At 42.9% G+C, this 62,465-nt stretch overlaps 2 protein-coding genes across 3 annotated transcripts; both read left to right on the top strand.

Moving 5' to 3' along the window:
* The first annotated feature begins 2,112 nt into the window (after positions 1–2,112).
* On the top strand, positions 2,113–15,258 carry LOC105913373 (transcription intermediary factor 1-alpha-like). Of its 2 annotated transcripts, none has more exons than XM_031564936.2 (18): positions 2,113–3,317; positions 5,247–5,365; positions 5,637–5,781; positions 5,981–6,113; positions 6,470–6,586; positions 6,700–6,814; positions 7,031–7,177; positions 7,323–7,437; positions 7,787–8,178; positions 9,433–9,582; positions 10,158–10,233; positions 10,346–10,403; positions 10,609–10,723; positions 10,897–11,468; positions 12,567–12,693; positions 13,017–13,091; positions 13,250–13,405; positions 13,623–15,258. In XM_031564936.2, the coding sequence occupies exons 1-18, from the start codon at positions 3,041–3,043 to the stop codon at positions 13,677–13,679; spliced, it is 2,946 nt and encodes a 981-aa protein (XP_031420796.1). In that variant the 5' UTR covers positions 2,113–3,040; the 3' UTR covers positions 13,680–15,258. The 2 variants fall into 2 exon arrangements, with proteins under 2 accessions (XP_031420796.1, XP_031420795.1); XM_031564935.2 differs by having other exon boundaries at positions 2,117–3,317; positions 13,619–15,258.
* A 6,502-nt stretch (positions 15,259–21,760) lies between these two features.
* fbln1 (fibulin 1) lies at positions 21,761–48,565 on the top strand. The gene is made up of 17 exons (XM_042707430.1): positions 21,761–22,296; positions 26,633–26,744; positions 28,002–28,134; positions 29,008–29,260; positions 29,536–29,592; positions 29,733–29,822; positions 30,377–30,514; positions 30,896–31,033; positions 31,330–31,473; positions 31,918–32,043; positions 32,153–32,278; positions 32,512–32,631; positions 32,852–32,983; positions 33,637–33,760; positions 37,496–37,638; positions 39,241–39,381; positions 47,834–48,565. Exons 1-17 carry the CDS (start codon positions 22,116–22,118, stop codon positions 47,971–47,973), a joined length of 2,298 nt encoding a protein of 765 aa, XP_042563364.1. The 5' UTR covers positions 21,761–22,115; the 3' UTR covers positions 47,974–48,565.
* The last annotated feature ends 13,900 nt before the right edge of the window (positions 48,566–62,465 follow it).

The following is a 62,465-nucleotide window of genomic DNA, read 5'->3' as shown; positions in this document are numbered from 1 at the left end:
ACTTCCCCTGTTCTTTAACCATTGGAGAAACCTCCAATGTCAACTCAACACAACAACACAATTGCTATATTAAGACGTACGGGCAGGGGAGGCTGTGCCTCATCTCAGATTGCGCAATCTCTCACAAACTGGGTTGAGCGCATGCGTAGAACCTTCTTAGTATTGCTGATCTGACATAAAAAAAAAAAATTCACGGAGGGGAGGCAAACAGTACCTCTGCCTCACCGGTTGGGTTTATAATTGTTCTGCTGTTTCTTTTCTGCTACACTTTTATTTGACCTTGACCGCGAAAATGGAAGATTGTATAGCTAAGCTAAAACATTTCACTTAGCTATGCTCTGGTTTGCAAAGAATCTGTCTACAATTTTCAATGAATTAGCCTAATCTACAGCGATATGCGTGAGGATAATTACTCATGCATCTTCAATTGCTGAAATAATTGATGTTTTATTAGGCCTATTTAGATGGCACCGGGAAGTCTGCCTTGTTACCTCATCATCGTATTTGCAAGCACGTTATTAATAGAGTTTGTCCGTCTTAATGCGATATTGTCCAAACCAAAACAACGTTTAAAAACGTGAATTGATCTTCAGTCTTACTTTGTACTTGAGGCCTTTTGCGGGCATCTGTGGGAGTGGGAGCACTGATGGTCTCTTCAAAAATCGCCTGATATCCATGGCTAATTAATCCATTCCGAACAGGTAGGAAGGCAGGCTAATCCACAACGTGTATGTGTTTGCATACTTCCTGATTGGTGTCGCTGCCGCAGCCAAGGCACCGATTGGAGGGTCACAGACCATAATACAGCGCAGATGAAAATGATTCAGACTACAGCGTTTATATGTTCAACAATTTGAAATGAAGGTGTTTTAAAATGACACCAAATTTATTTCTGATTATTCCAACGGCAGAATACAAGGCCCGGGGAACTTTGAGGTGCGTAAACGGCACTTACAGGTGCGTAAACGATATTTAGAGGTGCGTAAACGCTATTTCCAAAATTCCATAGGTGCGTAAACGGCGTTTACCCTCCACTAAAGCCCTGATTGGAAACGATGCAACTAGTGGAGGCGGCAAGGTGCTCAGTGTTGCCAGATTGGAAATGGCGTAATGTATGAAAGGGTCAAAATGATCGTATTTGGAGGATAATTATCATATCTGGCAACACTGGGAAGGCGGTCGACCAATGACAGTTCTCTCTACAGTCAGAGCTTGCGCAAAAAGGTGGAACGTAAGGGAGATACCCTTTCCAAAACTTGTAAGGATGTATAACTAGTTTGTGAAAGACCCAGACAAACACAAATATCCGACGAGGCAAAATCCCGGACGATTTTGGAATCCCTGCCGGACGCATTTTTTAGGTCTCGAAAAGAGGACATGTCCGGGTAAAAGAGGACGTCTGGTCACCCTAGTTTATTACCACGTAATCCAACAATACAGTTTCATGCAGGTAGCTTTATCCAACTGCTAGCATGCAGGTAAACTTCCAACTGCCACACAGACCAACCACCCACTCCAGACTACTGCTGCCACCTAGTGGCTTGAATGCTAAAATAGTAAATACACTTTACTACAGCGGGGGATACTGGCCCCATTGGTGGTCTCACCTCGCCACCTCAGATTTGTTCATGTGCTTTTACGCATGTGGATCATTTAAGAGCAGTTTACAGATCCCATTGGTGTCAAATTCAGGTCACATTATAAAGCAAATAGAAACACACAGCACACTCGCATAAGGGAAATAAATTGGAATTGAGCCTCAACACAGCCTAATTGGCACACACAGCCTTGATTAGCCTTCTCTATGGGGCTAGTCATAGCGTTGCATTGTGTCTTCTCCATTTAAAGACCACCCTGTAAGACCCTTCAGCACACTCTCTCACTGAAAAAGCAGCCATGCCCACATTCTCACATAAAGGCCAAATCCCTGTCCCCCCCCCTTTGCATGCTCTTGCACAGGGTGTCCCATTTCCTTTAGGATTCGAGGTCATATGGCTCTCCAAATGGCCCTCCAGACGGAGCGTTTTACGGTGCAGACTCCAAACAGTGTGGTAGAAGATAATTCCCAGAATGCTTTGGGCACTGAGGCAGTGTAACATGGAACATGGCTACTGGGAAAGAACCCATCTTTGCAAATAATAATACAATTTTTGGAATGTTTGCAATCTGTTGGAATATCTTATCGTTTAATATCGTTTAATGTAGATGCAAAGGAATATGTAATTGGATTGGAACACGCATGTCAGAAAAATCGTCAATAGACATTGTTAATAGAACTTTGTGTATGAAGGACGATTTTGAGTGACAGTACAGTATTTTTTATGTCCTGTGTATGAAGCTTAAAAATAATCCAGCAGCAAATGTTCTACTCTTTCCCACTCATTTCATATCAGTGCAGAGTAGACATATGGACAGGACTAAAATGGGTTGTCTCATTTCACAGGAGGATATTTAAAAAACGACCCCTTTGTGGCAACTCAAAACCAAGTGGGCGTTCAAAAACATTGGGAATGGGTAAAAATAAGAAACAGGATTGGATTGGATGTTTATGACTTTAGGTAAGATTCAGTTAACGTTGGACCGTCGACAGGATGGTCATCTCAATGCCCACCTCACCGTCGCCAGTAGCCTACGTCAGTCTCCTCCCACCTCATTTATGCAGCCTACCACTATACATTGTCTAGCCGGGCAACTAATTGGAAGAGGAGCATCAATGGCTGTAGAAAGATAGGCATCTGTACCTGTTATTATTCTAAGTAAACGACAATTCATCACGTCAGTGTTGAAACTGGTAACACTAGAGTAGGCGTAACCTGCTGATGAACATGACGACATGTCAGCACTGAGAAGGACAGCTGAGAAAAAAATTGCACGATGCTTATCTGTGTTACACTTAAAATGTTCAGAATGGGTAGGATGCTGCAAGTCTGGTATATGTAAGGGTCCAGTTCACAGCCTGCAAATTCTTTCCCTGCGATGGACAGTAAATTCACCGTCCACGCTCTTTAGATCGCCTATCGCTCGCTATTCTTTGTGAGCAATGCACGAGAGCTCCGAGAGAACGGGATCTTGGGATGTTGCCTTTATGGAGAATGAGGCAGAGGGCGTATCAGCTAGGAAGGAAACTGGCAAGCAGCTTTGCACGTTGAGCAATCAAGAAATCTGTGCAGCATGCCAGCAGAATTTCCACAACCGCGAGCCTATGCTGTTGCCATGTCTTCATTCATTGTGCAAGACCTGTGTGCCATTGCCCTGGCGGAGTTTGATGGTCCCCGATCAACCAGGAGCATCTCCCGTCGATCAGGGGTCGAAACCACGTGAGCTTGTTTACAAATAAACCTGACACGGTGTAGCGTCCATGCTAGTAGCAGGCGTTCTTTGCCTTTTGCCTTTGCTAATTATTCGTCAAACAATTCGTCCACTGAGAATTAACAAGGTCCACGTGCACTTTTGAGAGGAACGTGATTTAAAATCATATTATTTTATAGTATTTCGTGCAAAAAGCAGGTCAGATAGGCCTTGGTAACCAGCGGTGGACGAATTGTAATGTGCTTTTTTTTGGTGACTTTAGTTAAAGTTAGGTTGGTATGAGCATAGGCTCACAAGGCTCACAATTCACGAAATTCAACCAACCAAGTCCACAACACAGGATGGACTTCAGATCTAGTCAAGAAAGTTGGTTTACTGATTTAACTGGAGGAGTCTAATTTTTCAAATTTCCCTGTTAGATTCACTTGTGGTATATTATTCTGGAAACCTCTAATCTGTTCCCAGGTTTACTTCAGGTAAACCTTTGTTTTAAAGGGCTCAGGAGAACCTGATTAGACAAAACTTCAGTTACTCACTTTGCACCACTTGCACCCCTTAACTGGGATCAAAGCTGTTGCATATCCATTGTATGGAAACTGCACCTTTAGTGATGTGGTAATAATAACAAGGATAGGCCTTTCTTTATGAATGTTAACATTTTGTTCAAAAGCAATCCTTACTTGCAACAACAGGCCTGCACTGGCCTTCAACCTTAAAAATCGTCTTTTATATTTATATGTAGTTAAACTTTAACTTTAACTGTTAAAGTAACACTATGCAACAATTTGACACTTTTTGAGGTATGGTTTTATAGGCAACTAGTTTTGGTACCATCCTCAAATTCATTTCGATAGCATATGGTCATGTGAAAGACAGATAAACACCTGTGTGTCTCCCACTAGCCATCCAGGATATGCCCAATGTAGTTCTGTATACCGGGCTGGAATACCCTGCAAAAATGGAAGAAAAGCTTTCATAGCATGACATTGCCAGCTATAGTGCCAAAAGACACCAGTTTGTGTGTTGACAAGCTTCTATCAGTGTCAACTGGGCTATTGGTGGTGTTTGCAAGGTTTTTGTATGCCTTTTAGGTAGTTAACTTGCTAGTTTTGGAACAGAACTTCTATTGCTGCTTTAACTTTATATTTATTGTATGTTTTATTGCATTAGGCTAATCAATGTTTACCAGGTAAAATCTGCACTGGTTAGTTTTTGTCTAAAACTACAAGCCTATTCATTGTCTCCATTGTTTTACATGACTCAGAGGGCTCTCTACTACAGCAGGGAATTGCAACAATTCGATACTATATATTTGGACTACTGTAGTATATTACTGCGATTCTTTACATTTTACGATACAGCAAATATTGCGATTCGATTCTGCGATACATTGCAGTTTATTTCTCCCATATATTACGTTTCGTACACTGGGAGTCTGTGCAGCCATCTTGGCGCGGTGAATTTGTTCTCGACTCTGACTTCCTTTCTAATTCCCGCTGTGACACAAGACAAAAACAAGGTCTTGTGCCATCTTGTGGACCTCAGAAGCAATGTTATCATAGTAAACATATGTACCAAAATAATATTAAAATCACAGTATGAAATAAAAAAATATTGCGATACTTGGCACCCCTATATTGGGACAATATCATGCCAAAAAATATTGCGATACTAAACCGTGTCAATGTTTTCTCTCAACTCTCTACACTATTTGTTGCACTGTTTGTAGCTCGTGTAAATCATATTATGAAATGTTTAGTTGATTTTTCTAAGGGTCCACCTACTCAATAATCTCAAAATCCTTATGAGGAGAAGTCAGGACATACTGCATTGGAGTTTTGTCACCTTGGAATTTGTGTTTTGGTGAAGGGTTTTTTAAGTCTCTTTGTATTTCTGTCGTGTGCTTGTAATGGGAATCAACATTCTTGTTCATTTAGTGAATGTGATCCGCTGTCCAGTGTGCCGGCAAGAGTTCATGGATGTGGATGTGATGGAGAACTTCTTTTTGAGGGACTCTGTAGAGATGTCCAGTTCCACGGTTGATAAGCCTTTTCAGGTGAGAGATACAAATACAACGACAACATTGGTCATGATATATACTTCAGGATTAGGTATGAGATCTATGAAATCTAGCTAGGTGAACCGACAAATTGGAAATTGAAAAATAGAAAAACTATCTGATATAATGAAACCCATGAAAATACTGAATCATGTTCAGGAAAGAGAAGTACCAACTACAGGGCCTCTGCGGTGTTGCCTGTCAAAGTTTATCATCTCTTCCCCCTCAGAGCAGACCCACGTAATGAGATGATCTGTCTCCTCCATAGCTTTGTATGAGTTGTGATGACAACACTGAGGCCTCTGGCTTCTGCGAGCAGTGTGTGGAGTTTCTGTGTGTCACCTGCATTGATGCTCACCAGAGGGTGAAGTTCACCAAGGACCACCATATCCGACAGCAGGAGGAGCTATCACGTAAGGGGTTCTACCTGGAAGTGTGTAGATAGATAGCCATGGTTCTGGTTTCTGTTTCTGTTTATTTTTTTTCTGTTGTATTAACTCTGAATTAGAGGTCACCTTTGACCTTGTTTAGATGAAGTGGACATTGTTTTGGGGCTTGCATTAGCTTTCGTGTGACTGCATAGTTATCTATGTCATCCATCTGGTCCTGCAGAAATACTGGGGATCTCCACACCAAAGCCAGTCTTCTGTGATGTTCACAAACAAGAGCCCCTGAAGTTGTTCTGTGAGACATGTGATCGTCCCACATGCAGAGACTGCCAGCTGCTGAAGCACAAAGACCACAAGTACAAAGCTGCTTCTGTCTAGAGTTATAAATACTGTAGAACTTGTTTGTATTCATTATTTAGTGTAACCAGCCTTTATAACAGGGTTTTGGTGAGATGGACTTAACTACATTTGCGGTATGACCGACCCAGGTTGAATAAGAAATGAGATGAAACATTCATTGAACTCTGCATGCTCAGTTTTTACACCTAAATTAAGATTTTTCTAATCTGTATTTCAGTTATTACTAACCAGTAGGTGTTACAATGTTTCCTACTAAATAGTTGTCTAATGCTATTTTGATATGACACATCGTGTCTTGATACACACATATGATACAAGACGCATCATGTGTTGATGACTGTTTTTGTATTAGTTATCAGTTTTTAGAAGATGCCTATAGAAACCACAGACAGAACATGGAGGAAATGATTTGTCAGCTACAAGAGAAAAGGAAAAGCATTGAAGACATTTCGGACTCAATAAATAACGGGTAACTCACTGAAAGAAGCATGTTCACATATAGCAGCATTGTATGAGGATATTTTTAATGAGGAACCGTACAGAAATATAAAGGTATATTTGTTGACATTTTCTATTTCCCAGGATTGCTAAAGCTGATGAAAACTACACAACAGTTCACAATGAGATCAAAACTTCAATGTGCAGTTTGATTTTAGAGATTAACAGAAAGGGAAAGATTCTGTTAAACCAGTTGGAGGTATGATTACATGTTTCAGACTTTGCAATTAGTTTGAGTTTGAGAATAGTGTGTTTAACATGGGTTATCCAAGGTCAATTTAGAGTATTTCTATGTGTGTGTGTGTGTGTGTGTGTGTGTGTGTGTGTGTGTGTGTGTGTGTGTGTGTGTGTGTGTGTGTGTGTGTGTGTGTGTGTGTGTGTGTGTGTGTGTGTGTGTGTGTGTGTGTCTTTCCAGACTCTTACTAAGGATAACCGCAACAGTCTTAGGAAGCAACAGCAGGATGTTAGTTCCTTATCCAGGCACTTGGATCATGTGATCACCTTTACCAAATGGGCCACTGGACACAGTGGTGGCACTGCTCTCCTCTACTGCAAACGCCTGGTGAGTCAGGGTTCTCTGCCCCAGAGCATCTGAAACCTGAAGGGGCTGGACGCTGAACAAACAGCAAAGGAATGTCTGTGAATCATTCAAGATGAATGTCTGTGAACTTTCTGTCTCCATCATTCAAGATGAATGTCTGTCTCAGATTCTCTTTCAGATTAGCAACCTGCTGAAGACTAAATGCAGCACAGCATTTGTGCCACAGAGCATCGTGCACTTCCAATGTCAGGCAGGATATTGGACCTCCAATGTTGAACTCGGTGAGATGATGATGACACGAACATTAGGAAGAATATTGTAGCATTTAGACTGCAATTTAGACTCCGAAACAGTGATTGGTTCTGCCTGGCATTCTGTGTGAGCTGTTCCAAAGGGACAAATGATTTTGAATTGTGCAGAATGTGCAGTACTATTGCAGAATGTAATGGAACATTAACAAAAATAATACAGAGTAAAAGTCTTACGGAAACAGTACTCTGGGTGTGATTATATTGTGCTGATGGTTCAGGAGTGTCTACATGTTACAGTGTGGCTTCACTCTTCCCCCACTCACTGATATGGGGCAACTTTTGCCTGCAGCATGCCTACTTTGCCTTCTTTTTGCTGCAGGCTCTTTAATGGTGGAAAACATCCAAGGTCCTCAGCTGAATGGCTTCCAGGGCATCTACCCTGTGAATCATCTGGGGCAGGGCTACCCCGTAGGCCTCCCTCCGGGTACCTCCCAACAGCCCAAGCCACCGCACAGCACACTGGCTCAGCTCCAGATGCAGGTGGAGAAACTAGCCAAACAGCAGCCACCAACAGCACCGTTGGCTCCACCTCCCCACTGGTCATGGTCCCAGAGCGTGCCTCTCCCCCGGCCTCCATCCATCCGGCCCCCGAGAAGCTCGGCACCACAGGGCTTTCATCCTATGCCTCAGCAGGGTAGGGGGTTTATGCCACCCCACTACCACCAGATGAGTCCCATCGGTGCTATGAAAAGCCCTGGATCACCAAGTCAGGTGAGTGCTATTCACTGTCCGGTCACTCACTTGGCAATGGAGTCTGAGCTTGGGAGGTGACAGAGTAAGTGCTGTAAACTGAAAGCTAACTGAAGGATTGTCAGATACTGCAACAAGCTCAGATTTGTCGAGTTATTCCTATGTGCTGAGGCCTTAGCAGGAAGTTGTTTAAGGAAAAGAAAAGGGAGTGAATCACTAAAAGTCTAAGATAGGTTGGTACCCATCAGCAACACCCCAGACTGAACCCAAAATGGTGGCCTTAGCTCAGTGACCAGGCCATAGAAGAAAAGCCATATAACCATATATAACTAATCTTTCATCTGCACTGCTCACTTGATTATGCTGCATCTGAATGCAACAAATAGGAGTATTGCCAGTCATAGTGTCTCAAAGGGCCCAGGTATTTGAGTGACATGAAGTTTCAACAGGCTCTGACGGTAGATGACGCTGTCCCAAATGGGGTTGACAGCTGTCATGTCTCAGACACTCTAAGCTCTGACGTGTCAAGATCTGTTAGAATCATAAGTCAGCCCTTACAAAAACAAAGACAGATCTCATCACTATAAATCAGTTCAGGACCAGCTGGTCACATGTGTTGGAAAAAGCCCTGAATGTGAGCTGATGTCTGCGGTGTAATTTTGTTTAGTCTAGCTTTGCGTTCAGTTCTTTTAACTCTTAAAAACTGTTTAATAATAGTGCAGATCTTGCGTTATAGCAAGGCTTATTTTCATGGGCACAAAGCAAAACTACTCAAGTGAAAAACTCCCCAAACACATTGCATCATCCTCCCATTAATGAGATATCGGGAACTGTTTGTGAGATGATCTGCCGTTGTGCAATAGAGAATTCTGTTTGGTTATTTTGCAAATATAAAGCCTTATGATATCATATTATCATTTGTTAACCAGAAGAATCCCTTGTTTGGGTGAATAGGGAACAAGATCGAATGCTTTTGTTTTGTCCTAAGACTGAGAGAAGCTTGCGAAATGTAACCAGAGTTCATAATCTTCCCCTGAAGTAGTCAACTCCCACAGCCAGATTCAACAGATGACAAGATAAATGAAAATAGACTCATGCATTGTTGCCTTTCTCTGTCATCTTGGATTGTGAAAGATCTAGCCATGCTCTATTCAATTTTCGGGAACTCCAAATCATACTTAATTTGGACGGCACAATGTTAAATGGCTCTTGTCTCACATAATAAATTCTATAAGACTTATTGTACCACTAAATTTTGCTCACTTCATCCTGAAGGCTCTCCAGAATTTAAGGGGACTTGTGAACAGCCCTGGCTGTCCATCCAAGCACATGGACGTCATCCAGACTCGGAGCGCACTTCTGTACTCCCACAGTGCACCTCTGCCTACCAGTGACAGACTGAGCTCTCCCCTCTCGCTACAGGAGGTGAATGGCCAGTATAGACTTAGCACAGACACACATATCACCCACATATACTGCTGAAAAGGTGTGCATGCAAGCAATGCTGGATATGGCCATATAAATCCTTCCATAGCTGTTAAGCCATGTACAGAAAACACATTATAAGCATGCAGAAGTCCAACCTTTAAAGATGCAGTGTGATGGATTTAGGGGGATATATTAGCACAAATGGAATATAGTATTCATAGTCATTATTATTTAATTAGTGTGTATTCACCTGACTACAAATCGTTGTGTTAGCTTAGAATGAGCCCTTCATATCTACATAAGGAACATGTCCTCTACCACAGAGTCGGACATGTTTCCACAGTAGCCCAGAAGAGACAAACCAAAACACTGGCACTAGAGAGAGCCTTTTGTGTTTTTATGGCTATTGATGGTCACCGTAGGTTCTCCTACGTGCTTGGAAAGGGAGGGGTATTCAGTTGGTTGCACCACTACTAGATGCCACTAAATCCTGCACAATGCACCTTTAACTCATCTGTTGGTTTTCATGAGTGTGTGAGCCTGACATACTGTTTCCTTGATGTCTTAATCAGAGGAATGACCTGGCTTTCTCCTCACCTTTACTAAGGCCCACCTTTCCACAAACAACCTTTATTCCAGGAAGTGTTGGTAAGTGATTTCATAAATGAGCATGTTTTAATGTTTTTATTTTCAGGTCTGTGTAGTTTATGTATTAGTTCTGTATTAGTTGTCATGTTCAAAACATGATCTCCCTTTTCAGCTCCAGGATATCCAAATTATTGCAAACCTCCTTATGCCCACCCTGACACAGAGACTAAGTACAACCTTTTAACTCTTTTTGACACAAATTGTTATTATCTGTTCTTTTTGGCTTCTATATAAACATGCTATGCTGAGCTCATTGCCTATTGAAAGGTTTCTTTCTAGGCTCAGTTTCGTAGTCAACGGCAGTTGGTATATATTGCATTTCTCATAACCCTGGTTCATTGCAACACTTTTTTTTTTTTACATTTTTACCCTGAGGGTTCCTGTTAGGACTCAGCAATTCAGCTCAGCTGCAAAGCGTCGCAGACACTCATCTCCAGGACCCATCATCATCATTAAGGATGAGCCTGACGAGAAGGATGACGTGAGATATGTAAGACAGCGGAGTAGCAACACAAGCTGGCATGGAATAGCATGAACCATCACCCTTTGCACTGTATTTAATAATCAGTCATAGAGAATAGGTGGTGTCTTGATTGTTTTGATCTGTGTCATGTTTTTAACACCCATTACTCCACTGTGCTCCTATTACGTGTGTCTATTAAGATGCAATGCACAATGAGACCCAGTCTTCCGGACAGCACGGGGGATCAAGGCAATCGAAACAGTGCACACAAAGATGGGTCTCACCACAGCACTGGGGTTCAAACTCTGGTTTCACAGCACAAAACACCGGACTGGCTCCTGCCTGCTCAGCCCAGGAGTACAGAGGAAACCTCGCAGGTTCCACAACAGGGTATGACCGACCAGTCCAGTGTTCTGTTCCAAAACTGTTCCAAAACTTCTCAGCATCCTGAGGCAGATGAGCAAACCCAGGCCTCACGACCCAGCCCGGGGTATCTCTCCTCCTCTGGTGGTTGCTATAACGACCACACACAAAAGCCTCAGCAGAGCGCCGAGGTCCAGCCGAAAGGTCACATTGAGAGCACCAGCAACCCACAGCCGTCCCAGGCCCCTTCAGGGAGGCATACGACTGTGAACGAACCAGCATCAGCAGAGGACCTCAGTGAAGACTGCTGCAGAGTGTGCCAGACTGGAGGAGAGCTGCTGTGTTGTGACAAGTGTTCAAAAGTGTACCACAGCTCCTGTCACATCCCCCCTCTCCCCAAATCGCCACGGTAAGAACTCAATTTGTTTGTTCCTTTGGCACTTATCAGGGCTGACATCACTAGGAGCTAAATCTCCATGTTTACTCTGGGATGCGTTCACGGTGAGACAATAGTGTAACCTTTGGCTTGTCCTTCAGTTTGTTTCCAGGAAAGCATATTGGCACTAATCTAGTAATATAAACTATGTACTGCATAAACTGCTCTGTTTGGACTTAAAGCCGTTTTTACTGTTTTTAAGGTACGTTTTTGTAGGGAACTCAGTTTTCTAACATTCTCAAATTGATTTTGTTGCTAAAATGGTCGTGAGAAGGACTGATGATGTCAATCCCATTAACCAATCCAGGCTATTCACTTTGTGGTTTGATGTTCAGGGTTGGAAACCTCACACAAATATAAGAATAGCTTTTTCAGCAGGCCGTCACCAATATATATTGCTAGCTTACTTTTGTCAGTGCCAACTGTGCATGTCAGATCTAGCTAATTAGCTCGCTGGTTTTAGACAAAAGTTCTGTAGCGGTAAGGCAAGTTGTCTTATGATAGGTTGCTTTCGCAGTAATCCAAAGAAATATTGAGGATCTGTTCAGAAATGCGTCTAAATGCTTTACATAATCATCTACTGTGTTAAAATCCAATTTTGTTGAGGCACCTGTTTTTTAAAGAGGCGCAAACCCTCTAGCTCCTCCAGCAGTTGCTCTCAGTTGTTTTGTTCAACTGTGGTACTCTGCAGTGCAGTGTTCTTACTTTTATTCATGGCTAATGCAGAATATGCAGGAATCACGTCACTTTTTTTTGTGGTCACGATATTTCATAACAGTTCAACCACTGGATGTCTCTTCGCTATCAGGGTACAGAAAACATTCCTAACAGAAGCATTTTTTCAATTTTTTTATTTACAATCCTTCAATAAGTTAATATTGTCAGTCTTTAATTATACAAGTAGAGGGAAACTAAATCTTTCTCTGGCCCTGGATGTATTAACTCACATTAACTCAGTGGTTTCTCATATCTCAAATATGTTCAGAGGAATGTCTGACCTCCTAATCTCCAAGCAAATAATATTTGTGTAACATTCTTCAACCCTTTCTGTATAATGTGTTCCTCATCCAGTGGGCAGTGGTTTTGCACACTTTGCCGAGACCTCTACACACCTGAGATGGAGTATGACAGTGAAATCCTTGCAGAGACCACAATGAAGAATGAGGCCTCTTCCATTATGAAGCCTGTGGACAAAAGGGTCAGTGTTGGTCAGAGTGTACGCTCCTGAGCACCTCGTTCATTCTTTCAGATATCAGAGACTGAGTCTTCTTTAGCCACACATATCAAGCTATCAAGCGACTAACAGAGCTATCTGCAGACTTTAAGCTCCTCGTTCATGTTTTCAGATATCAGAGACTGAGTAACAGAACTATCTGCAGACTTTAAGCCCCTCATTTTATGTTTTCAGATATTAGAGACATATTTGAGCCCCTCATTTATGTTTTTTATTAGATAGCAGAGACTGAGTAACAGAGCTATCTGCAGACTTTAAGTGTGTCCTATACCCTGTGTCCCATACAGAAATGTGAGAGGCTTCTACTACAAATATACTGCAGTGAATTAAGTGCAGACTTCCGGCTGTCCTTGCCCTCAACCGTGAGTCCTTCCTTGCTGAATGGAATGTAGTTTGTATTGTGCTGAAGACATAACAAATTATCCGTATTTCCTTTTTTACTTTATTGATATTAAACAGTCAGCTGTGGCTGAGTATATTAATTCTGATACAAGTTCAACCAATATTTTTTGTTTTGTAGTTCGAACCCAAACAGTGTTATTCAAGTAAGACGCCAGTGCAGCTTGCAGTGGTGAAAAGCAAGCTGGAGTCGAAGCACAGCTCCTGCTACTACAGCCCTGCGGAGTTTGTTTCTGATGTGAGAGTTGTCTTCAGAAACTACTCCAACTTTTATGAGGTAGGCTTGGCTCTGCTGGCAACTCACTCACAATGCTTTTAGCATTTATGTGTTACTGAGACAAGCACAACACAATGATACATGATACATCATTTCACTTAATGGAGTAAATATTTAGACTGATAAATACAAATACACATACACACATGGAGAATAATGTGAATTTGTTATACATTGATTGCCGTATCTTGATAATAATTTCCCTTTATTCAGAAAGATTCAGTTGTTGAGGCTGCCGCAGCAAGCCTGGAGAAGTTCTTTGAGGAGCAGCTGAAGAGTGTGTTTCTTGAAATCGCATTTCCTTAAGTCAAGTATAAGGTGGGGGAATTGACAGCCCAGACCACTGTTTCTTCAGAGACAACTACTAAAGTGTCTATGTGCAAAGACTGCAGGCTGAAGGTCTGACTGTCCACAATACTGTGATCAAACCAGCATACAGGGTACCAAAGGGGTCTGGTCAAGCCCATGGTTTACCATTTACATTTACATTTACATTTAGTCATTTAGCAGACGCTTTTGTCCAAAGCGACGTACAAGGGAGAGAATATGTACAAGGGAGAGAATATGTTTACCAGCACTCAGCTGTTCTACTTGGCATCAAATTATCCGCAGCATTTTGAGACATTTTCTCTGGATTTCTAGCTCATTTACAACAAAGCTGACTTAAGGAATGTAGCATAAAAAAAAGACTTGAAAAGAATGAATGACGCAGGAATTCTTGTAATTGATGTTGGCATTCAGATGGTTTATTTACTGTTTCATTTGTTGTCATGCCAGAGCCACAACACTTTTTAAAAGGGTTCAGAGGAACAGAGACTAAACATGCACATGACTTTGCGGCAATGTCTCAGGCTTGTGTTCTAGCCTTGAGGATGTTCCAAAACAGTTGAGCTTAAAGTATTCTAAGGAAAAGGGAGCCAATGTCAAGTTAGCATGACAGAGAGACATAGCGATAGCTGCCATGTCACGTTTTCCAAATCAGACTAGAGCTAAATGCCAGACGATGTCTGTTTGATGTTTGTAAGACGCAAACACACAGAAATGGTTCAGTATTTTGCATAAAATGGTGGTGTTTACAAAAAGCACCCATTCCCATATGCCAATCCCAATTTTATTTATATAGCGCCAAAACAATAAAAGTGTCTCAAGGCACTTTACAGAGCCCAGAATTGTGTGGCTCATACTGTACTGTGAGAGGTAGGAGGACATCTCACAAATGTTCACTTTCAAAGATGGTCTATCTTTTTATACACCATGGTTGACCTGGGGATTCATTTGACTTCGATCTAGTGCAGATCTTTTCCAGAATCTGCTGTTTTGGAAATTTCCTTACACACTCGGACATACAGAGTAATAATCTCATGGCCTTCCTGGCCCTTAAAAAGATGAACTGTAAGTAGGTAGCACACAACGTCTTCAGGCTGGCTTCGCTAATGAGAAAAAAAAATGATTATTTTTTTTTTGCGCTTTTATGGCAAGTACATGTCTGGTAAATATTTGCGAGCAAAACAGCTGTAGTCTGTAACCAGAAGGTGATGTTCAACAGAGGTAGTGAAAGATTGTTCATTTTGTAGGATTAGCATTGAGACACATCAGCTAACTGTCACTTCTGTCAAATCAGGGTTCAGGATAGTTTCATGTTTCAACACTATTTTGAAATCATGTTTACATGGTTGGATGTATTTTCTGACTCACATTGTTAACAATATGTAAAGGAATTATTATTATTGAATGATTGCTTAATGAATGCAAACATGGTGTTTTGTCCTCATAATTCGATGTCTTATTTTGTAAGTGACTGTGAAGTAAAGCATGAGATGTGATGGGAAATATAAAAATACTTGTGAATACATCTATGGTTTATTTAAATTTGAGTTCATAAGTTTGAATGTGTGAAATTTCTTACAGAGTAAAGTCAAACGTGACACATACATGTTGTGTATTCAGTGGAAATGTGCTTGATTTCCCCATGATGTGTTACCAGCATGACAATCCAAAGTAATTTAGTAAGAATGCTGCTAAACCTTTGGGTTTTAATGACTGGTTGCAGTGTGAGTCAGCACTTTAACAGAACAGTTTTAACAGGCCTGATAGAGTTTGCTGGAGGAGGGCAAGGTGAGAAGCAAAACCTTTAACTTGACTTAAAGGGTCTAGTGGTGATTCCGGCCCCTGCTTGAAACTGCACTGGCAAATAGTTTCTGCCGTTAATGGCCCACCGCTGAGTGACACAAACATGGCGAGACAAGGCGAGGCATGGCTTCAAAAGGAGAAGGCTGCCCTCCAGAAGATTATCGCTGTTTAAAAAATGACCTCAACTGCAGCAATTTCCCACATCCAAGAGACCCCGAGTTTGGACCCAGGCTGTTTCTTATTAAATCCTTCCGGGGGAGGGGGTCAGTGGAATGAGAAAGTGGCAAAGATAGATTAGAAAGAGCCACAAGCTCTGTAAGAACCCCTCAGATCTCAACAGCGCTTTGGACGAGCGGGGCCTTAGTCTGTTTGTTATTATGAGGTCTTATTTTGAGGCCTTATATGGCCGTGTGTTTCCAACAAACTCACCTTCTACACAGCTAATAAACAGAAATGAGATAAGGGCAGGTCAGTCGCAAATCATTCAGCCTGTGATTTCTTCAAAAAGGCCAGAGACTAGTTTCATCCCAGGCTGAGGCTGAGGCCAATGTGGTAGCATTGTGTCGAGAATCTCACAATGCTAGCGCTAATTTCATATTTTCCACTCCGATGACACACACACACACACACACACACGGAGTAGAATCAAAGAATTACATATTTGCACATATGCTAGTTCTTACTTCACAGCAATCACAAGCCAAGGAAATCACAGGCTTATGCATATGTCATCTAGAGCTCATTCATATTGAACTGGACTGTGTTTAACAGACCATTCTTAAAATCATGTTCAAGATCAAACAACTGGAGCCTAAAACATGAAATGAAGTAGCCATCAGAGTTGGCTTTTTCATTAATGGGAAACACCAGTGATTTTGGAAATTAAAGGATTTGTTGCTCTTTAGCAGCCAAATGTCTTTTGTCAAATTTTCTTTTGTTTTAACGGAAGTGGAAGCAAGCAGAAAGTGGTAATCTACGCAAAAGCAAGAAATAAAATATCTTTTAGCATGATGCTTTATTGTGGAACAATCAGTCAAATATGGTAGCATAGTTGTGCCATATTTCAAAATAATCGTGTTAATCAAGGCTACCACTGCTATTTGATAACAATTAAAGCCAAGATTTACATCCTTCAGAATGATGCAATGTTTTCCCAACCCTCTCTATGCATCTCTTATAGTTACATCCTGCTGAGATGCCACCACATTCCACTTAAGGCAGGTACATAAAAGGGCAGTACGGTCTGGTTTGCCACATACCAGCAGATGGTGCTACTGACTTCTGGTCCCGTGTGATGCTGGTTGACTGGCCAGTGTTTCGACAATATTTTAAAGGCAAATACTAATGGCAAATGTAAAGGTTCAGCCTTCCTTAGCCATTGTAAGAGACATTTTTAAAGGACAAGACTTCCATTCAAAGCGGTATTTGATTTTAGTGCAATTCAAGAGATGAGGCATCAAAACAATTTACAACATTTTCAACTGAGCAATGTGCAAAGGCAGTGACGGACTGAAGTAACTATTATTTGAAAACAACTTTTTTTTTTTTTTTTCTTCCATGTCAAACACTCTTCTTTTCTAGAAGAAAATGGGATAACAGATTAGGTAAAAATTACTGAATCGTAAGGGAAGTAACCCCACCGCCATCTTGTTGACACTTTGGCATATCCTCTTGACATACAAAATGTATAAATGTTCATTCTGTCAACGACATCCATCTTCACCTTCATCTATTGGCCTACTTATTCCTTATTTTGAGTTCAGTATTTTTTGCCAACAGTAGATAAATGACAGATAACTTCCAACCAGTAAATCACTCTAAATTCCCAGTTATAATGTGGCCACATACCCTAGGCTTCTTTTTGTATAATGACCACACACATAGGTGCCTTTAAGAAAGACTGAATATTGGGAGAAATATCTTTCTTCCACAGGTTTCCCACCTCAACGTTACTTCCAGAGGTAATTTATTTTCCCTTTTCCATACTACTTATTGAGAAAAGTCTTAAGTTCGGAGTCTGTCAGATCGGTATGGAAAAATCTGTTATAAGCATTAACACTGATTGTCTGAGTGCTTTTATGGGGTGTCGTCAGTAAAGAAAAACAGGCAATTTTATCAAACCAGTCATTTTGGATCCTGGTCCTGTATTCTGCAAGCTGACAGGCTATTATCAGGCTATCATCTGATTTAATTTGATCCACAAACTGTTTGCTAATCAAATGGGGAACTATCATGAACATTGAGACAGATACAGTATGCTTTTTGTTGTTGTATGTGATCATTCCTACCTTGTTATCTTATTTGTGGATGAGTAGATATCTGACAGTGATTACCTGAGACCTTCAATTAAACGTCTATCAGTGAAATGCTGTTGAAATCCTAGCCTTTAGTCACAACATCTGAAACATCAACGCATTGGAAGAAGTAAACAGGATAAGATTAAGCTTGGGAGACTGACAATACCCATAGGCTGAAATGGGGAAAGTACACCTCAGGATGGTTAGAACACCTTCACCCTGTTGCCTTATTTCCTAGTGTAGTTCATTTACAGGGATGCTTAAAATGAGTTTGGTGGGTCGCTGATAACAGTGGGTGGACGAGGCCTGTTGAGCCTCATTCTGGCACTGTGGCATTGCCTTTAAAACAGCTGACTCATATGTGTATACTTCCTTCTGTTTGCTATGCATGAGTCGTACATGAGCTGTGTCCATTTGCCATTCCCTACCATGAGCAGAACCAGTCCGTTTTTTGTGCCTGTCAGTCCTGGGTTGGTTGTGCACACTCCCCTGTTTCCTCTCTATCTTTTTCAGTGTAATAGCAGGAGACCCTTTTCCATAGTTGAAAGATAGCCCCACTGGATTACCTGGCGTGCAGTGGCTTAAGTGGTATACAGACACAAGCGAGTGAGTGGCATTACGTGCTGGGGGTATGTGGTGGTCTTAGAGGGGTCAGCCTTGGACACCCTGCTTGTAAGTCCTGTGCATGCTTCGTAGCTATTTCTGTTGCCAAGGCAATCTTAAAAGGTCCTCTCTAGCATCTAGTCTGTTTCAGACAATAAATGTCACTAAGAGGTAGACAAGCTCATCTCCCTGCCTTAGTCTTTTCTCATTATCATGTTTTGCTTTAGTTGCAATGCAGTGCTGAGCTCAGCTATGTGTTTAGCCAACAGCTCTTCTGGCTTATTCGAGAGTAAATCCGGCTTTGGATGGAAATGTTCATTCATCAGTCTCACTAGCTGGTTGTGTTTTTTTGTTGTATGTTTATTCTTCATCATCAGTGTCGTCGGTCTTGGAAGAGCAATTCTTGTATTGTCAGTAAAGCTGTTAGATTTCTGTCGGTATTTCATAGAATTGTTCTTCTTTTAATGTTGTGTTAATGTTATTTTAATGAGTCTGTTATCTTGACATAAGTTGGCTATTTTGAACCTCAACATTTGAATAAAGGCAGTCCATCCCCTCAGTGTTCTAAAAAAGACCCTTCCCCTAAACATAAGCACATGTGTTATCTAGGCTAGGGGACATTACTGCTAAAGGCCCCGTCACACCATGACGTTCTGGTCAACGTTCTCTGAACTTTCTAATCGTTCAATTTCGAGCGTTCTAGGGCGATGTGGACACATCTGGCGTGTGACTTAACGAAAGAATAGCGTAGGACTGACGCATGACTACTAACGTGGGACTCACGCATGAGGAGCATGTAACCGCGACTTGTGACGTGTCACTTGTGCGCGACAAACGTGTGCTGACGTGTCTGCTACTAGCGCTGCTGCAAGTAAGAAGATGATAAATCCTGCTGAAAGTAAGAAGAATACAAAGCCTCTTTCACTAGCAATGTCTTCGGACGAAGATTTACTGTTATTATTACTGTGATTTACGAAATAACGGGCGTTATTCCTGGGGTTTTATGTTATTAAAATAAATTATTTAAATTTGACAGTGAATTTGTGTTTCTCAATGTTTATTATTAGAAAACATCAACACATCCACACACATTGTCCATGTCACAAGAGTCTTCATATCATATCCATCTGCCATGGAACAGCACCAGCTATAACAGTGCTCAGCTATGTTCAAGTTCAGTACATCTACTTCATGCTGGGCTCAAGCAAGCATATATACCCTCCACTCCGCTTTTCGCTAGATTATGCAATGACCTTGCATGACATGATAGCATGGAATATGTAGATTTATAGTGCACAGAATAACGTTTGCAATGATGTAAGTTGCGTTTGTTGATCACGTATGGTTAATAACATATTAATTGTAGAAGGGACATGATAAAATCAAGATCTTCCCTTGGTGAAAAAACTTTCGCCGATATCTTTCTACGAGAGATGGGTTAGGTGCTCAAATTTCCCTGGATCAAAGAGGACGTTAGTAGGCATGTCCAAACTAAAAATCACGTCTCAGGATTGCTGCGCACATAAGTTATTTCGGGTGCATCAACTGTACTCAGTCTACCCTACCCAACGACTGACTATGATAGCCAAACGCGTGCAAAGTTAATAAAACGTTCCACGAAAGTTCTCCAGCGTTTAAATGAAACGTTGAAGAACGCTGATCTCCATGAGAACTTTTGTGCATGTTCAAAACTTTTTTTTTGGACCAGCGTTCTCCTCCGATCACCGACGATTACCGACGATTACAGCGTTCACCAGCTTTCACACAAAGCTCTTCTGGCGCAATTCCAGCGACCATGGACGATTACCAACGTTTCCTCTAACATCATAGAACGTTGACCAGAACGTCATGGTGTGACGGGGCCTTAATGTAAGATGGGAAACAGACACATTTTAAATATGTAGTTTTTGTTGTCAAACTATAAAAATGCTTTTAGAACCACAGGTATGTTGTTTAATTAATTATAATTATAATAATTATAATTAGGATTTAAATAAGAGCCAATGCATTCTATGAATCTTATTTTTCCATTTCAGGTTATTCTGTGCTTACATTTACATTCATCTGGGTAGAAAACATGGATGGGTGGGTGGGTGGAAAACAGGAATGGTTAGAAAATAAAAGACAAAATGACATCATTGGATTATCTCTAATAAATATAATCAGTCCCCCTTCCAACAACAGCTGTTCAGCTAGAAGCATGCAAACATGTAGCACCGTGCCATGGAATCGTATTAATTTTCCACCCTAAGAGCTCAATATGTTCTAACTTGTCTGAACAACTGCTTACTGTAAATATTGATGGGCTTTAAATGTATCAATTTCCTCTGCTCTACTTACAGCTATACAACTACAGTCTTACCATTGATGTATTTTAACATATACTATACATAGGATATTACAGTTTGAATGTCTTACTATGTCGCATCCCAAATATGCCTTGACTTCTTAAGAACAGAGAGTAACATTCCCAGGTGGAGTGTGGTTGCTTACGAGTCAGGCAAAAATGGCTTTCTACCTTAGAAAGACATGGTAGTTTACTTTACAGTAGCCTACAGCTCCAGGAGCAGTTTTACCAAGTTTGGCCATTTGAAAAAGATGTTTCATCAGAGGCGTCTTCGTAGAAAAGACATGTGGCTTTGATTAGTGTGTGTGGCTTACTCCTAGCTCTGTCACCTTGCCCAGAACCAAAGGGGTGATTGAAATAGCAGAGACTTCGCTGGTATAAAAATGTTTATAAAGTCCCCTTGCGATTATTCCGCTACCTAATCCTTCCACCTGGAAGGAGTGGTGAGAATCTCTCTGGTATATGAGTGGTCCGGAGCCTGCACGTTCAAAGCCAGAACAATGTGTTTTTTAAGGTGTTTTTTACTATTAACATCCTTCTCTCGAGATTAAAAGGACATAGCTCTGGTGTCAGTAGTTGTATGCAACAAAAAAAACTAGATTATAAAAACAGTAATTCCTTGTGTCTCTTTCCAGCGTCTTATCGTAAATGGCTGCTGAAAGTTGAGAAGTCTGAGGAAAAGTCTAGAATTGTCTTTCCCACATGTCTGCGACTTCTTCCCAATGGAATTGGTTCGATGAAACCAGAGGCTCACCACAAAGACGTCTGGGAGGATTCAATAAAATCAATCAGCTTCCTTGAGGGAGAGTTTCGTCAGCCGAAAATATTGTGGCGAGTAATTATACAAGATTGTCTACTCTGAAAGATCGTAAATATTACAAAATATGGAATATGCATTACATACTTCACATTTCACCAAAACAAAAATGTTTAAATATTCATTACGCTGCCGTCTGGAGAAAACCACAACACATTTTAGATCGCCGCAGACCCACTCCAGATGTTCAATAATCAGTAGGATTATGGCGACGCAGCCAAGGAGCGTTTCAAAGTTAGATACCAATCAAAGGAATATGTCGCTTAAATCAACATGGATCTTTGAGTCCTGCAATAACTGTGTCCTGATTCTATACTATAAGGAGGCGAAGTAACGTATAACTTATATACGGCACAGATATCAAAACATTTTTCAATTATTTGTATGTGTTTGGTTTTAATGTTGGTTTTGGTTTGATCACAGCATGCTTGATACTTGTAAATGACTGACTGCGTATTGCGGAGCCCGCCCCCCTAGGGGGACCGGTTAAGCTTAAACGGACTAATTAGGCGTTCCATGGGAGACAGTGACGCTGCCTTATCGTACTACTCGTCTGCATCCCTAACCAGCAGTCTGCAGCGTGTAGCCAACTTCATACATCTGAATATTACAAGACAGACGATTTTCCATTTGATGGATCCAATGGCTCCCTGGATATTGATACTTTTTTCTATTTACGGAGTTCTCAATGGCCAAGGTAAGTAATTTTTTTTTAGTTTTGGTGCTTTTTGGTTGTCTGTGATCTGTGAAGTGTGCCATTTTTTAGATTTTGCCAGTTTCACCAGAAATGGTCTAGTACAATATTGTTTGTGTCTATGTGTGTTTAAGAATGAATGGTCTATTAGTGTAGAGAGGACTCCATAAATGTATGTATGGCTAAAATGAGCTGTTGCCCTACCCATCTCAATTTTCCAGAGGATACAGGTGGCAAGTGTATTCAAATTGTAACTGTAAGTTTGACCTACTACCCACTTTGACACAAATCCCACTGTTAAACCAATACTATGTTGACCATGTGTGGGTGAATTACAGATATTTAATTGGTTTTAGGTTCGTACATCTGAATTTTGTTGAACTATGGAGGTGTTTTATAGAGGTATTACAATTTTAAGATTACAGAATAAGGTATTTGGTATTTGAAAGAGTGGGTAAGTGTGTGTGTGCATATGCACGAGTGTGTGTGTGTGTGAGAGAGAGAGAGAGACTGGTATTGCATGTGATTAAGAAAGCTGCTCCATCAAGACTGATTTACACACTTTAAATGCATCTTGGGGTCACTGAGGCGTGGGAGTGTCTGTTTGTCGGGGCAGGGGGTTCTCTGGACATCAGCGGGGACATTCTCGCCATCAGCGGGGTTCCCTCTTCCAAATGCCGTGCCATGAATCAGACAGGCACCAGGGTCCCCCCATGGCCACTGAATGCTTTAATGTCAATTAGAAACAGACTGGCCACACTGATGACCCTTCCAGAAGTTCCCGACCTGCCCCGCTGCCACCCTTGCAGTGTTCAGACCACCCTCCTGCAACCAATGGCACTGCAGTTCAAATGATCACCATGCATTCTGCACATTTAAGAGACTGACTGATTGATTGGTGAGACATTTGTCAGCATGGGGGCCCCCCTGAGCAGCCAGGCATGCCTTGAGGTGAAAATAATATCTCATCAACAGCTGTCATTTCCTGTCAGGACAAGGTATTTACACAGCGGACGTGCTGACATGAATGGGCCGCCTGCAGAACTGCGCTTATTGTAAATGACAGTGGGCCTGGACTGTGCAGACTTTGAGGGGCGGTCGGGCTCTATTTCTCAAGCGGGCTCTCAGAGATGAGATGGCGGGGGGGTGCCGCTGCTCCAGACTCATTAGGGCGTGTTTACACGAGCCCTCAGACGCAGTCCAGCCATGTGCTCTGCCCAAACAGCATGGCCCTTAAAAACCACAATGACGTTCCAAGGTGGCAGCCAGCCTTTGCAGACAAATGCATCACTGATGGGGGAAGGCCTGTGAGATCACTTGGGCTAGAGTAAAAAAGTGTCTAGCCGGGTAAAATAACAACAGCAAAGAGGGATGGCTGAGGTTACGGTCTTACTATAAGTTAGGATGAATAAGTGAGCTGCAGACCATCAGAGATGAAAAATGATTACAGGCCTTGACAGCCAGAGTAGGGTAGGATTAGTACTGTGCAGGACAGGATACTTATCTGCAAGACAAAAGCTCCATAAAACTTGTGTGAGAGACCACTGCTTCTCGTCAACCCCCACAAAAAGCCTTAGTCACTCAGTGCTTGGAAGGGAACTTTTAATGCTTTGTCTAGGGTTGGTCCTGGAAAGCTGAATTTTAGAGGCTTGCCTCCCTTTTTATAAGAAACCTTTGATTTCCAGAACATTTTAGCAGGGGGAGGGGAGGGGGGGCCTCCTACTGATAACAAGACCAAAAGGAAGTCTGTAGAGCCTGGTTCACTGTTGTTCAAGTGGTGTCAGCAAATGGCTGAATGTTTATGTGCCTAACTAACCCCTGCAGGTCACCCCTAGCTTTCTAAGAACAGCCCCACTGCTGGCCTCTCCCCAACACGTGAAGTGTACCCTTATCTCTGCCGAGAGAGGGGCTCTAATAGGAATCCCACATGAAAGCTGGCGGGGGGTTAGGCCTCCTCATTTCCTCCACTGGCTTTATTACCCATAATGAGAAACTCTCCACTCTGGCACCAGCATGTACAGCTCACTAACAGGGCCAGGTCTTCAGCTATTACTCAGCTGAAACCAGTCCTGACTAGCATGCCTGCCTTAATCACTCGTGCTTTGTCACTGTCCTGAAGTGATTTCACTGATAACATGGTCTGAAAAACTAAACAGAAAAAACCCACTGTACTTTTTATCACATGTACATGATCCTCTGGCCACAAACTTCCACCTAGATTCAGTTGTGTCATTTTGATTGCATGTGGCAACATGCTGGGTATTTGACAGCTTCCTACATCATGATTTCTTACTCAGTAAAGTTTAATCACAATGCTTGCCAGCACATGAGCTATCTGAAGACATAAAAAAAGGCTCTGAAGCATATCTTTTGTTAGTGAAGACTTTAGTTGATTCTTGTGTCAATGGGTCTTGAAATTACATTCAGCGCTTATTAAAAACATTTAGTGCTTTCAGACATTCAGCGCTTATTAAAAACAAATGCAATGCATCAATCTGTCTAATCGTCTGCTAACCATCAAACACCATGGACTAGTGTTGTTTGCTTGTCTGCTTGTCAGAATTTTGGGGGTTTTCTTTTGCAATGCTTCTTCTTCATTGCTTCTTGTGCAAGGTACCAATTTCTCTTAAGAAAACTACATTTTATTTAATGATTCTAAACAATGTAAGACTTCTTCTGGTAAACAAAGTATGTTCTTAAGTTATTTATATGAAATCTAAACAGTTTGACATTTCATTAAGTGCGCAGTAAACTGATCACTTCAATGTTCATGTTTCAAAGACCAGTATTTATTTTGAAATTTGTGGTGAAGAGAAGGCCAGACTGCGGCTAGAAGCAGTCTATAACAAAACTGCATAGACAGTTTGTGTCATGTTAAGTACAGACAAATGACAAGATATGGTGCTCATTTTGGAGACTCAGTGGAGGTAATGCCTGTTTGGCTATACTGGTTAAGTTGAGGCCTACACCAGGAGTCCAACGGACACATCTGCCAAAGTTATTCTCCGTTTGGCAGATCACACAAACCACAAGGTAATGAATCTATTTGTTCAGATTGAGTTATCCAGTTGTTGTTTTGAGGCCTCAGGCGTTTGCTGTTGTAAATCTTTAAGAGATATTTATTCTCACTACGTTTACATTACATTTAGTCATTTAGCAGACGCTTTTATCCAAAGTGAAGTACAAAGGAGAGAACAATCAAGCTACGAGCAATAGAGACCTAGTGTAACAATAAATGCTATTTTACATAAGAAAAAAAAAAGTGCAGGAATGTAACTACTGTAAGTGCGAGTTAAGTATTAAGTACTACATTAAATGACCCTCCATATCACTTTCTCCCAGACAACACAACTACCATTTGGTTTACTGGGAAATGTGCATTAGGAAAAACAGTTAAAATAGCTTTCACACAGGTACTATTCCCAGCACTGTCAGAAAGACAGTCTACGTTCGGAGAGAAATAAATTAACTTAAAATATGTCCAATATGTCCAAATATGATTCATATCAACATGTCTCTTCCAATAATTCCTAGTCTAGTAAATCTCCAGTCTTGTTGTCTCCACTTGTCGTAAATATTAATAAAATCTGTTAAGCAGTCTTTTTATAAAGTTAAACTAGAACCAGTTATTGATTTATGCAAGCCAATTACACTGTGGTGTTCATTTTCAGCCTAGAGTAAAAATCAGAAGGGGTTTGGTGAGAGAAACAGCCGGAAACACTCACACATTCACCCCTATAGACAGCTAGCTTATAGACTCAATGAAGCAGGCAGTGAGCTTTGATGGTTTGGGATGGTTTGAGTTGGGAGTGTCTGAATGTTCCAGAGAAAAAGGGATGCCCTGTGCTCGGCCCACTGATTACCCACGGTGATATACTTGGAATCTCGCAGGCAAGGCAAGTCATGGCATATATGCATATTTCAAACACGCACCAACAATGGAGGCTATTGCAGCGTCATATGAGGGAAAAAAAGTGCTCAAAAGGACTGTGGTTGTATGTCTCTCCAGAGAATATTATTATTCTGTATTTTTAAGTTTCCCTCAGTCCCCTAAAATGTGTGCATCCTATTTGTATTCTTTGACTGTCTATGTGTTAGATCTATGTGTTAGATATACTCTAGGTTCCATATATTTGGAATCGCTGAACCATGTGATTAGATCTATCAGTTCTTTCACCCCTGGACGAAACCCCATTCAAATCAGCATGTCCGCATAATTGACGCCAATCAGCCCCAGGGAAAGACTTTTGGAGCGGAATTTTAAAGAGCTTTCCGCATGTGATCAGTGATAATCTGAACATGTTTTGTCTGCGTGCATCATTTCAACTTTATGATTCAGAGACCAGAGACCCCATCTCCATGGAGGATTGCTGTAAGGACGGGCGAGAAAGAGGCCAGGACAGCCAGGACTGCTCAGCCCTGCCCCTCATCTCGGAGTCCACCACCTGCAGGTCAGTGCTGATATTCCCATTTCCCCTACACCCTCTCTCTCTTCCTTGGGGGCTACCGTACCGTGGCTCTGCCTAGACAGCCTGGCCTCTCTGTGGCCGACGGCCAGCCAGCACCACTTCATTTGTCCCTTGGAAGTCCAGGAGATGCAGTAGTCCGAGCAGTAATAGGTAGTAACCAGAGGAGATGTGGTGGCACATGGGTCTGGCCGATTGCAAACCAAATCAGTCACCCAATCCTCCTGCCATGGGCTAAAGTGTTTCTTTTGGAAAGCAGCATGATCCAGAATTTGTTCAAATTAGAGTTGGGAAAGAGGGGGGATAAGGGTATGGTTTTTGTGGGAGGGGAGTTTAGCAAGGGGGTATTTCCAAATCCAGGAAATACCTAGGAGGTGAAACTATACTCGGAGAGAGGGCTGAAAGGAGGAATAACAGGAAATCTGAGGATTATTTCAGACACATGAGGAGGAAAAAAACGAAGAGAAAAGAAAAGAAAAAGAAGACAAGTAGTGAAAAGAAAAACACCAGCATGTCTGTGCCCTTAAAAGGCTCTGTTGTGGCTGAAGAGCGATCCCGTTTGTATGGAAAGATTTCCTGTAAGGCTTGATAAAGAGGCTCTTTGGAACTGGACAAGAGCGGGAGTGAGTGCCCTCTTGTTCCGTCGGGCTGCAAAAGGCTTACTGTAAAACACAGACCACACACTGGCCTCAGGTTCAAGCCCGACCTGATGAGGAGACCAGAAGAACTCCACTGACCCACGTAGCTTGGCTCAATTTTTAGAAGGTCATTCATTGTTCAGAAAAGCGTTGTCGTCTTTAAAAAATGTGTTGTGTGGTTTTGGAATAGCTCTCCTTAGGGAGACTTGATGCAGTGAGAAAAAAGAAAAACAATGGAAAGTAAACATCGGGGTCTTTCGCAATTTCTGAAAGTACCACGCTGTCAGACTGGGTAGTCTTGGAAAACACTTCTGATTGCATAAGGATGTAATTGTTGATTGTATGTTGTCTTTTGTCTTTCGTTGTGTTTATCTATCTCTCTCTCTCTCTCTCTCTCTCTCTCTTTCTCTCTGTGTGTGTGCGTGCGTGTGTGTGTGCGTGCGTGTGTGTGTGTGCCTGTGTGTGCTCGCGTGTGTGTGTGTTCGCATGTGTGTATGTGTGTGTGTGTGTGTGTGTGTGTGTGTGTGTGTGTTCGCATCTGTGTGTGTGTGTGTGTGTGTGTGTGTGTGTGTGTGTGTGTGTGTGCATGTGTTCTCTCTGACAGAATAGCCCAGGAGCAGTGCTGTGCAGCAGTGCTGGAGGACACCAGCTGCACCAATGGCATAAACATGGCCAAGGACCAAGGTGCCTGCGAGGCCCTCTTCACAGGGAGCACCTGTGAGTCAAAGACCGCCAAGGTGAGTGCTGACAGATGGGATTGACACCCTGTTCCTCTCTGTAACTTAAACACCAACTGCATGTGTGTGTGTGTGTGTGTGTGTGTGTGTTTGTGTTTGTATGTATACGTATGTGTGTGTGTGGCGGTAAGGAGATGTACCTCCACTAAATCAAAGTCAAAAGAGAAACAAAGGAACTTTGAGCAGGCTGCCAGCGACTGTCCACACTTTAGCTGTACTCACCTAGAGGCGGACGTGCTGTGTCAGTACAGGAACGATTGTTCCCGCCCGTGTTTACACTAAGCAGGATGAAACACGTTACTCTGCACAGCACACTGGAACTTGTAGCTGTCAGCGACAGCTGTAAATCTGAACCGCAGCGTTCTGTAGGCTCGAAGCTTTGCGTCATGCACAGGAAACCAGGTTAATAACCTAGTGCTCTGTGTCCCTAATGTGATTACTGCCGTCTGTGTTTATCACTCATTATCACTCAGTAGCATCTGCCAGGTTTACTCAGCACTGAAGATGCATGTCAGGCCCAGTGGTTTACAAATTACCTAACTGGTAAGAGGTATTCTAAAAGACGTAGACAGACACAAGTGTTGACTCACAGAAAGACACTGTTAGAGGACTGTAAGCCACTGTTTTGTTATAAATAAACATAAACAATCAGTCTTTTAAGGATACACACAAGAGTGCATAATGCCCTGGTGCTAGACTGTCTCTGCTTACAAGAGATGTATGAGCGTGAGTGAGATTGATGTCACTGATGGCCAGTTTGAACTTGTGCCCCCCCCCACCACTTATTTTACCCCACCCCACCCACCCTTCTCCACCACCACAACCACCCCCTTATTTTACCCCACTCCACCCCACCCTTCTCCACGCCCTCAGATGTGCTGCGACTGCTGCTTGCTAGGGAAGTCAGCGCAGGAGATAGGCCTGACCTGCGACCTCAGCCTCTCCGTGGGCTACCAGTGCGGCCTGGTGTCCCGCGCCTGCTGCAGGCATGGGAACCCTGAGGTGGAGGGGAACAGCACCCCAGGACAGCACCTCCACCGACGACCAGGCCAACGACACTCCACAGGGTCAGAGACACTAATGCACCACATGAGGCACTATGCAAGAGTCTATGGATCGAGACGCCGTGAGAAAACTTCTCACGAGGCTCATGCTAACACTCACCCAAGAGAAACTCATGCTACTGCATGCGTTGGCTTTTTACTGAGAGCCCTGCTCCAGACATGAAATGCATGGCGAATATCACAAAGATCTCTGGGGAATAACTGACTCAGTAGCTTAATGCACTGAGTTACACCTCTTAGAGACCTAACCAAAATCCAGACATTTGTCAACTGTAGTCTGCCCTCTGGTGGTAATACTGGGACATACATTTTGACACTGTACTGTCTCTCCGTACAGCCTCAGAAAAGGTACCTGACGATTCAGACACCCCAGAACTTGACGACATGTGCAAAGGTAATGTGCTTTGTACAGTGCATCAAGTAAAGCTACATGGAAAAAAAATCGTATTGAATTTTATTTTGAAATGTCCTTCTCTCTCTATCTCTCTCCCTCGTATGTGCCCATGGATGTGTGCATTTCTGTTTGAATGCCAGAGGCTAAGTGTAGTCAAAAGTGTGTAGGTAATGGCACCTGTGTCTGTGAAGAGGGGTTCAAACTCAAACCAGATGCGAAAAACTGTGAGGGTAAGTGAGACGACTTCCTCCTCAACTTCCAGTTGTTTTTACTGAGGATCACACACAAACATACCCCAGTAGTAACCTCATGTAACACTTGAGGCCTCTTACATGGATGTTATGACCCCAGACATTACAGCTTAGTCAGACTTCCTGACTTCTTTTTCTTTTATGACAAAGCATCGCTACTCATAGGTGCTAATATACATATTACTTGGTAAGGCTTTAATTGGATATGAACACAGGAAACCTGACTCGGTCATCTCTCACAGTGAGGGCATATCACTCATGAAAATATTAAATCTCTCAAAGTAATCTTATATTTTAATGTCAATATCTCATTCTTTTTTGGAGGCATCCAATAAGTAATTTGCCATAAAATTCCTAGAGGAGTTTTGTATTCATATTTCATCATATTTCAGTCATTTCATCATAGAGTTTGTAAAATTACAGTTTCCTTCTTCTCCTTGTCATACAAGGGATGACGTGCAATACATAATAATAATTATAATAAAAGTTATCCTTAGATTGATTAGGTTGAGTATTTGTCTTTCTCTGCTCAGACATAAACGAGTGCCTACTGGGAACGTACAACTGCCGGCACGGGGAGCGTTGCATCAACATGCTAGGCTCTTACCGCTGCCAGCGCGAGGTCAGCTGTGGCACAGGCTATGAACTAACCAACAGCAACCAATGCAAAGGTTTGTTTCAGTGCTGCCACCTGCTGGTACAAAGACAGCAAGAAACTGGCCAATGGTCGTGTCATGTGAAATGGGTTGGAGTTATTTGTTTGCTTAGCAGCCCACCTTAATTCGAAATACCTGTAGCCAAAATACAAAATGTGGTCTCTTTTCAGACGAGCACATAACACAACTGCTACTAATACACTGTAGTTATATAAAAGTGGTTACAAATATTCAGTATAAATTATGCCAGGTACTTTTTTTTATGTGCAGGGTAAATTGTGCTTCACAAACAATTTACCCTGAACATTCTGAAATTTGATCATACTATGATTATAAACTCATTTCTCTATGAATGCTTCAGCTGAAACCTCACTATTCTGTTGATTTTACCTCTAGACATTGATGAATGTGAGACTGGCACACACAACTGCCCTCCAGACTTTGAATGCCAGAATACTCCTGGGTCTTTCCGCTGTCGACCCAAAGTGAAGTGTGGACAAGGCTATATACAGGATGCTCTGGGCAGCTGCATAGGTGAGAGAAAAAAAGGACCTGACTGTCAATATGCAATTATTGATATCCAACATGCTCAGTGTGTCTTGTCTTGGTCCTTTTTGCTATGATAATTGTTTGACCTTGTCACATATACATACATACATACATACATACTGTAGAAACAAACAATTTAGTCATCACGGTATACAATAAAGATATTTTTTCCATAAATTCCAATTGTGACAGACCTCTCTTAACGTCTTTGTCCACATGCGACTTGGTTCTCATTCTACGCTGTGTAATTCAAGCTACATGTCTGTGTTTCCCTGTGCCAGACATTAATGAGTGCCTGAGCCATAACGGGCCCTGTCCGACTGGACAAATGTGCTTCAACACCGTGGGCTCCTACACCTGCCAGAGGAACTCTGTGAGCTGTGGACGTGGGTACCATCTCAACGAAGAGGGAACTCGATGTGTGGGTGAGTCACATACTACGAGGCCTGTTGATGTCCTTACCATCACTGTCACTAAATCTAAAAAAGGGCCACATATCGATAACACACCACAGCATAAGCTGTGGAAAACTACAGGCATTAGCTCCTCACGCTAACCTGTCTAGCTTTCCGTTAGTCAGATATACCATTTTGCTGTGGTCCTGTTTCAGTATGATGAGATGAAAAAAAGTAGGAAAGATCTGTTGATCAGGCACAATTTCACTAGGCAACAAACCATTTTGAACAGCATTTAAATTTGTTGCTGTGGGGCACAAGTCATGCTATGGACCACCTCAAATATGCCATGCCTCTATTTCTAATGGATACAGCAGATCTCCCTATTATGCAGAAAGACAAGCATTCTCACGATTTATAGGGGAGGCCTTGCTCCAATTATGAGTGAGCTGTTTGTTATGCTTTATGTGTCAGACATCGATGAATGCAAGCAGCCTGATGGCGCCTGTGCTGACCATGGCTGCATTAACCTTGTGGGCTCGTTTCGCTGTGAGTGCCGCGGTGGCTACATTTTCAACAGCATCTCCAGGGTCTGTGAAGGTAAAGAACACTCCATTCATCATTCCTCTGCATTCCATCATTCCACTCCATTAATGTGTACTTTAACTGGTATTTCAACATGGCTTTGTCTTTTGCCTTTGGAACTCAGACATCAACGAGTGCAGGCACTATCCTGGCCGTCTGTGTGCCCACAAGTGTGAAAATATTCTTGGGTCCTACAAGTGCAGCTGCACCACAGGCTTCAAACTCTCCAGTGATGGCAGAAATTGTGATGGTAAGGGGTGTTTCAGAGAACTCATGGATGCTAATTCCAATCTATGTATTAGTGTACTGCTCTTGTCTCACCTTTCCACGGTCTTACCATCTGAATCGGACATTGTTGTTGTAAGTAATTATCACAATTGCATTGTAATTGTCACTGGAAGTTGCGTAATTAGACATTTTGTTTCTGTGTAAATGTGTATGTTTTACTCTTTCATTAATTACATGTGTTACTACTGTGTGTAGATGTTAACGAGTGTGAAAGCAACCCTTGTAGCCAAGAGTGTGCCAATGTCTATGGCTCCTACCAATGCTATTGTCGCCGTGGATACCAGCTCAGTGATGTAGATGGCATCACCTGTGAAGGTAAGATGGCTATGGATTGCTCACCTCTTACATATAAACATAAGAGATGTATCAAATTAGTTTGTTTTTGCAATTTTTGGTAGAAATTTGACCTAGATAACATAAGCCTTTGTACCCTGCCATACCTTGCCTTATTCTGATGATATTCTAAGGTGTCTACATAGCCACTGTTGTTGCTCTGAACTCCACTTTTCACTCAAATTAAACGACTGTGTTCCAGATATTGATGAGTGTGCGCTTCCCACCGGGGGACACATCTGCTCCTACCGCTGCCACAACAGCCCCGGGAGCTTCCACTGCACGTGTCCTGAGGGGGGCTACACACTGGCCCCCAACGGACGCAGCTGCCAGGGTGAGCAATCACAGCACTGTCCCATAGTCACAGCCCTGGCCCATTGTCATGGACACCATAGAGCATGTTGCGTTACCTGCTCAGCAACTAAAATATGCCACTACTGTTGCAGTAAAGCAAAAAATGACTTTAGTACAGTATGTAGAAATATGTGGAAAATGTTTTTGTGTATATATTCAAGTTGCTCATTGCTTACACTAGTACACAGATCTGGTGTGTCCCATAAAATAAGGCACCTTTGAGGAAGACTACAGGTTCTTTCCAGCAGGGGGAGCTCTAGAAGCTCTGTTTCTGTCTGGAAGGTGCTATCTGTTTGTCAATGCAAGCACATAGTTGATTAGCTAGTCACTATCAGTCAGGTGGTAGTGTTGTAACTGTTGGTCAATGTCCATTTAACAGGAAGTAACATTTCAGCACTACTTTGCTTTCACTGTGGAACTATGTCATGCATTTATTAAATGTGTAATTATACAATAATAATGTACTCTCATTATCTCTCCAGTAAATTCTGTGAAAACAGGGCTGTAGGGTATTTCCAGTGTTTTGCATGCTTGATCATTTTATTTGACTACCACCATACATAGCTTTTTGACTGTGCAGTTTTCTGGAATGTACCATGAAACAGTTTTAAATTCGGAGTGACTTGTCCACAGATGTGGATGAGTGTTTGGCAGGGACACACACCTGCACAGAATCAGAGAGCTGCTTCAACGTCCAGGGCGGATTCCGCTGCTTGGCTTTTGAGTGTCCTCCCAACTACCGCCGCTCTGGGGAGACGTGAGTATTTCAGAGGCTTCGCCTCACTGCGAGTCTCCTAAATTGGACGTAGCAATCCAGCAGATTACATGTAAAAACCCATCAGACACACTATGGTCTGCGTCCTAGAAATACAGTTCACCCTTGGTGTCATTCTCATTAATTATAGCCTCACTATAAGACATTGCGTCTTTGTAAGGTGTATGACTGAAAAAGAGTGAAAAACAGAACACGTAAGGATACAAGTTACTGCAGAACATTTTCACAAAGAAAGGGAAGGCCTATTCTGGGCAATCTTGAACCATGGAAGCTTTTTTACTTGGCTGCAATCATCTGCATGCTCAATGCTGATGTGTTTACGTGTCAGTCACATCATGCATGTGTTCTCTGGGAATGGAATGCAGGCACATAACAAGATGAAAGGAGGAAAAGAAGCAGTTGTTTGTGAAGCACGTGGAATAAAGATTCTAGTCCTAGTCTTGTGTGGATGTCTCCAGCCACTTCTCTCCCACACTACTTTGGTTTGCTCGCATGCCACCCTTTGCATCGACTCATCAGCTCTCCCTCTCCCTTTCTGTCTCTTTCTCTCTCTCTCTCTCTCTCTCTCTGTTTTGTTCTTCTCCAACCCCCTCTGTTTGTTCTCCTCCCACTGTCTCTCCTTCACAGTCGTTGTGAGCGCTTGATTTGCAATCAGACTAGCGAGTGCCTGGCCTTGCCTGTGAGAATAACCTACTACCACCTCACTTTCCCCACCAATATCCGTGTGCCTACCAACGTCTTCCGGATGGGGCCCTCCAACATATTGCCCGGCGACCAAGTCGACATCTCCATCGAGGAGGGCAACGAGAACGGCTTCTTCGGCACGCAGAGAGTGCCCTCTGGTGGCGTGATGTCTGTACAGCGGGCCATTGGCCAGCCAAAGGACTTTGAGCTCTCTCTCTTGATGACGCTTATTCGGCATGGCATGGTCAGCACTTACATGGCTAAAGTGCTGGTGTTTGTCACTGAGGATCAGCCAAGCCTGCCTAACACTGTGTCCCCTAACTGAACATCACCATCACTACTGAGATCATTATTATTATTATTATCATGACAGATGAACAGATAACAAGAGAGCCACGGTTACAACCAAGCATTCATTAACACTTCCATTGGTTTAAGACACCCCCTAGGAGGTCTAGGAGTACACATGCACACACTTTCAAGCGAACACCTAGTATCTGTAGTCACTAGGTGGTGCTTTAGGGCAAAGAAATATTCAAATAGGGCTCATAAACCACCAAGACTACCTGATTATTTTAAAGAGATGTTTGTTTTACATCGTGTAGGTGTTAGATGTCTTTTTTCATGTTTTGTTCATGTTTTTAATGAAAAAATATATATATTTAGAGATCTCTCCTGTCACTGCCAGTGGTTTTCATTTAAGATTTGGATTAGATAAATGAAGATTTCCTTGCTGGTATTAAAAAAGAGATGTATTTTAAGAGTTCTAGACAAGTTTGTACGTGGTGAATTGTTTGTGTCATTTAGAGCAGTCGTCATTAGTGTTTTGATTTGTTTTAGATTTCATGAGGATGAATCTCAAAGACACCTAACACCAGTGGTATAAAGCCACATAAAGTACCACACAAACTACCACAAAAGCCACATAAACTACCACAAACTAACTAACTACCACATAATGAAACACAAGGGGGAGCAAAAATTACAGTCCTGCTGACCAGTCTACACTGATGGGGTAGCAGTTTTTACAAACTCTAGGGCAGGCTGAGAGAGCAACTCATTGTATTCTCATCAATTATAATTAGCAAGGTAGACCTGAAAAAACAGAGGAAGGAGGCACTTCTCTGTTTTGTTCGAGGATGTTCCTAAAGTAAAAGTACGACAGCCTCCATTTTTTTTGTCCTCAGACTTTCTGACATTGAATTATGGAGATCTGGGTTCTGGTCGGTGGTCTGAACAATTTGTGGTGGAGCAACATCACCGCTCTGAGCATGAATGATGGCCTACTGTGTTTATGTTGGGGCGTTATCAATGTGCCGACTATAAATAATTACCTTCAAAAAAATGAAAAAATCTCCTTCTTGACCAAAGAGACTTCCATCCAAAAGAGCTGTTTTTATTTCTGGCCTGAAATATTGGGATTTTGTGTCAGGCCACGTGAACGTAGAACTGCAGACCCCTCCTATGGTGAAGACGCATAGGGCATAATTAGCCTTCCACTTGCTGCCTCCCTTTGAAGTTGGTGCTCCGTGCCGAGTGGCAGTTCACCCAGGGTCATTATTTTCTCGTAAATTCACCCGATCGCCTGTCATGGTGCTTCGCCCAAATCCCTGAGGGGCTTCCTCTCTGTGCTGTGCCTGAGTCGAGGTATTATAAACTAGGAGAACATTTTGTGGCTTGGACTGGCCCGAAGCAAAACGTGGACCTACCCGCTAATTGCTAATTACAAGCCGGTACCCAGCAGTGGCTTGACTTCTTGTCAGGGGCTTCTCCCAGCTCTTCATGAAAGTAAGCCTGCAACCCAATATTGGCTCAGGGGTTTCACCAGCACACAATCACACTGAGAGAGCTATGGGGTGGTGGGTTATGGAGCCTCTTTGCTGCAGTAGCGTAGGCCCTACCAACTGCTCAGACTCAGACATAGGTGTGGACTAGTCGAGTTGACAAATTAAAGGAATTTTGCCTGGCTGCTTGAGGTACAGCAATGTTAAGATACCGCGTAGATGTGTAACTATCAAAATATAATTTAATGTCGTCGTTATCTTTAAATTTGCTGCCTGTCCTAACATCTTAAGATCTCTTAATTTGTGACTTGTGGAGGAGCCACATCTGCCTGAGTAACAACAGTTCTGGCACAACCATGAAACTGATACGAAGTGGGTAAGACAGCACAGTTTATTACACAAACAGGGGAAGGGAGATAACTACTGACAGACCCAGAGGGAGTGTGTGTGTGTCTTTTTTTAATTTATTTTTTTAAACGTCCTGCCCTTCTCATCAACTTGCAAGACCCAGATGTTTAAAGCTGAGGCCCCCATTCAGGCACAAGGCGTGTGGAAGTGGGGATCGAGACTTGTGGCGTTGTTGGGGGTGCGTAGGTAGGGCTCGTAAACACGGCATGCTGGAAGGGAGAAGACCTTTTCTTTCTTTCTTTTTTTCTGCAGCAAACCCGGTTCAGACCCACGACCCGTCACTGATTAGGCGTTGAAACAAACAAAGCCTTAAATAATGGTGAGAACGGAGCTGAGAGACAAGGGAGTTGTCTTGTCGTGTTTTCCAGAATTTAGCACTCCCTTGGCCCATAAATTCTCTACGAGAGATTATCGGATATGAAAGTGGGGGGGACGCTTCAGCAAATCCAAATATTTTCTCGTGAAGGCTGTGGAACAGCGCGTGACTGGGTGTAGCATTTCACTCTCCACTCTGAATGCATCAAAACCATGAATGGCAAGACCAAGTTTGACCACCCATTTCTTGCTGTGTGATTGTTGGCTGCTTGTTGTTTTATTGTTATTCTTCCTCAAATGTGATTGTTTGATTTAGAGTTCTATATCCAGCGTGCCCTCGGTATTTGTGCAGATAATATTTGTGTAGTGGACATTTCGCTGGCCTGCTGTGCCACTGATTATGCGGTGCTTTGCTCCCTGAGATGCCCTGTCATTGTATGCCTGAGGGAGGATGGTGGTTGGGCTTCGAGGCCTTTTTATAGCCGCTGCTGAAGGTCAGGAGCTTGTATCTCCCCTCTATTAGCAGGACGAGGGTCGAACGAGCCGACACCATCCGTTGCGTCAAGTCCTGCCAGGCTAACGACATCGGCTGTGTCATGGACCCAGTCCACTCAGTTTCCCACACTGTCATCTCCCTGCCCACCTTCAGAGAGTTCACCAAATCAGAAGGTAGGCAATTTTGACTCTTTCTATTCACAGTTGTATGCTTTTGTTGGTAAGGGTGTTGTTCAGAGAAGTTATGGGTCATGATAAAGCATTGCTAATTGCAGCACAGTCATTTACTGGGATCAGGGTTTCATCTGTAACGTGTGGCCATCTTGGACTAACTGGTTGTTAAGCATTTGCACCTGAGTTAGTCAGAGGGCCACCCCAAAATTTGCAAGTGAAAAAATTACAGCATATACCAAAAGTCTAATAAACTATAACTCCTAGTCATTTCGCTTAATGACTTAGCTTAGTGGTTGGGTTATTTTATAGCAGATGCCTTTCCAATCTGTTTTAAAGATTGAAGTATGAGATTGACGCCAATGGGAGCTTAGGAGCTGTATAAGTAAAAAAAAAGAAAAGAAAAAGTAAACTCCTATATTCAGTGAAAAGTGCCATGCCAACATTCACCTTATCATTTCTTACAGCATATTCTGAATTTAAGAAAAGTGGGAATCTTTACCTGAGTTACCCGAGTCTAGTTTTCACTTCAAAGTCTTAAGTGGTTGTGCTGGTTATGCATTACAGGGTCTGAACTCATGTACAGTTTTCCTGAGGTCTCTCCAAGTTGCCAGTCTGATTTCACATTACATGCCAGTTTCCTACACCCCAGTATAATTGCGTCATCTAGAAACACCTGCTGAATAAAATTTCATATTTTCTTGGGACGGCAGAAAAATGAATGTGGTGGATGCAACATCTGTGGCTGCCTTAACTTTCTTGATGTTGTTTTTTACTTCAAAAATGCACAAGACAACTGACTGGCAACTGCACCTGAGTAAGGCGATGACGGCTTACGTTGGCTTGGACAACCAGCAAGCTGAAACAATAGCTAGGTGTCTCACAGTGAACAGGTCCCTCTGGTTACAATGAACCTTAATATTATCACTGACTAAGTGATGTCTACAAAGCATTTATACTGCTTCTCTTAGTTTAATTACATTCTTTGCATTCATAGTATCAACTGACTTCATATTTCCCCCCCTATCCTACATCTAAAAGGCATCTCACTGCATCCTTTCTCCATGAGGTGCCTCTGATCCCGATGTTGACCTGTTATTGGCCTGTGTCCATTACAGATGCCATCCCATCATGATCACAATTAGCAATGGACTTCCTGCTTTCCCATAGACACAAACCAAACTCTAGTACCTAGTTCCAGTCCTGGGTTAAAAAAATACTCTCCCAATTTTTTAAACGTACCATACTCAGTGCAGACTAAACTGCCAAAGTAAAAAGGCCATTTCAAGTATGTTTCATTTTCAATGTCCACTGTTTAGATTAATACACTATTAGCTCTAGGAAGGCGAGGCAGAGGCAGGCATAAGCCGTTCACTAAACATGTTAAAGATGGCAAAGAATTCAATAGCTCTTTTTCACCCTAATAAAAAACGTCACCAATTTTTCATAACCAACACGAGGCCACACATGAGGCCACAGTCTTAATTCATAATAGCTAAACCATTCCACCAGGATTTGTTTTTCCCTCTACATGAAAATGTGAATTGCAGAAAAAGCTTCAATGGTAACGAGAACCTTTATTTCTGTCTCCTAACTGCTCGACAGAGATCGTGTTCCTGAGAACCATGTCGCCGGCACACTCACTGCCTCAACTGGGCTCCTCCGACATTGTCTTCGACATCCTGGATGGGAACATGCAGAGCTCCTTCGACATCCTCAAGCGCTATGAGCATGGAATGATCGTGGGTGAGTGGCACTCTGGCATCCACTTGGCCAGCTAACAATACCCAGGGACCATTGACTAACCCCGAGGCCTCCCTCAATTAAATTTGCTGTGAGACACAAAAGTGGTTTTCTGACCTAATTCCACATTATGATACAGCTCTTTATTCAACCAAACGAAATGCACATGTGTTGCTGTGTGAGGCCAGGAGAGGGGGTTGGGGCTGGGTGGAAAGTAGACCGTCTGAAAAGCATGACATTCTTCATGTGGATGCCTGCATTCCTTAAGTGGGTCTTTTAAGTTGCAACTTCACATGCCATCTTTTGGAAAAGAAGAAAAAAAAGATCGTCCTTTAAGGCTGATGAAGCTCACTCCTCACCAGACATTTGGCTTGATTGGTATCAGTTCCATTTTCTTTTTAAATGAATTGTGGAAGGGGATGCTCTAGTTCACACACGGACTGACATGACCGCCCTCTGATACACTTCCAAAAGCCCTCTGCAAAGCAGTTTGAACAGACTGTTGCGTGTCAGTGCAGGTGTACCTTCACATGTACACAATCCATAGCCCTCATGGATGAGTCACATGAAACAAAACATAAGCAGGGAAATAGTTGTGCCTCCCCCAGACATTGCCATTTACCTAGGAAACAAAATCACCACACGAAACGTATACATGTGTTCTCATGTGCTTTGAGAATCATCCTAATCCACTACCGTTTACTCTTTCACCTGGTAAGGCATATGGGCACATGGGTTATCTAGGCGGTGCTACAGCATTTAGTAGTAGTGAATCACAATGGCTAGATAGAGTCTCTCAGTGCTTACAAGGATGCAGACAGCAATGAGAACGCACACTTCTATGTCCGCTGGAGGATTGAGAAGACTATAGACTGGAAATGGAAAAGAAAGGGAAACCATCATCAGGTCTGTGAGTGTAGAGAGACACTAACACACTCACTCTAACACAAAGGCCCCCAATGGTTGCAGGGATTTCTCTTGTTTAGAATCACAAGCGTTCACACTGCTCCTCATTATCCACTGGCCCAACAAGGTCTAGAGGAGGAATCACAAATAAATCTGTTAGTTAGGTGAGCAAACAAGTAAACAAAATTACATAATTCAACATCCCGGAACTTTTGATAAAGGTAAAGGCCTTTAAATCTTAAGTCTACACTGTTTTGCTAGTTGCTGCCTTTCAAAGGAATATACTATATGAATCTTTTTAAATAAATTCCTCAGAGCATAATAATTAGTAATGAATGCATTGAAATGCATGTTAGAAATTGAAGGTCATCATCAAACAAGTAAAGATTCATCACAGGGCAACTTTAGACTGTCAGCTGCAGGAGTGCCCAGCTTGATTTAGTGTCTCAATTGACAGTGGGAACCTTACAATGGGTGGGCTATTTATACTATCTTGCGCAATGCTGTGGTGATGTCACTCATTCCCGGTATATGAATTTGCGTATGCGAATGTGTGTGTGTGTACACTCATGAATGTGTGTGTGTGTGTTTGTGAGAATGTGCGTCTGTGGATGCGAATGTATTCAGACGTAATCCTGGCCACTTTATTTCATGTGGTTTCCTGTATTGTTACATTTCCTGTCCCGTCCTCTTTGTGTCTCGCCTGGCTGTAAAGCAGTTAAAGTGGGGGACCACATGAAAGGCCATCTTGCACTCCGCTGTAAAGAGCGTATTCTCCGGCCGCAGGTTGGTCCGTTTCTCAGAGGCCCCCCTTTCCAAGTCAGATGGCTCTCATTGGGCGCCTGGTTTGCGTGATGAGGGCTCTGTTCATTAAACTCACTGGAGGTCGTCTGGCTAACGTGGCGACAGAGGTATGTCAGTGCCTCGCAATGGAGGGCACCTATAAATCATCCAAGTCAAGTCCCTTGGGAAACTTAGTCATCTGTAATTCGGGGCAAGTTTGGTATCCACTTTTTTTTTTATTCATGACAGATTTGTATCACAGTAAATGGTAGAACATAGAACAGTCAGCGACGGCTGACAAGTCATACAAGAATGAATGACACTCGTGTCTTCATATACAGTACCACTTTACTGTAAGCCATTGATACAATGATTAATGTCCATGCAGTGGTCATAACATTGCTTTACATAAATGACCACACTGAAAACATACTTGCTGTACAGGACCCAGATAATCCTTGGTCCTTGGAGTAGATTTGTTGCCATGTCCATGGAGAAAACCAGAAACACTCTTTGAAAACTAGTATGTTGTCATAAATCAGCATAGAGATCAACTTCAGTTTTTACTGTGCAGCAGTGTGCTGTAGGTGATTAGGGCCATTAAAGTTAACACAATAATAATGTGTTTAATATGTTTGATGCCATTAACACAGATTCTGTTGTGACAACCGCCTAACTTGCTTGTAGTGTTTTAGTTCCCTAGCATTACATCAGATGGCATCTAGCGAGTAACAATGGATAAAAAGGAATTTTGAATACAAGATCAGCATCAAAGCCAGATAGGTCTATCGACAAGACTAAAGTTATTAGTAGTTAGTTAATTGAATTGAGTTATCACCGGAGTACATTCAGTTTTATATGCCATTTGTTAGCCAAGCACACAACTGATGCAGGTAACCTCGTTAGTAGTGAACCATCTCTCTTGCAGCAAACCACTATACCATATACAATTACTAACAGACTCGCTAACTCACACAAATAACAGAACACTCACTGTCTCATTGATGCACGGCAAGAATAATGAAAGATTGTGAATGTCTTGAATTGTTAATCGTCCAACGAACTCTTCTGATGAGGCATCTCTGCTCCGAATTCTTCCAACACTGAACAAAGGTGGGTCTAGTTTATATAGCGGTAACGGAATGATGTGATGGACAGGTCAAGGGCCATTCTGATAGGCTATCGCTTATCAGTGCGATTTGGGGGAGGCCGTGAAACAGTCTTGGGCGAACTAAAAACCGTCTGGTCACCTTCTGTGCAGGTGCACCCCATGCGCAGCCCACAGAACTCTGGGAACACAGGATTATGGGGACCTCTCTGTGTCCCCAAGTGTAGTGAGTGGCCTGCACAACGGGGGTGCACAGCTGGACACCGCTGGTAGCGGCAACCTTCTGAACAGTACTGATTATTCTCATTCTGGTGTGTAATTATACCTTTAGGTCCGTGAAACGAACCAACACACACACAATCACTCTCTCTGTCTCTCTCTCTCTTTGCACATACTAGTCTGGTTGGCGTGATGCACCACACACACACTGGGAGGACTGTACCACCTCTTAGTGTGCCTCAGTCATCCATCACTGTCTGTCTGAGTGGAGGTTTTCTTTTGGGATTCACGTCTGGATGAGAACGTTGGCAGTCTGGTGCATCTGTACAAACACAGTAGAACCCCCAGAGATCATGAGACGGTTTGATTGGAGCTATCAAACGCTGAGAAATCCAGCATGAAACTTGCGCCCTTGCATTTAGGGTAACAAAAGAGATATTTGAAAAAATATGCAGGCTCAAACCACCCAGCAGGTTTCCAGACCCACGCCTAATGACGGTGCATCAGCAAAAAGAAAACACCCTTCACCCTTGACATGTCACACGAATGTTCAGAAAGACAAACAGGAGTGGAATGCATGACGCACATGATCATCCATCTTTGATTTGGTTGGACTGTTTTAGCAAACCATCTCTCAACAGGTACGATAACACATCCAGTAGTTTTGGCAGCTGTTGCTAGGGACTTTTCAAGCTCTCCACCTGACTGGTGTGTGGGCCTCCTGGTGTGGGCTGGGCACAGGTGGGGGGCGGTTGGGGGGGGGGGGGTGAGCAACGATTCTCTCTGAGGTGATATGATTACAGAATCTCACATAGCCAGCCTCAGTGCCCTGTTTGGCTTTTCCACACGGGAGTGCAGCCTCCACTTAGAGACTAATATTGTCGGAGGCCGCTCCCTTTTTCATTCACTGCGCGGGCTGCCAGTCAGTCAGTGCACGCCACGCTCTGGTGAGCAGGCAGACTCTCACACCGGCATGGGCTGTGGATAACACAGCGGCCACACGAAAAAGACTGAGATCTGAATGTTGCCCAGGATTGCAGCGGTGTTCCCACTGACTACCACGAGTATGTGGAATTCACCAGAGCAACAGCAAGATTGAAGAGCGGAAGGTGCAAAGTAATCATTGGACTGTCTTATAGGAATGATTCACGGCTAGTGTGCAGCCCGTGTCAACAGCAGATGATTCCAGTGATTTAAAATGCCAGGTAGAGAAAGACGTCTATGGTCAGGGCCTACTCCAAACAATAAAATGCCTTGTTGCAATACTGTTGCCACGGTAGTGATAACTTGAATGGAGACGTAAATTTGGTCTGGGCTTAGGAATGTGTCATTGGCTTGGATCCTTCGCAAGCCACAGAGGAATTTTGGTTTGAGATATTAGGCCTGTTTGGGAGGGGTAGAGGCACACCGGCGCTCAAGCAGGTGAATTGTTGACAGTTTTCAAAAATATTCTTTAAGTGCTGTGCATATAAAAAGGAGCTAGGATGAAAGTATTTACTGGAAAAAAGAACATGGTTAACAAAATACCGGCATTCCCAGTACTAGAAATGACATAAAAAAACAAAGGCCAGCCAGACTTGTGTGTAAATTCTTACTCATCGCCGATTTTGAAACCTCTCAACAAAATGTGGGAAAAATGTGCTTTCCGGTTCACAGCATGTGTGAGTTGATGTATGTGGAATTTGTCGGGAGAGTTTTTCGTATTGCAGAGCCACACAAGGGCAAGAAGCCGAGGAGGTCTCCTGATGGGAAGATGTCAGGGAATGAATCATGAAATGGCATCATTAGGCACACACAGACGGGCCAAGCCCAAGAGGAATCCCTGCCCTGTCAAAAGAGGGATTACCGGAGATAATGAAAACAGTGTCTGCCTCGCTTGACAGTGGGCGCGTTGGCAGGGTGGTCTGGGTGCCGAGGCAGATATCACTCACTGCATGTGTCCCTGCTACTCCGCAGAGACAGGGCTGGAACACTCATCATCTCAGCCCCATTGATTTATTATTGACTCTAATTTAGTACAGTGTTATGTGCTTTCTCTTCATATGTGTATACGTTTGAATTGACAGGCTAGAGCATGTCACAATCTGAGAGGAAAATATATTGTGGAATTTTAATGTTGTTAAAGTGTTTTTTTCATGTCAGAAGGAATTAAACAAGTATGCAGCTTTTTTCAGCTTTGAGAGGCAAGCAATAGCCTACGTTAGATGTAAATCTCAACAAAGTATAACTTTATGGTAAGGCAATAAGGTTGTGACAAGGTTGAGTGAAACTCCATTAACATATGAGCTCCCCACTATAAATGCCACATAATTCAGTAGGAGTGGGTTGAACCAATTCTGCCGCGTTATTCTGTTGACCGCTGTGGGGAAAACCACATAAAACTTGAATTTGCAGCTCCTTTCCATGGAAATACTCCATAGAGAGAAGTGTTCCAGAAACTCTCCGATACCATTCCGGAGATCAGTAGCGATGAGTCATCGTTAATTGACCTTGAGAAGATACCATACCACAAGCCGTGCCTTTTAAAGGGCACGGGCACGGGCACAGCTCAACGTCCCCCTTTTAGGAGTGGTTATGGGGGATGTTTGGATAGGGTGACCAGAGAGCAGTAAGCAGGCGGTGGGGAAACACACCAGAAAAAAGCCAGGCCATCTGGACTTCGCCACCGAGTCCTCTGGAGACTGGATCACAGGTCTTTCCCAGTATGCACTGGGTCGCGGGCACCGTTCGCTTGGGGCCAGACGAAAGGTTTTAACTGCACCAAGCCTGCATCCCACAACAGCCAGCGTGTCATTATACTACACTGTGGTGAGGCCAAGTCAAACTCTTCATTTGTCCCTGGTGTTAAACCCACTCATTTTGGATTTTGTCATACACTTCCTACCCAGGGTTGTAAAAACCATAAAACCCAGAAATTGTACTGTTTACATGTAACCCTTCAATATCGCAGCCCTTGTAGCCATTGAGGATGACAAATGCCTCCTGGCATTCACTTGACTTTGTTTTGAGGCAGTGCCTGTGCAGCTACCATACACTTAGGGCTATTTTCTCCTTACTGGCTACTTTGGAGTGCCACAAAATGCGCTGAAAAACAGGGGGTTATGCACAGATGGTTATGTGATAGTAGGGTCACCTCTGCAGCCACCACAAACATGACTGTGAAGAGCCCAAGTGGAATGGGTGGTATGCTTCTAAAACCCAAGCTAGTCGGTGACAACTGCTATTTAAGTGTTATCAATGCTTACAAGGTACCGAAAGAAAAGATGAAAATGTATGAGGTAGCCGTAAATTTGATATCATGAAAAAATACCTGATTAAGGGCAGACAACTGACCACATTTCCCTGTTATTATAAGAGTTTCTGACAATATAAGAACAGGTTATGTTAATACATTAATCACCCTCACGTAAAAGCATTCACATGTGGGCAAACTCTGAAAACGATTTAAGGTTTGGTTGTGCTTGGGTCGTTTGTGTAATCTGTGATGCCCAGAAAGTTCATTTTGGCCATTCTGGACTCTTGTGGGATACTATTCTTAGCCAGGTTTGCTTTGACCTTTTGTTTTACACCCCTTTTCAGTCACATTCTTTTTTGTCTTCATCTCTGACCACTCTCTGGCCTTTCTCAAGGAACAATTAGAAGGTCATGTGTGGTCAGCTCCACATGGTTGTGACATTTCATGTGATCCAACAACAAATCTATTTCCATGTGAAATCAAGTATCATATCATTATGTCATTGTCATAGTACATGTTGTCCAGTGCATGTTTAATGTCAAGTATAATGGTCATTCACAGACTTAATATATGGGGGAAAAAAACGATTGAGGCACTACAGAATCAGAAGAAGTCCCTGTTAGTGCAAGCCAAGACACCTGAACTGAGCAGCTTCACTTCGACTTCATGCATTCGTGCTGAAAAATCATTTTCAAAGGGAAAAAAAACGTTTTTTTTTTTCTTTCCATGTCCTTCAATACTTGAACATAACCACAGCTCTGTCTGAGTTCACAGAGAGGTTCCTGCCCTAATGGTGTTCATGGTTTGGAAACAATAAAACCCCCATCCCACTCTTCACAGTAGAGAGTCACTACGCAACAGAGGCCCAAAACACAAAAACAAGTGTGGCAAACTCCTGGTAGTTGGGCCCCTCTCCTCGCCGACAGATGCTTATCGCCGGAATCTCTGAGCCCCGCCGCAGTGATCTAGACGAGGAGGCTCGCTCGCTTTGCACGCGCACTCTTGCCATGGTGGAACTGAAGCTGGAGGCCCAGAGGAATGTCGACGGGGACCGGATTGCGTGACTCTAACAGATGGGACTCATTTACCCTCCTGTGCCACAAACAAGCTGAGGCGGACAGAGCGGCAGCAGCCCTCCGAGTGGATCTGCTTCCCAGTGTGCTAGAGTCCCATTTACCCCCCACGTCTTCATCACTTCTGGAAGGCCCCACCACCCAGCATCACGATGAAGATGTCTTCTTCAAATCCTTAAATTGCACCATATTTGCAGTAACATGGAGTAACGATGATGAGAGTGTTGAGTGGAACAAAGGCAAGAGAGCGACTGTGATTGAGTTGTCAAGAGTTGAAAGTCGCATAGCATTGATTCTGATTCGGGCTGGTATGTCTTCAGCCAGGTGCTCTGACTTTCACTTTGCCTGACGATCTGTAGCCAAAGATAACCCGAAAGTGCGGGGAGGGGGGACCAAGAAAGAAAAAAAAAAAAGGGAGTGTCAAAGACATTAAGGAGGGGAGAAGAGGGACAGTGGAGGGATTGTACTGCCTGACTGCATGCTGTCGATGGCTGTTCAGGCAGGACGGAGTTGAAATGTCACCAGTACACGGTGGAGAGAAAGCTGTGCTGACAGCTTGTGTAAACACAGCGCTTTTTTTTTTCTCCTCCCTCTCTCCTCTGTAATCGCATGTTCACTTAAAAAGATCTTCCAGTGAATTCCTCCGGCATGGGGTAATCCTTGGTCAGGACTCTGGTGTGTTTTCCCCCACATCAATCTCAAGCAGGGTGTCTCGCATCCGCAGGGAGAGGGAGGAGCACGCCAGGGAGGAGAGGGTGAGCGGGGACATGGGGGGATAGGAGGGGACAAAGGCCAGATTCACAAGAAAGAGATCTGACAGTCCTGTCATCATGTTTAACCGAGGATAGCGTACAGCCTCAGTGCCTGACTGTGCATTCGGCCGTCGCCACCATCACTCCCAGGCGTTAAAATGGCCGGGCGGTTTGAGTCATGCTCCTCTCCCTCGGTGTGTGTGTGTGTGAGTTTGTGTGTGTGTGTGTGTGTGTGTGTGTGTGTGTGTGTGTGTGTGTGTGCGTCTGGAGTGTTTATGAGTCCAATGTTGAACAAAGAAGACTGAGAGGAGTGCTGCCATGTTTGTTGACTCCTCTCACTTCCTTGTCTGACTGCTTCTCTGTGTTTCTCCGCTCCCAGGAGTCGTGCGTCAGGTGAAGCGCATCATCGGCCCGGTGGACATCGTGTTGAAGCTGGCCATGAACTACGTCTCGTCTGGGGTCGTCTCGCATCGGAACATTGTGAACGTCCACATCTTTGTCTCGGAGTTCTGGTTCTAAATGTGGAGACGCCCAATCTCTCCCATTACCAGTTCTATTCGCACCATCCCCTGGAGCACATGCACCCACACAATTAGGCAACTGCCAAATAGCACGCACACAAAAGCACAGAACACGTTCACGTTTTTAATTCACGTTCAACTTCACAATAACACATTAGATGTCGAAATGAATGAGTTAGAGTGATTATTATTTGCATGCAACATGTATAAAGCTTGTTACGGTGGAAGATATGAGTTCTCCTAAATCTGACCTGTTTGTGTTAATGTGGTGAGAGATCACTTGCTGCTTCTTTACTTTTCTTTTGGTTAGACACAGAACACATCTTCTTGATCTTTTAAGATATGCTAGGCCTTAAGTGCATGCCTGTGTGAGCATATATAAGCATGCTTAGCATGCGTGATCATGCTCAAGTTTAAGATATGGTGTGAACTACGAGGACTTCACAACATTGGAATGATGATATGAAAAAGTTGAATGTACCTGTAGTCCTTGGTTATGATGTGTTCACTCCAATTGTATTCAGTTACATATCACAATTCATTATGGAGGGATCATGTGATGAATAAAATATTTGCTATTTGACTTTTAATCGTGCACCATTTCCTGTGCAGTTGGATAAAGTGACAATAAAGCATGACTTTCAGGATGGCCATATTTTTTAATCCCTGTTAGCTAGACGACTGGCTTTAGTCTACGAAGTTCAATCCAAGTCTTACCTATGAGTTATTCAGTTATTCCCAAGATTATAATTTTACCATATTTCGGTTGTTGTTTCAAATTATTGGTGAATTAAACTTGCCATGTATCTGGGCTTAGTCCACCTCCAACAGGAAAGGAATATTATCATCTTCCCCATTACTGAATATTAGCAAGTAAAATGAAATGTCAAAGAAACCATTGCATTCATTCTCTTTGCTGCCTTAACTATTTTATATCTCCACTTGTGTTCAGTGTTTAAGTTTGGTTGGATTTTATGTCGGGTTTTAGTACCATCTGGAGGGGCCGATCAGCGTAGAAAGTGGAGCCTTTGTGACCACAACCCCTCTAGCATATGTCATTGAACCTAAACTGCCTTTTCCGTGAGGGGACATGAGACAAACTCAAATTCACTCAACCAGATGTCGGTAATGGCCTTACCATGGATCTCTAATCATCACTGTGGTCAAGCCAAACCACCACTGACCAACGCTTCAAAGACAATAGAGTTGGAGAGCTATCCGTCATGGGCCCACTCCTATGCGTAGACTAAGACGCACAATGAACGCCTCAAACTCTAACGGGTTTTCCCCTTCTGGAGAGAACTGGAGGCCAAAAGGGTCAGGTTTGTGGTTTGACATGAAATGTTCTTTAAAAATCCTACCCAGTATATATGCATCTGTGTGCCTGCGTGTGTACACATGCAAATGTATGTGTGTCTTGAATATGTATGTATGTATGTTTGTGTGCACACACTGAAACTCTTCCTCTTTCAAGACCTGAGGTTCCCTGCAGCCCCTGTCACCCAGTAACATTATATTCCCTGCAGCCGAGCGCCTTTCCTCCTTCCCTGGCCTCATTAGAAGCCGCTGATGTGCCCGGCACCCTTAAAGATGGTAACACGACACTAGCTTTTAGTGAACAATAACCCACAAAAGCAGATGACATCAGCCAGCAGAAACATCACAGGGCCAAGGCGAGCTGCTTGCTGTGTGGGGCTTAGCGTTGCAGGACAGCACGGGCAGAAACCACACACATGTGCAGGGGGGGAGGAACGGCTGCACAGTACTCGCCAGACAGCTGCCCAGCTGCCAGGAGCCACTGGCATGGCACAGCGCGGTGCCAGCAACACTGCTCTGGGGAACAAACATAGACTAATTGCAGGATAGTGGACCTGTGCAAGTTTGTGTTTTTCTTTTGCCTTTTTTTTCCTTTTTTTTTTTCCTCCTTTGGTCATGGTGGTGATTTGTACATGTGTATTTCACTGCGGTGCTATGCTTGTGAGGCATCTGAGGGAACGGTAGCTTCCTGGCTCCTCTGAGGGAGTGGGGTATGGAAGGTATCTGCTGAGGCAAGACTGCCAGGACCAACGAAGGGGCCGAGAGCCAGGAGTGTGTAGTCTCGAGTGGGGGCTGCTGCACGTGCTCGTGCTCCACGGCTTTTTCCTGGCTGCCTCGGCCGAACTTCACCGCAACACATGCTATAAGATATAAGTGAGTTCTTTTAATAAAATCGGGGTATTTCTTTTTTATTTTACAAACCGCTATTTCTCATTACAGAAAACACAAAAATTTGGCTCTGGTGAATCCTGCAGGCTGCAGGCCTCCCGTCATTTGGCGGCCTGTTTTTCCTTATTAAAGAGTCTTACAGGTATTCTTAAAGCAGCAGACTCCTGTACAGAAAGAAACTATACAAAAATCAGCAGAAATCCAAGTTTGAATTTTTTTTTTTACTAATTGACGTTTTTTGTTATCCAACTGCACATTTTAATCCACTGTTGCACTACTATAAACAATTCTAATTACATCACAACATTCTTTTTACAACCAAATGTTCTGCCTGCTTCTTTGACTTCTGCATTTAAAAATGCATCAAGTGTTGTTACGAATCAAATAGACAATTAAGGACGTTGGAATGTACAGAAAAAATTTGTTTAGATCTGCTATTAATCTAATAGACTGTTTTTCTTCTCCTGGTATTTTTACAAAAGCCCAATAGGTGGCAGGCATATACAACATAATGACACTCTTCCCATTGCAGCGTCCATCCACTAAGGGTCAGAGCCACTGTTAAGTAGTGCATCACCACTACCAGTCTTCCTTTCAAGGCCCTAGTGAGGCCCTTTTTGAGGAGCAACCATGCTGACGCTCCCAATGGCGCTTGACAAGAAATCAATGAAATTCACTGAGGTTTAAGGGATAGATTCAAAAGCTGATTAGCCAAGAGCTCCACCTTCACCCCGAAGCAATGTTCTCAATGGAGGCGTGTGACTCCCCATAACTTACTGTTCCAGACTTAACCACCTTCCGCCAGAGCTGAGCTCAAAGCCACGCCAGAGTATACACTGGGCCCAACGAGCACAAGAGCAGGGGGATCGAGAGCAAACCCCCGCGCTCATGAAAATTCAAAGTGGAGGTTTTTCTGTTGTTGTTGTTGCGCTGAAAAGAAGACCAAAGAGCTACCCCTGGAGTTCAAAGGGCACTCTGTGACGTCTGTGCAGCATGGGTGGATGGATATCATATGGCCATAAGGAAAGATGAGGCCCTGGGTACCTCATATGGTCACAGGCTACCTAAAATAGATAGTGACATCAGGTTGTAAAACTTGCTTTTCATTTGGGATGCAATTGATGGCTTTAACATTGCTTTATTTATGACGGACACATATTTATTCTGCTTTTATGACTTGGGGTGACATTTAAAACAAATGTGTTCTTCATAAGAATGAAAAGCACATTGTTTATTGAAGACAATAAGCATGTGCCAAACGACATACTGGCTGCGAGATTTGTAAATAGCCAATAATGGAAAATGCCACTTCAAAAGATAAAAGGCTTGTCTGTTGAAAATTATATGTGTAAAAAAATCCTCCGAGGCATTTTTTCTTTCGGCTGCCAGAGTTCTTAAGAACTTAAGTGCTATTATTTTCAGTGGAAATGCACAATGGCGGGCAACATTAGGCAGCATTTTAAGTAAGAAGAAGTTAGGAGGCTGCAATTAAAGTGAAAAGAATAAACTTACAATATTACAATGTATGTTACATAGTACGCGTTGCTTATTAGTAATAAAGCTGAGGTGAAAGAGAGACATTAACACATGAAAATGACAGAGGCCTTCTGTATATCCAGTGGTGGACATAACTCTTTTTTGTTTTTCAGCGGATTCCATTAGTGCAGTGCTGCACCTAACAGAGAGGCCAAAGAAGGCAGCAGTTAGCGCCAGATTCTGCTTTAGCTCTTCTGACATAACTGCCCCTTTGACCCTAGAGTTTTAACTTTCCCCAGTTTGCAAAACAACTCTGGGTTTGCTGCGTCTGTCAGTGTGTTGTTTTGTCTTAGTCGGCAAATACACACCCTACTGTCCTCCCCTTGCGGACGCAGTTTGCTGTCTCACACCTCCTTACATCCAGCACAAGGAGACGGGGGATGGGGCCTCATAAGGAAACTTTGCCTCCTTCTCACTGGATGTCACACAGTGGATCTTGCTTTGGGTTTAGGTTTCAAAAGACTAATTACACAGAAAATGTTTTGATTTGTGGTGTCACACTAGTAATTGTGCTGAACTGACATTGCACCTGCCCAGAAAATCTAACACTTGCCGTCAACGCTTACGGTGAGTGAAATGGCATCAGGTTATTCATTACAATTCCTAAACAATGACTGGCAACGGCCCAGGCATGAGCAGAAGGACAAGCACATTGAAGATTTGTGGAGATAAGACTTTTCCAGCTACTTTTATGAACCATTATGGCTTGAAAGAGAGTTTCTGATTTTCAAAGTATTGCTTCGTTTCAAATCATTTCTGCGAAAACTTCAAATTGACTTTTAATTTGTCTGGTGATTGATTCACAAACGATTATTTCGACAAATGATCCTACAGTTCAGTAGGGGGACCATGAACCATAAACACAAATGTCAAGAGAAGCACAAACTAAATATTTTGGAAACAACTCGTGTCAGATCTGTCTCACGCCACTGTCTATTTCTGCTTAAAAACACAAAAAGCTGAAAGCCGCAGAAGCTCCATGATCAACAGCAAGACTGGAACGTTGCACTGCGGAGAGTTTAGTTGCAGTCACATTATGCCTCTCCCTCCTCCCACCCCAGTAGGCCTTTTCAGCACTGTCACAGCTTTGAACAGCTTCATGCTCAGATTCACTTGTTGCGCGTCTGCACGGTTTTATTCAACTTCCCAGCCGCCAAGGAGTTCGAGACCGGGAGAGAGAGAGACAGACAGACAGACAGAGGCGGTCCCCATGTTATAAATGAGTGCAGGATGTTTTCAAGTGAACAGGCAATGAATGATTACTGTGTGAAAACAAAATGTGGTATGCTCCTGCCAATAATTACTAATATGCCGCATTTGCTCTTGAAAAGTGGGGCCTCGCTTCTTTTTGTTTGGCCACACCAGGGTGAAATCCATCAATATATTTTTGTTGTAGTACCAGTTTGCACACAGCCATTGCTGTTAATGTTTAACCTTTACAGAATGGCTCTGCGTCGTTGATGCTGTTCCATCATCTCCTTGTTCTTCTTGTCACAGAAGTGTGTACATATGTGTGTGAATATGTGTGTGTGTGTGAGTGTGTGTGTGTGTGTTTGTGTGCTTGGATGTGAAATGTCATTGAATGAATGTGTATAGGCATTTGTATGGCAAGTAGACTCTGACCATAGTCTGTGTTGATTCAGAGCTCTTTTGGAGTGTCCACATTCCTCCATCCCCTTTGAACAAAAGAACAAAGTCTTCCATCTCAAGTATGCCTCAGTCCTCAACTGCAGCTCCCAACCTTAGTACCGATGAAAAATATGCCGATGCAAGTACAGCTGTTTACCCACACTATAAAAGCCAGCGTACAGATTAAATGAATGGAAATTGGCCATTGTCAAACATTGTCTTTAACTCAAGTATTCAGGCTCTGATCTGAAAAGACTCAAAATAATAGCAAGCAAAATGTTTTCTACGTTCTTCCATTTTAATCTACCCATTTTTCTGTGTAAATGACATTTGACATGGAAGTTATTGGCTGCCTGAAGAAGTGTTACCCCCTACGGTGCATGTCAAGGTATTACTCATTTGCCATTTCATGGCACATTCCAATCGCAGAGGATTAGGGGCAATGGGGGGGTGGGGGTGCGGAGCGGACCGGTGCGGTGCAGTGCGGGTGCAATCAGCGGGTCTGTTGGATTTTCTGTAACCCAACAGACGACCCGCCTCAGGGATCCCCCTTGACATGCTTAGTGAGAGGGTTACTGTGGAAGTCTCCCCCATGTCTCTGTCCTTTGTTGTGGTCGCCGGGGCAAACGTTTACCAGCAGTGCAGCCGAATGGAAACCACTTGGTTCGGCTCCTCAGCTGCATTAAACTATTAACCAGGAGATCCTGTTACTGTGGCTGGCTGGGGACATGGGGAACATCAAGAGAACCATGGATCCTCTCACTCCACTGCAATGCAAACAGCCAACCAGCCAACAAAGCCTGTGCTTTCTGACCACTCCTCCCCCCTATTTCAATAAGAAAAAACAGCAATATCTCTCAACTCTGTTAGCCTAACTCAAGTAGGATGTATATATATATAAATATGTGTGTGTGTGCTATATGTATGTATGTATGTATGTGTGTGTGTGTGTGTGTGTGTGTGTGTGTGTGTGTGTGTGTCTGTATGTGTATGTGCGCTATACACACACACACATATATATATATATATATTCTGTACATATCCAAACTCTCAAGGCAATCCACATAAGCCAAAGCCCATTCTAGATCTGGTGGACAGGTTGTGTGATCCCAGTCCTACAATGTGGTGTCCTTGACATTTTTATATCCCACAAGTGTCTCTTCCAGAGGCAGCTGGAAATAAACAACACTGACGACAAAAATGGAAAACAACAAGTAAAAAAGGGACTACTTGTCTCATAGACCAGGCTGTCTGGCTGACCCACTGCAGCTACAATGGGGATTTTTGTTTAGGTCTTGTGGCTTTCAACCCCAGAACCAGTTTCAAATGTGAGCAACAGCGCAGGAGAATGGTGGTTACCTCAGACTCTTTGTTTTCCAGCGCTGCCCCTGTCACTGAAATCATGGCTCTGCTAGATCCATCTGCCAGGCCAATTAAAATATGAATTTGTTTATTCTTTTTTTTTTTTTTTGGTAAAAGTCAAACTCAGATATTTTGGTATTTCTCAAATTCCTAGCCGATGATTTGTAACAGCTTTTTAAATTTTGTTTTGTGGCTATTTCCCATGGAAAATGCAGTCTCCGCAAACCTTGTACCCTTATTTGTCTGAAAGATGAAACAAAAAAAATAATGATTATTGCTGTCGCCACAATTAAGTGCAGAATGTCTCTGTCTTGGGCAGTGCAGAATTTGAGCATCTCTCGTCTCAACCACTTCAAATTATGATTATGGGATTATGTCACTGTGAAACTATGAACTCTTCACATTCATGTAGTGATTCACACTACAATTCACATCAAATCAAATCAAACCAAACTTTTTTTATATGGCACATTTCATACCAGGAGGCGGCAACACAATGCGCTTCTTCCAACATTATTATAGATTCTCTGAAGTAGATGTGGACAAAATTAATGACTTGCCTCAAACATTTGCAATGATTTAGACGAAATTACATATAATGAAAGATTTGGTTTCTGCTCATCAGTCTAGATCCTGCGAAGCCTGACATGGCTCATGAAATGAGTCGTGTTATATTTAATTAGAACAAATAATCAGACTTATGCATGGCAGCGGCATGTAAGCCATGGCAGTTGGTGTGTGATTATAGTGGTGAGTCTCATCTTTCTAAAAATCAGCACAAAAACTGTATGTATTTTGCAAGGTTCTTCCATATTTCCGAAATTATGATTTCTTAACTTGAGAATGTGTCATTACCTCTCTCGCACCATTGTGGATTTGGCCAAAGGCCTTGACTGTCCTTGGAGCAACAGAGACCACACACGTCACCTTGCCCCAGGCACGTCCTGGCCAGTGCCCCGCTCACCATAGCACTGGCTGCGGGATGGCAGTGGTCTCTGAGTGGGCTGTGAATGGCCACTGGTCACTCTAAGGCCTCAGTCCTGAGCCAAACCTGGACGATCAGCCAAAACAGTCTCACACACACACACACACACACACACACACTACCAGAACACACAAGGAACAACTCTATAAGAAGACCTGCCCTGGAACTTGTCAAAAAGCAATAGAGAAAAGAGACACAGGAGGGTTTTTTTTTTTTATCCTCCTCTTTTTACAATTCCAGTGATGGTGTTATTTTTAAAGTGACTGGTCTGTGTACAGTAGCAGCATTGGCTTCTGAGTAATGAAATTTTCCATGTTGGCTAGGAGACGTGGGATATGGCCTGAGGTATGTACCATGTTTCCTTACTCAAGCTCAAGAATACACTGAATGCCAATTTGAGGGAAAGTCAATTAATTCCATTAAACCCACCAATTAGAGAACTTTGTTGCCAAGAAGATGGTTTTACAAACTCGGGGTGAGTGTTGTTATTCTAAATGGACTGTGTGTGGTACAATAATTGTAGAGGGGAAAGGGGGATGGTATGAAAACGCTGTGGATTTTGCAAAAATGATGCTTTTCATTGGCAAGTGTCAAGTGACTATAGTGGTTTAAAGATTTAGACAGCTCACGCTCATGGATCCATAGTGCAATGTGTGTGATTGTGTGCGTGTGTGGGAGGGGGGGGGGGGGGGGGGGTAGTGGACTATGGCAACACACCCCAGACCTGAACTATGTCAACACTCCTCAAGTAGGACATCAATAAAATCTTAGTAAGGATATTACAGAACACAGTTTTTGGGGATCAAACAAAATGCAGTGCATGTATAGTTGATGATAGTGTGGGGTAAAGACAGTGGCCCTCAAACCACATCATTATACACAGCAACATTCTTTTTTTTCTACTAAAATACACTCAGCTGAACCACATTACCAACATGGAAACAACTGATATGGTTTTGGAGACATCTTAATCTGGCCAATTTGAACGGGCTATCTCCAAGTCCAGATGGCTTAAGACTGAATAGCACTGGGCTCACTGGGGGTAGCAAAGAATGTACCTCAGTGACCCAACTGTCGAGGAGGACCACATAAACTGGACGCTGCACATTTGAAAGAAACGTCACCTGAGACGCATCACACTCCTCTGCTACAGTACATTGAGTTTGTCTTTCCAATTTTCATCTTTAACCTCAAACGGTCAAATTTGCATGCTGTAAGACTTTCCACGAAAAGGGGGTTAGACTTATGGCTTAGTCCATAAACAACACTGTCTTGTGTAGTTATCATGATGTTATTCATATCACGCAATCATCCTGACCCAGACGGATCACATGCCTGTGCGGGACAGCAGAGCGTATGAGAGGTAAACATGTGGAAGGCTGTTCCATTAAAAAGAATTTCACTCGCTGCCTACATTGTGATGCATGGTGCACCTAATTGTCCAGTGGTCACCCACGGGATATAAATATGGCCGAGAGACCACACAGTTTGACACTAGCCCACAGGAGGGAACTCTCACAGAGTTCAGATATCTGTAAAGCCCTTTTTCGGTCACTGTTGCTTGTGTGTGATTTCTATTTAAAACATTTCCCTTTCTTTGTCTCTACCCAATTCCGGTGGGGAAGACAGTCACCTAGACATAATATACAGGACACTTCAATCACTCACTCTACAGTGTGGTCATCATAATTGAACATGCCCACATTTTGAGGGCATACATTTTCTTTAAACAAAAATTAGCTCTAGAATAGCATCAGATTGAGGTCATTCTAATTAGCATGAGCCATATTCCATATTCCAATCTCAGGAATGTTCCCGGCAGTTCTCCCCAGAGTTCCTCTCTGACGATGATAAACAGTTTGGGAAGATGCTGACAGCTCCTACACAAAAGTCCTGTCCCCTCAGAAAACAAGGAGGGGAAGTGAAAATGTATGAGGTGATAAGTACTGTTCTTGGCCAGGAGGCCAGAGGGCCCCTCTCATGCCACCCCTAGAAGATCTCAGCAAAGACGCGAAAAAACAAGTGATGTATTTAAGAATATGTGGCTGTAGCGCTCTCACCCACTCACCCTAGTTTAGGTCTCCCCCCACTGCTAATGTCACATTCAAATTAGCTGCGGTTGGCCTTTCTTCAAATACACAGTAGATTCACACAAATTCCTCTCCTCACCTCACCTCTCCTCGGTCTGGCAATGCATAACCACATGCCTGGGTCATTCCATTTCCACCCAGCCAAACCAGACGCATAATTTTGCTTTTGTTTCAGATGTAGCCTCAGTGCCTCAAATATAAGGATGGAAGCAATGCTTAGGAGGTCACAGCAAATAATTAAAATGAGAGGATGAAACGAGTGAATGGTTTAGCTTAGTGAGGCCGTGTACACATTTTATGCATAGGAAGTGTCCTGCAATGTCAAGAACGGCAGTAAGGCCAAACCACTGATCATTATATCCAATTATTCTATTTATGGTCGAGGCTCTGTCACATTAGGTCACTGTTGTATTCCCAGCTCCATTTTTAATGGATAAAAGCACACTGTGTATGTCAATCAGGTCATTGTTATTTATTTGCCCCCTAATTGAAGTTCAGCGTCGTTTTTTTCCCTGTCCGTGGCCTACAGCAGTAAGTGAGTGACAGTAAAATAAGATGGAAAAGTGAACTTAATGACATTTTACGACATGTGATGAATCTACGAACAATTATGGCTCGTAAAGAGTTTTTCTTGTTTTCTTCCCATGATATTGTTTATGAGGGATGAAAACGGTTCCTTTTATTCTTCTTCAGTGGTTAAACATTACCATCCTGTATGTGCTTGCCATCAGTAATAAAGAACAATAAGCCAGTTCTTGGTCTCTGAATATTTATGAAAGAGTAAGATTTACACCCTCTCTTGGAATAATGTCAAATCATTGTGTTTTGTTAACATAAAACACCTTAAAGTAAATACAGAATAGTGCTGAGTTTAGATGAGGCTTTCAGTGTCATAGATTGGCTACTAATTCTGTTTATGCTTAAACAGACACCAAATAACCAGTGAATCAGTAGTTGTAAAAGGATGGCCATAGCACAGCTTGTAGTAACATAATCTATAAATCTAATCTATCTTTTCTCTGTGCCTGACAGTCATGGGTCAAGATTAGGTTACTACTCCCTTCTGATTCAAGTCCATAGAGCTTTCTCAGTTTGGTGACATACTCATCTTCATAAGACTTTTATTCTTCTACGGAGAACCACTATCGTATTAGGATGTGTACTTGTTTGTTAGTTTGCTTGTGCAACAACTCTGTAAGTCTACACCTCGCTGTTAAGAAAACCAGTGCACTGTGGACCCTAACATTAAGACATCCATCTCTGTGCAACACTTACTCAAGTATTCCTATGTAAAAACCCTAAGAGTGTATGGGGAACAACTTCCCCCAAGGTCACCCTTAGCAACTACTGTACATACAGCAATGTTGTAGAATGGTTTGCATCGACTTGAATATTCCATTTCACATTATGTAACCTAGTGTTTAACATACTTTAAACACACTAACCTAGTTATGTGTGAAAGTTAGTTTTGTTGACTAACTTTGATGAATGAAACTCTATTTGAAACACTTGGCAACTTTATCATCTGTGTTGTATTCTACATCAACATGCATGTTGGAACGAGAGGCTCTTATAGTTGGGCACTAAGCTGCTTGGACCACCCTAACCCCCCAACCCCCACCCCACCCCTTTCTTTTCTGACTCTTCATTTCTGAAACGGGTTTAAGGGTACTTCACATCATTGAGCGCCATTACATGCTTCTCTATCAGACAGTGTATTCATTTTATCTCCTCTCTGACAAAGCCCTCACAGACTAAGTCACTTTTTTCCCCGTCTTGTTTTTGTTTTTCCTTGCTCTCTGGTCCCCCCCCCCCACACACACACACACTGTGGGCTTCAGCTCCCTGGAAACCTTGCTGTTGGAAACCAGGTTTGCAAAGATGACATCTGGAAGCCCAGTTTTCCACATCTCCCCGTGCTAGTGTTTATGTTTTCAGACCACTGGCAAGTCTAATCTTGTCATGTTTTATTAAAGCCTTTATTGGGGAATCTATTCAGCGTAGACCAACATGACTACTACATAGCTAGCCACTACTGAGGTTTTCCATATGAGAAGCCTTTCGATGACATTAAAATAAAGTTTATTTATATAACGCCAATAACAATTCAAACTGAAGAGCCCAGAGCCTGAACCCTGTAGAGCAAGCCGTTAGGTGACGGTGGCAAGGAAAAAGTCCTTTTTAACCGGAATAAAGTTTGAACAGAACCCGACTCATAAAGGGAGACCCATCTGCTAGGGGCCGGCTGGGTAGAAAGAGATCAAACAAAAAAAGAGGGGGGGGGAGGCAGAGGAGAAGAGAGAATCAGAAGCAAGATGAATTAATACATGCATGTATCAGGATAAAACATATTAGCATACATGCGGCATATAGACATCATACATACAAGATCAAATGATGCATACAAAATGTACATGACACATAAAACATTTACATTAGATTAAAATGGAGAGAGCCAGCATTTGTATTGGTTGTAAAACAACTTAGTGTGTATACAGTGAGCTCATAGGGTTAAGCCAGGATAAGCTGAGCAATGAAGCAGAAAACTACGTCAATGATGGCATTTGTTTATACTGCGGGTAAATAGGCTGGCACACAATATGTATATATGATGTATCGCAAGCAGAGTAGAAATTGTGCATAACAGTTTGGTGGGAATGGGCAGCGGTAAGCGGAAGGTTTCTGCAAGGTGGAAAGACTGCAGCAGCATCCCACAGTGGAAATAGTTTAGATTTGGGGGGGGGGAGAAAAGAGACAAAATGAGTGGACAGAGCTAGGTTGCCTTATAAGTGTATGGGTAATTATAGGTTATGGTGATGAGGAACAATGTTACCACAGCCGTCAGCATTTGTAAGCAAAGGTCCTACTATATGGGAGAGAACAGAGACAGGTTAGTAAACAGAATATCAGTCATACACAAAAAAAAGCATATATATTTCACATGCATATCTCAAAGTAGTCTGAACAATGCACTGCCTAATTATATAAACATCAATTTAATTATACTATGGCATGTCACAGGCTATCCAAGGTAAGGGGTGGGGTATGGGGGGGGGGGGGGGGGGTGACCCATCAGGGTAAGAGAAGGAATTGGATACGAACCCAAGTTAGGATAAGGGAAGGGGTTGGGGGTGGGAGAGACCCGCAGGATTATGAACCCGGATAAGGGTAAGGGAAGAAACTGGGATACAAACTCTGGCCATTTTAAGCTCCCAAAGAGAATGACAAATAATATGGTCACTTCATCAGTATCGACATAGCACAATATGACACAGAGAGATAAGGGGGAGAAGGAGAGGTTGCCCGGCATGATGTATGGGTGTCAGATCTTGGTACATTATTCCTAACTACAGGATGCACTAAAGACAAATGTTTTTAGTCTGGACTTAAAGATGGAAAGGGTGTCCGCTTCTCGGATGGAGATAGGAAGATTATTTCACAAGAGGGGGGCTTGATAGCAAAAGGCTCTGCCTCCTATTGTGCTTTTGATACTCTCATTACAAGGAATTACAAGAAGGCCTGCACCCTGGGAATGAAGGGGTCTTGGTGGTCAGTAGGGGACAATTAATTCCATGAGGTCATTTGGAGCTAGGCCATTGAGAGCTTTTAATTTGAGAAGAATCAATTCTATTTTTGACAGGAAGCAGATACAAGCACAGGTGAGGCATGTTCATATGTTTTGTGTTCTAATGTGCAACTCTGTATTAGTTGGAGGCTCTTTAGTGAGTTGTTTCTACATCCAAACAGGAGAGCATTGTAGTAGTCTAGGTGCGAAGTAATAATTCTGCATCTTGAAGGGGACTTTTCCGATTTTAGCAATATTGCATAGATGGAAAAATGATGTCTTCGAGATCTGTTTTATGTGTGAGTCAAATAAGAGGTCTTGGTCAATAATTATACCAAGATCTTTGACACCTGTGTTGGATAGGGTAGCATGTACAACGAGAAGAGCAGGTGTCCAAGCACTGAGCCTTGGGGAACTTCATAATTGACTTTAGTATGACCACATGACTCATTATGAACATGTATGAACTGACGACGGTCAGAAAGGTTAAGACCTTAGCCAGGATAGGGCACAGCCTTTGATACCAACATGGTGTTCGAGTCTCTGTAGTAAAATATGGTGATCTATAGTGTTGAAAGCAGCACTAAGATCTAGAAGAACCCATTTTGAAATGCATCCATGATGAGCTGCAATGAGTACATCATTCAGAACTTTGACCAGGGGCGGCTTGTCCATAAGGGCGATTGGGGCGACGCACTGCCTAAGAAAAAAAAAAAAAAAAAAAAAAAACTTCCTGATGTATAAACGCAATATTCTTGTAAGTCGCGTAAATGACATGTAAATTTAAATGTAATTGTAGACTGTCTGATCTGCCTCTGTATGTCATTGTCGAATCAGGTAACAGTCGTTCAGTCAGCCTAAAGTCGTGCTTCAAATGGCCCCGCCCCTTCTGAGGCGATTTGGGGCGAAATGAAAATCGCCCCAGACCTCTCCCATTGACTCCCATGTTAAATCCATTTTTTTTTCACAAAACAGAGCTCTCAATGCATTCTCTATGGCTTCCGGGAGGGCTCGCCCCTCCATGTCGTGTCATAAGTAGTGGACGTAAAAGCGTATACGAACGTCATACAGCTTCGACGGAGGCATATTCTGTTAAGATGGCTGCCCTGTTCAGTGCA

Source organism: Clupea harengus, chromosome 3, assembly GCF_900700415.2.
Source record: "Clupea harengus chromosome 3, Ch_v2.0.2, whole genome shotgun sequence".
Lineage (NCBI taxonomy): Eukaryota > Metazoa > Chordata > Actinopteri > Clupeiformes > Clupeidae > Clupea > Clupea harengus.
This window is presented reverse-complemented; position numbering and strand designations above follow the sequence as displayed.

Coding starts and splice junctions, on each gene's coding strand:
- LOC105913373 (XM_031564935.2), top strand. CDS start 3,041: ATGCACGAGAGCTCCGAGAGAACGGGATCTTGGGATGTTGCCTTTATG. Junction 6,114..6,469: donor CTGAAGCACAAAGACCACAA/GTACAAAGCTGC, acceptor TTTTTGTATTAG/TTATCAGTTTTTAGAAGATG. Junction 7,438..7,786: donor GACCTCCAATGTTGAACTCG/GTGAGATGATGA, acceptor TTTTTGCTGCAG/GCTCTTTAATGGTGGAAAAC.
- fbln1 (XM_042707430.1), top strand. CDS start 22,116: ATGGGAGACAGTGACGCTGCCTTATCGTACTACTCGTCTGCATCCCTA. Junction 29,261..29,535: donor AGTCTATGGATCGAGACGCC/GTGAGAAAACTT, acceptor CTCTCCGTACAG/CCTCAGAAAAGGTACCTGAC. Junction 32,044..32,152: donor CATCTCCAGGGTCTGTGAAG/GTAAAGAACACT, acceptor TTTGGAACTCAG/ACATCAACGAGTGCAGGCAC.